Here is a 69,796-nt window from a genome sequence, read left to right as displayed (position 1 = left end):
TTGTAACATCTTCAAATCTGACAAACCGCTCCTTGACACCTGTGTCCGTCACATAACGCAGGACAAGTGCCAGCTGTGCTACATTACCCACGTCTGTCGTCTCGTCCACCATAACAGCGACAAAGGGTGCTTTTTTTAATCTCCATTTTGATCTCTTCTCCCATCACTTCAGCAATAGCATAAATCAGGTCGTTTTGTATTTTGCCTGACGTCCCAGTAAACACTTTGTTTGTGGACAGGTGGTAATGCAAGTCTGTGTTGTTCTCAGCAAGCAAAGAAAGAAGCTCCATGTAGTTTCCTCTGTTTCTGGACTCAGCGCTTTCATCATGTCCCCTAAATGAAAGTTCCTGTTTACCCAAAAACAGGACACAATCAATCAGTCTTTTCAATATTTCCCTATTTTTGTTCACCCTTTCGTTGTGAGCTCCGTTTCCCGGCGCACTTGTTCGTTGAGCTGTAGATCCACTCGGGTGTCCCCCAAAGGTTTTTCAAAGCACCATTGCTTGTAAGTGCCCAGCCGTGCTTTGGTGTCTCGTTGCTGCCTTGGTTAGACAACTCAAGTTTGCAAATCCAGTGTGGCTCCAAACACCAAATCGATCATTTGCAAATAGCAGGCATTCCCAGCAGTTACAATTTGCAGTGCCTCTCGGAGGCTGTGAGCCAGGGGTACCGCTCGGAGTTAGTGATTTGAAAGTGGCGGACAAACCCTTTTCCCCGCTGTGATAGGCTCGCTAGCGTCGGGGTTGGCCGTTCTCTTCTCACAATGTCTAGCTTTTCTTGAAAAGTTCGTCTTGAAAATGGCGTTGTAATTATATCTGCGACCAAATCGATCTCTTCTCCTCCTTCAGCCATTGTGGGTTGAAAAAAACAGCTGTAGAAATCTACACAAATTAGCTCGTTCAAATCAAGTTCAGTTTGCTAGCTCTACATAGCTCTGCCTCTCAATAGTGCGTATCCAATCAAAAGACGTGCACGTGCTGACGTCATCGTACGCCTGCTAGCTGGCCCGTTGTCGCCAACTCAAAATCTGATTGGTTAACGCCACAGTTTTGTTTCCGTTCACTTTAAGCTACAGGCGCCCCGCCACTGTTGATTCTGAAGGCCTAAGGGCAGATTTCTTGGACCCTGGCAACACATTATGGCTGAAATATGATTGGATAAAAGCTCTAACATAAAGGCCAGCCCTCCAAATCTTGTTCTGAGGCTGGAAGCAGCGCAACCAAGAGGAAAGCTATGAAATGAAAAGAATAGACTATGGGGAATAATTTAATACATATTTGTGGAAAAAATATATCAAAATTAAATTTATATTCTGATGATGTTTAGGCCAGCAGAGAAGGCCTTGCTGGCCCTGACGGCCCACCACTGCTACTAGGCTATACTCTTTGCTCATGTAAAGTATGGCAAGTTGCACATGTTGACTGTGGAACCCAACGACTGCCGTCTGGGCTACGTAACAGAAGTTGCGCTTCCAGCTGCGATTGCGGTTGCTACATTGTACAAATAAAAGTTATACATGCGTTTCTTTCAGTATTTAATAAAGATAGCAAAAATACTGGTGGCAGAAAAAAGTCAGTTATTTTATCGGGTTTATTTGTCTGTAATGATTTGCTACAACGAATGGTAATTTTGCTATCTAGCTAGCATAGCTAACAGCGGCAATTGCTACTGGTGAGGGCAGAGCAGTGTGCCATTAAAGACAGCAGTACATGGTTGAAATGTACACACTGTGGAAGTGTTCACAGTGCACCACATGCTAGTGTTGTAGTACTCGAGACCGGTCTCGAGACCACTTTTTAACGGTCTTGGTCTTGTCTCGGAATCGACTGCATTTGGTCTCGGTCTTGTCCAGTCTCGGACCTATAGGTCTCGAGATTTTATGTCAAGACCGGTCGAGACCGTTCTTATTATACATCCATGGTCGAGACCACGGCTGTTGCTGGGGATGTGATGGATGTAAAATGTCCTGTTTAAAAATTCAACCAATAACGTGACTTCACGTGACTGCGAATCTTTGCCCTCATGCGCCGCAATGTTTGTAAAGATGGCCCTGGTCTATACCAGCTGCTACCCCCTCACCTCTTGCCACCCCGTTCACACACACTCAAACGGTCTTGCAGTAAGACTGTCGCAAAGTGTGTGTGTGGTGTGTGTGTGTGTGTGTTGTGTGTGTGTGTGTGTGTGTGTGTGTGTGTGTGTGTGTGTGTGTGTGTGTGTGTGTGTGTGTGTGTGTGTGTGTGTGTTTAAAGGTTTTCCTTCATCCTGTGTGTGTTTGTCTACAAAAGTGGTTCCTGGTTGGTTTGTTTTTTGTTTGTTGCTTAGACCTATATACCGTTTTCACATTATATGTATTGGGTTGTCCACATAGAAAGAACATACAGTCACACATACGTTCATTGACACATGGGAAAATAACACACAGATAAATACAAGTAAATACAATCAGATAAAGTAAAGGATGTGAAACAATAATAATTTTTATTTTAATTTAAAAACAAATATATGAAAGAATAACTTGTTTCTATATTTAGAGATAGTTATTGTTATTATTATTATTGTTATTATTATAAGCAGCATTATTATTATTCCTTATTTTTTATCAGTGTTTGATAGCGATATCCATCCATTTCACTCATCGATTTCCACTTGATCACTCTCAAGGAAATGCATGAACGTGTCCCATAGTTCCTTACATTTATGTACTTTCCTTTTGATCACATAGGTACATTTTTTCAAAGCGAGGCAGGACGCCATTTCCCGCATCTACAGGTGTAGGACCATCCGTATTTTTCCACCTCAGTGCAATTACTGTCCTAGCCTGAAGTAGGCAAATATTAATCAAGGGCACTGCTTTACTGCTTGGTACAAATTGGTCGGGATATATACCTAATATACAGAGCTTTGCGTGGAGAGGGATATCTATAGCAGTTACACGTGCAATCAGGTTAACTATATCTTTCCATAATGATTGGATTTGTTGGCATTCCCATATACAGTGCAGCAGAGTACCAACATTATCGTCACATTTGGAACAGTTATCAGGAATGTTAGGATTATACAGATTCAGTTTAACAGGTGTCACATAGGTTCTGAACAGCCATTTATATTGTATCAGTTTCAGTGCAGTGTTTATAGTCTGGGTTTGTGCCTTTAAACAAGCATTTTCCCACTCAGTCTCTGTAATGTCTACTTTTAAATCATCTCTCCAAGCATTGAGTCTTCTTGAGTGTGAGTTGTCCTTTGATTTGGACTGCAGCAGAACATAAATGACTGATAGGTGGCCTCAAATATCCATATCATTTAGAGTGGCCCTCTCCACAACTGACAAGGGTGGCTCATCTAAGCATTTAGTCTGTGCTGATATGAAGCTCCTTAACTGTAGGAATTTAAAGAAGTGGCTTCTAGGGATGGCATATCTATGAAACAACTGATCAAAGGACATAAGTTTTCCTTCTATATACAAGTCTTTTAGAGGCGGCAGTGGCTCAGTCTGTCGGGACTTGGTTTTGTCGCCGAAGGTCGCCGGTTCACCTCGCGATCGGACAGAAAAAATTAATATGGAGTGAGCTGGTAGCTGGAGAGGTGCCAGTTCACCTCCAAGGCCATTGCCGAGGTGTCCTTGAGCAAGGCACCGAACCTCGATCTGCTCCCTTGGCGCCGGGTACCTTGCAGCCTCTCTGCTCTGCCACCTCTCCTATCTGCATGTGGTTGTGTGTTTGTGCATGTATATCCTCCCTGTGTGTGTAATGTGTGTAAACAACAGAGTGGGGAAAGATATTTCCCTGTAAGGGATTCATAAAGTCTATCTTCTTCTTCTTTATTTTACTCAGACCCTTGGCAGCCCATTGTTTGAATCCCCCATCCGCTCTACCGGGGGCAAAGTTATTATTACCCCATATTGGGGAGAACTGGGAGAGTTTGGGAGCATCTCCTAACGATACATTTGACAATTTTAAGCTTGGCCTATCATTTGATTGGAGCGATGAGGAACCCTTTTCAAGCCCCACCTATTCAAAGTGGGGAATGACAGAAAAAGTTTGAGAACCACTGCCTTCAAGGCACAAATTAGGCATTACCCTTTTAAATATTGCAATTATGGAATAATGCTCATTTGCAAAGATCTCCGGTATGGATATGTGAACACTCGATAAAGTCAGGTTCTAACATTTTTATGAACATGAATGATATATGGACAAACCCTCCAACAAAAACCTTCAGAATGTTAGTATTTATGTGAAATATTTCTTCTAAGAAAGGAAAAAAGTCTCTTTTAGAGAAAACAGGCTTTAGAAATATGTAGTATAAAATGTAACAAATGAACGGTCAAAAATGCAACTAATAAATAACACCATGAAACGTCCTCATTGATTCTTAACATAAAAACACAAAGACAATACATTTTTGTAATTTATCACACTTTTTTTTGTGTACAGTATGCTTAGATATGCTAAAGATGTATTATCTATCTGACCTTTGGTGAATATAGAAGAAATCTACTGACAAAAAGACAAAGTTAGTAAATAAACACCTACATTTGTATGTTTCTCCAATGGTCCGAATTGAGCATTAAAGGTCACCTATCATGCTATTTTTAGACAATAGCATAGGTCTCAGATATATAAAATATATAAAAAAGTTAAAGTTAAAGTCTTTTATTGTCATTATACAAAAAGTACAACGAGATTCTGAGTGCAACTCTGTCCCAGTGTGCAAAAACTAGACATACATAACATAAAAAACACGGCAGTAGGACAGACAACATAAGCAATCATACGGGGGAATAAATAGTTAAAAATATTATTATAAAAATAGTTTATAATTTTTAAAGTGCATTCAAAGTGTGTGTATGTGTGAAGCAGAGGTCGCGTTAACCAAATATTTTCCGTCTATGACGGAATTTTTCCAAGAATGACGGAAAAATCTGAAAGGAGTCCGTCATTTTGACAGATTAGAACACAACTCGGAACAGCGCCAAAATGCCCACCAGCGGCCCACATTATATTACATCCTTAGTGGCCAGGTAGACTGAGGGCGATCTACTGTACTCTACTGTAGTCTGTAACTATTATTTAGTCATTCCAGGGGTAGACATTAAGGGTAAAATTCCACTGGCACTCCGGGCCGGTGGAATTTTATTATCACTGGCCCCACCATTGTAACCACTGGCCCGGAGCATTCGTTCAAAAAAATCGACTAATAATGAAGAAAATTAACACATTTGTTGCAATAGTAATTTATGCACTAACTACATTACTACTTGTACTACAACATTTGAACAATCAGTTCTTCCTCATTTTCCTCAATTGTTCATATTTGGTTTATTAAAATAATTATATTGTGGTCATTGTTAAACAATGTCTGCTATTATTATGAGTATTATTATTAGTATAATGCGCTTTCTGCCTTCCTGTCATTATCAGGAGTTAGAAATGTAATGGCTATGTAATAGATTAGAACCTTCATTCTCCTAAACTGTTGGGACATTTCCCTATAGCGAATATACCTTTATATGTTCTACTCTTCACTTACTTGTCAGCATAGGTCGGCATTAATGTACAGAGCCGACAGAAGACCTTGTTAGGTGCAGTGACGCATCCTAAAACCAGGAAGTAAGCTGCTGGTTCCCTCGACAAAAAGCAATGGAATTTCTCCACAGGGTTTTGGAAAATAGCTGGAAATAAGGTCTGTGGAAAACAAACCTGTTTGATAAATGAACGTTTTGTTCAGCCGGATAATCTCCACATGTCTACCCTACTTTTCAACAAGTCCTCCAACTCATACGACCAAATGGGTAGATTGTTTAAGCCCTTATTACGACCAAATATGTCGTTTGTTCAAGCGCTTAATACGACCTATAATTACGTTTTAAAGTTGTCAGCCTCTAGTGCTCCCGTTGAATGCAAACGTTACAGAGGGTTGTTTATTCACAAATAACCCTCTCTGTAAAATCCTAAATTGTAAGATAGTTTGGCCATTAAAACGCTTTATGATTAGATTTCTAGCGAGAAGTATATATTGTACTTTTAGAATCCACGTCCAGTCGTTATGTAGGATCTATAGTTTGATAGATATTACGAAGATGATTTGAGGTTTCGTCAGGAGAACGTGTATATGCGGCAAGCTTCCATGTAAAGTTACGGGTTGAAAACAGTATTTCCGGTCTCGACGTTTTCATAATAAAACCAATGATCAAATGATTTAACAGTGATATCTGCAGTACTCATCCACTAAAAAACATCAGTTTATCCTAGTTAATTATACGACATTAATTGGTTTAAATTGTGTACAATGCTTTTGTGTTTTTCCCATAGGGTTTTCTCTTTCGATTCTGAGAGACACATTTCTTTTTTCAGAGGTTTTGATAGGCTAAAATCACGCCGCAATGCACGTCGGGATATGGTGTTTATGTGATATGAAATCGGAAAACATTTAAAAAATAAATAAATACTTTATTCCGAGTGTTCTTGCTTTTCTCTTTGAAAGTCATCACATAACGGCATTGTAATACACGGTTCGGCTGCATTAAATATTACATATCTGCCGTAGATATGTATTTATAGAGCCCTGATCAGAAGACCTTTTGACAAACTGGAAGAGATGCCGCCAAAACTGAATACGTGACGTAGACCATAAAATATCAACAATTAAACAACATCTTCCATTTCTTTTCACACAATACGTCTCCTTGCAGTATCAACACTAATTCGGCTGACTTTCATATTTGATCCAATTAGTAGATAGTCTGTATTTACACCATAACGGTGCACAGCTGATAGAAAGGGATTTTTTTGTAGTTTTTAAAGATATTACTGATTTTCTGAACTACCTTTCCAACTCCTCATGCAGTTGACTGTTACAGGTCTATAAAAGTGTATGGTACAATGCATAAGCTTCACATTGAGAGACTGAAACTGTATTTTCCTTTACCGTTCTGTTTTAATTTCACAATAAAGTGAATAGTCATATTATGTTTGATATTATTATGTTTTATTAACTAGACCACTGGTCTAAACTGTACCTCCTAGTGGTTAAAGCACGTTATTGAATGTAGTTGTTGAATAAGTTTAATTTGTATGAAAACATTTAAATATTAAGAGTAGCCTACATACAAAATAGGGGTCAATGATAGAAATATAGAATAGAAAATATCAAGAAGATACTGTAGTGATCTCTACAATAAAACAGTTTAGTGCAGGACGTCCAAAGATATTAACAGGTGGATGTGCAAAACAGACACACTGATAAGGCTGAATTTTACTCAGGTGTAACTAAAGTCTGATTTAAGGGTTGTTTATATTTCACATCATTAATCAGAATCTGCAAAGTAACAAAAATAAATGTAGTAGAGTAAAAATACCAGGTTGACCTCTGAATTGTAGTGGAGTAGAACAAAGTAGTACATGCTGCTGTAACAAAAACATTTCCCAAATTGGGATCAATAAAGTATCTTATCTTAAGATGATCGATGGCTACTGCCATATTTGCTAAATGTGCATCTGAACCTTGACAAGTGCATGTTTCAGGCTTATCAATTAACAACAGGAGGGGTCACAGACATAAGACCAGCTGTTAAATAAAGCTCTTCTGACCTTAGCTGTCATGTGGGTATATTAATGCTGCCCATTATGGGCACAAGCAATTTTCACCCATGTATTAATTATATGTTTTAAATTTGATAACACCAATGTGTTTCGTATCTCCTAAACCTCCAGGGATGTATACAGTTTAATACTGGCAACTTCTAATTGTGGGAAATACGAAAACGTCTTATAAAACTACAATTCCCAGTAGAGACGTGCCATAGAACATATTGCGAAACACACAATAGCCAGCATGTGTAATTCTGGGGGGGAGGGCTGGGCTGGACCCGTCCAAGTCCAGTTTTGGATAATCTGGCGTGGTTCCATTCCATTTCAAAGAGCTGTTTGACATTCGGCGTAACCTTGTCGCACTGCCACTCCAACATCCAATCACAGAGCTTGAGTGCTAATCACGGGGTTTGTAAAGCAAGGCGGATGTTGTAGTCCCAAACGATAGCTGGGGATTCTGGGTAGTGTAGTGTCTTCGGAAACTCTGTAGTGTCTAAACTCCGAAAAAACTATTTGTTTCTCCGAATCGAAGGTTAAAAACACAAAAGCATTGTACACAATTTAAACCAATCAATATTGTGTAATTAACAAGGATAAACTGATGTTTTTAAGTGGATGAGTAATGGAGATCATTTGACAGTGTGGGGAATACTTCCGGTTTTATTATGAAAACTTCGAGACCGGAAATACTGTTTTCACCCATGCTAACTTTACATGGAAGCTGCCCCATATACAGTACACGTTCTCCTGGCGAGACCTCAAATTATCTTCGTATATCTATCAAACTGTAGATCCTACACATCCACTGGACGTAGATTATAAAAGTACAATATACACTTCTCGCTAGAAATCTAATAAAAAAGCATTTTAATGGCCAAACTATTCCACAATTTAGGATTTTCATGAGGGTAATTTGTGAATAAACGACCCTCCGGAGCGTTTGCAATCGACAGGAGCATGTTGTTTCTTACACGACCACTAGAGGTACTACACTTTAAAACGTGACTCTGGGTCGTATTTAGCTGCTGAACAATCGACCTATATGGTCGTTTTTTGTAGGAGGACAGGCTGCTACTTTTATAATTTTCTAATCATAAATCGAATCGATAGATTATAAAAGGGTTTTAGGACGCGTCACTGCACCACTAGAAGCCAACTCCATCGATCAAGCTGGCTGAAACTTTCTCTCCCTCTTCTTCTCATACTCCCTGTCACTCTCCTTTAACTCCTCCGGTGACTTTCTTTTATTTGAAGATCGTTTTTGCCCGGCGCTTGGCCGGTTACCGCTGGTATTAAAAACATTTTGTCGAATGGTTAGGTGGCGCGAAAGTCTGTAGTGAAAGAGCGCGCTCCCGCTCACGGGAGCCTGCTCGCGCTGCGCTCCGCAGGAAACAGCTGTTTGCTTTTCACCCAACAACGACAACCGACTCACGGAACGCTATGTTGTAGCGTTGATAAACGAAACAATTTAACAAAATGGCTTGTCAAAATACCTATAACACAGGACCATTTTTTTTTTTTTAAACCAATATTTTTAGTGGCCCGAGCGGGCAAGTGAAAAGTACGTTATGCTGGCCCGGGGGGTCTGAAAAGTGCTTCCGGGCCAGCGGGCCATTTATAATGTCGAGCCCTGCATTCACACCCCTGTCCAGTTGGTGGCGAGTGTGTGTATATTAAGTAGCTATTGTCTAGTCTTGTATTTGACCTCGTTGATTACCTCGTTGTTTAACCGGCTTTTGCAATCGCAAAATGTCACGGCAGCTGATCGTCCGAAGCTTTTTTAATAAGCCCAGTAACGGAGCCTACACACGGCGGCATGCGTTGCCGCTTCAACGCTTCTGCCCATTCACTTTGAATGGGGTGACGTCACGATTCGCCGAACTGCATTGTGGGAGCAAAGTAGGGCTGTGCGATTATGGCAAAAATCATAATCACGATTATTTGGGACAATAATTGATATCACGATTATTTTGACGATTATTCATTGACCATTTATTGAACTTTAAAACAAATAATATTTTATCAATAAACAAGATCAACAAATATGTTGGAGCACACTTCCAAAACCATACTAAACATATATTATTAATATGATAAATAAAAATAAATTAGACCAAAATAAATGAAATCAAACATGTTGCAGTGCACTGTCACAACCTACTGAAAACTCCTTAACATATAGCCAACATTTTGGTAAAACATATTCAACATATTCCACTCAGTTAAACGTTGAAGGCTGGCCAACCGTCATGGTCCAAAAGTAACAGGAAATAAATGTTGAACTACAATTTAAGACCAAATAAAAATGTCTAGGCCACCATGGCAAATGCTGGTAGGACTGCTCGTGTCATCTCTTAAAGATTTTTTGCAAGAAACACCAGCCTGTTTACATGGTCTGGTTTCAGAGATGAGCGCAGGCAGGTGACGATATTGCCACCTGTACTGAAGACCCTCAGCCACGCCCCGACACAGGGGTGACGCCGGCCAATCACAAAGCTTTGATGCGTTCAAGTGCATTATTCTGGCACAGGAAGATTATGTTACAGGACATTAACGATAAAACAGAATATTGTTGTTCTATTTTTAGACACATCTCGCGATCGACTGGTTGGGCACCCCTGGGCTAGACCATAGGTCCGTTGTGGTGGCAAAGTAGTCAGCTGAAGCCACATCTCTCTCAACTTCCCCACGGCATTTGTCACATAATACCTGCTGAAATAATACCGAGACGGCATCGCGTAACGCTTGTCCAACGTGTTGACAAGTTGCTTAAAGCCCTCGTTGCTAACAGTGCTAACTGGGCACATATATTTAGCGATGTGAAATGTAATGGCACCTGTAATATCTCTGTGTCTCTGCGAGCTCGTCGCGTAGGCCGTTGCTCTGTACAATGCGTCCTGAATCGATGACTGTGATGATGTGGTGGATGAAGTCGAGCGGCATCTGCTTTTTGGTCTGCTTTTTGTTGTATTATTGCCCGGTCGTATTGCACTTTGTGGTTGTATTTCAGATGATTAAAGAGATTGGTTGTGTTAGCGTGTGGTGCCAACACAACCTGGTAACAAATCCTGCACTGTACTTTGTTTTGCTCCACGTCGGACTCCTGAAAGCCAAAGTACTTCCAAATAGTGGAAATAGTTGTACCCTTCTTTTTAACGAGTTGCTGCTCTTGTTCTGACATCTTCGCTTGCGCTGAACACTCACAACACATGTCACTCCCACGTGGCCGAGTGGGCTTTTAGGGTGGGGCGAAGCGCACCCAGCTAAATAATCGTATTTTGTCAATTATGCTGTTTTCATAATCGTCGCAAGCCATAATCGTAATCGCGATTAAAATACGATTAATTGCACAGCCCTAGAGCAAAGCGTAGCTTCTCTCGCGGTGCTCGCTGCAAAAGTAGAGCAATGTTCTACTTTTGCCGCCTCGACGGAGGCGTCAGCCAATCAAATCCTGCGTATGCAAATCTGACATTCCAAGCGCTAGCCAATCAAACCGCGTGTATGTTGGGAGAGCCAGACCGCAGTTATTTCCCATATGTTAAAAAATGGAGGAGAAAATTATCGTGGCGGTAGGGAATCACCCGGTACTATATGACCAGTCCCTCTTTACATACAGGGATACAAACCGGAGGAGCCAGGCATAGGGGGAGGTGGCAGAGACAGTGGGAGAAACTGGTAGGTGTTCGCCTGTTTGGGGAGTTTATATCCAGTGTACTTCGTTTGAATGGACAGCTAGCAAGCATAGACAGTATATTTAGCCAGCATCGATGTAGCATGAATGCTTTGCTTTGTATGTCCGGGGCGGGACATTCATGTGATTGGTTGTTGGTCGCGTTGTTCGTAAAAAATCCCCAGGCTTCAGACACGCCCACCGCCAAGCGGTAACGCACGCCGCCGTGTGTAGGGGCCGTAATTGTGATGGTGTGGATAAACGAGGTGAAAAAAGAGGGATTGATGCGGTGGAGGATGAAGGACAAGCCAGTAAGACTAAAACTGACAACGTTCAGCCAGCAGCAGAGGGCCAAGCAAGTGGCAAGGAAAAATAAATAATTCATGTTCGTTTTGACATGAAAAGTGACCGCACGGTCGGTGTCTCTGTTCATCTTTTTTTTTCTCCATGCCCTTAAAGGTTCTGTATGAACCATACAAAAAGGAATGAATGAACATGTGCTGCTTAGTACTCAAACATAAATATTAAATATGTCTCATCATTAAAACATGAAAATAAAATGACGGGTAATAATGGATTATGATGGAAATGTTACGAAAAAGTCTAACGCAACCACTGGTGTGAAGATGGTTACGGTTATTGCATTAAGTGTGGTGGTTGAGCAGCCTGACGGCCCAGGGGTAGAACCCGTTTTTGAGTCTGTTTGTCCGTGATTTGAAGCTCCTGTCTCTCCTCCCAGAAGGCAGGAGAGAGAACAGTCTGTGACCTGGGTGAGAGCTGTCCTTTAGTATTTGATTTGCTCTGCTGAGGCAGCGGGAGGTGGAGATGTGCTCCAGAGAGGGCAGGGGGCAGCCGATGGTTTTCTCTGCCATCCGTATCACTCTCTGCAGCGCTTTCTTTTCTGCAGCTGAACATCCAGCATACCACACAGAGATGGAGTATGACAGCACGCTCTCCGGTCGCCCGGTAGAAGGACACCAGCAGCTTCTTGTTCAGTCGGTTTCTCCGAAGCACCCTCAGCAAGTGAAGTCGCTGCTGGGCCTTCTTAACTGCTGCAGTGGTGTGTGCTGTCCAGCTGAGGCTCTCTGAAATGTGAACCCCCAGGAACTTAAAGGTGGAGACCATGGGCGTCGCCTGGGGTAGGCATCCGGGGCTAAAGCCCCGGATGTTTTTTCTTTAGCCCCGGACAAATTCTCCCTCAATAATATAATACATTAACCGTACTTTACCTAGAGGACGGCAGGATTATAATTTCCCGTGTTCAGTGAATGCAACAGAGGCAAGACACCACCAGACCAATCAGAGAGTTGCATGAAAATAAACTTTGTTTTATTGGCTGACAGTGACAGGTACGTACCTCTCCTCTGTGACAGTGTTTAAACTTTCAGCCGCGGACGCCGAGTTTCTGAAGATGGACATTAGACATTTTTTTAATAAAAAAGACGGCAATTCTCAAATGGTGGCTCACACAACAACCCCAGAGCCACCACCTGAGCCAGGTGAACAAGGTATGTACATGTCAGTAAACTTACAAGTTATGTCAACATGTAAGCAAAGCATAAATTATAGCCACTGTTGACGTTACTTTGTATCGCGCGGGTAAGCTAAACCGTTAGCAAGTAGCTATAGCTAGCCAGATATATTAAATAAACACTTTGTCATACAATCTAAATGTTGTGTTTTTTAGCGTTACCTGGTGATTTCAAAGAAAGCTCTCTGGGAAATGTTGACTTACTGTCTGTGTTCGACATGAAGCTAGAAGCTACCTTACAGTACACAGTTGATCCTGAGTCCTGTCAGTTAAAGTGTTTCATAGTTAGCTTAGCTAAGCATCAACCTAGCACTGAAATATATGGATATTATGTGACAGTATTTCTGAGAAAAAGTCAGCTGAAATGGTGGCATGCCACTGCTTTACGTCGACAGCATGTTTGAACGTATTTGCAGCAGTAAATGTGGCTGTTTGGCCACTGACGTTGCCATAACAACACCTGCATTTAAATGTGCAACCTCTTTTGTGACAGATTTTGCATGAAAATATAATTCTTCTGATTGATATTTCCTATTGACAGCTAGTTTCTATGTGAACATTATGAGATGGACAGCCAGCTAACAAGCTTTTTATACAAATATTTCAGATCAAAGCCAATTCAGTGGGGCTCCTGAAAGGGAGCAAGGGACACTATGCTCCCAAATATTAAGCCTTGACCCCCATCTTAAAATTGATATGATCCAAAAATATCTGCATTGTCGGAGGCCTTTTGTCCTCATTATCATGTCAAATTGTACAGCTTTCCTTAGTGTTGAATGCAGAAAGATGACTATATTAGAGTATTAAGTGAAAATGACTATATTAAAGTTTTAAGTAAATGTATTAAGTGAATTACTCAAATTGCATTTGTATAGGAATGATTCTGTCCTATTGGCAGATAACTACTCTTAATAGTGATATCTACAAGAGGTTTCCAATGTAAATTTAACTATTTTCAATTGGTTAGTATTACATTTTGTGACAGTGTGGTGACACTCATTTGAATGAAGACACATTTGTGTATCTTGAAATTCGTGTATTTGACAGAGCTGGAAACTGATTGACTTACATACTTGTTTGTGTTTACCTACACAGTCATCACAGATGAGCCAAACAGAGTAGAGGATGAAGAAAGGGGAACAGGAGAAAGGGACACACAAGAAGGAGATATAACAGACAAGAACAACAATGGAGACAACAATGAACAGGAACACCAGAACAGACAAGAGTCAATGGGTAACATGAATGATTTAGGGACTGCAGATAGAGGACCAAGGCAAGTGAGACATCACTGCTTTCCATCCAGCATGTTTGGCCAGCAAAAGAGATCATTTCAACCGCAAACAGCAAGAGATGAGGGATTATTATTTCCTCCTTCCATCCCTTTTTTCTGTTTAATCTGATTACTAACAACTTCTAATCATTTGACATAGTTTATGATTTAATTGGAAAATGAAGTGTTTTTAAATAATAAACCCGTTTCTGATTCTTTGATTTATTTTTGACATATGGGTGTTGAGAGATGTATCCATATCTCTTAATGTTGCTCTCAAAGTGCACAAGATTGATGCTTTTAACTTCAATATTTAAAAAAAGTCTTCCTGGGGGGCCCCAGAGGAGGTGAGTTCCCCCCAAAATAGCACTTTATCTCTGCTTATGTAACTCCGGTGTAGTGTCCCCTCGGCAACAGATCACTCAGAGCTGGTGATTACTTTCCTGTATTTCAATGGGCAGCATATAAAAAGGACACGTGAGCTGCATTGCTTAAGAGATCCTCTCATGCTATCTCTTTTACAAAATAAGTGTCCAGTCAACAACAAAACATCAGTGATCGTATAGTGGTAGTATATTTTTCACAAGCAATGTGAAACATTAAACTTGTTCGCTGGGCATGTCAAAAACCTCCCTGCTTTGATCAAGACTTTAGGGAGCCTTTAGCCCCTCTAGTAAAGGGACTGGAAAGCAAGCTTTGACAATTCAGTACCATCTACATGCTGTCATGTTCCAGACACTGCTCTCAACCACTCAGGGCCTGCACACATACCTGCAGAAAGAAACAATTGACTTGGTGCAGGCAGTGGATTACAAAACAGCAGTTGAGAACACACTGAAAAGTTACCGAAGTAACGAGAAAGCACATGAGGTCTATGACAAGACCAAGGCCCTCAATGATCTGGATATTCCCGAAACTGTGACACAGAGGAAGAAGCGTAGAGACATGGAAGACTTCGTAGTCAAGGCATCATGTGGAGCAATGTGAAATATTAAACATAAATAAACTGGTGTACAAAACTCACATACCTGCATTTCAATGGACAGCATAAAAGGACTCGTGAGCTGGGTTCTGTTGGAGAAATAGCACCATGCTGCTCACATGAGCTTATTAGCTCAGATTAGCTATTGATGATCATGTTGATAAATCATATAAAACAAATAGCCAATCACGCAAAAAACATGTTGCTGTGACTGTGAGCATTAAACAATTAACATTAAACTAAACAAACACAACAGTACGTTATTGTCCTTATAAAATAAAAACATACATTTTGTCCACCGAGATAATACAGGCACCTTACCCTCAAGTGATCCTCAGGTGCTATGAGAATCTCCCACAATGCATTGCCGTAACAAAGCTAATGCAGGCACACGTTTGTGACACCAGATGGCGCAATTGTGTATGTGAAATTGTAGAAATGTAGAAAATTCGACTGTCGCGCCGCCACTGTGGGCTAAGCCCCGAATGTTTCCAGGTCCAGGCGACGCCCCTGGTGGAGACCCTCTCCACTCTCTCTCCATTGAGGTGAAGGGGGGCGTGTTCTGGACGGTGCTTTCTGAAGTCTATGATGATTTATTTTGTTTTGCTTGTGTTCAGATGATTGTTAGCTGAACACCACACAGACAGCTTCAGGATCTCGTCTCTGTATGCCGACTCGTCGTCTCCCTTATATATTTGGCCGACCACAGTGGTGTCATCTGCACATTTTATAACGGAGTTGGAGGGGTGAATGGGAGAGCAGTCGTGTGTGTAGAGAGTGTAGAGTAGAGGGCTCAGCACGCAGCCCTGCGGGGAGCCAGTGCTGAGGGTACGGGTGGAGGAGCAATAAGGGCCTATTTTCACTGTCTGAGGACGGTCTGTTAGGAAATTGTTTATCCAGGCGCATAAGATGGAGGGGAAACCTAGGCTAGACAGTTTTTCCACTAGTATGTCAGGTATGATGGTGTTAAAAGCTGAGCTAAAATCAACAAACAGCATCCTGATATAGTTGCCTGGGCCTTCTAGGTGGCTCACAGCTGTGTGAAGGACCGTGGCGATGGCATCATCCGTGGATCTGTTGGCTCTATAGGCGAACTGATGAGGGTCGAGGGAGGGTGGGAGGCTGGCTTTGATGTAGTCGGCTATCAGTCTTTCGAAACATTTCATCACCGCCGATGTTAGGGCTATGGGCCTGTAGTCGTTGAGCTCTCTGACTGGTGTCTTTTTGGGGACAGGAATGATGGTAGCCGTCTTCAGACAGGATGGAATGCTAGCTTGTGACAGGGACAGGTTGAATATCCTGGTCAGGACCCCTGAAAGCTGCCGAGTACTCCATCGGGGCCTGCGGCTTTACCAGGATTCACAGACCTCAGCGTCTGCTTCACCTGATGTTCTTTGAGAGTGGGAGGTGGTAGGGAGCTGGTAGTTGGCAGGGACAGAGGCAGGGTAGAAAAGTGGGGGGGTCTGCTAGCCTCAAAGCGGGCAAGGAAGTGGTGTAGTTCCTCTGCAAGGTGGGCGTCAGCTCTAGTAGTGCCAGATGTTTTGCCCTTATAGTTGGTTAGCTGGTGAAGGCCCTGCCAAACGCACCGTGTGTTGTTATGAGCGAGATTCTCCTCCACTTTTCCCTTGTAGTCCTCCTTTGCAGCCTTGATGCCTCTCCTCAGGTTCGCCCTTGCCAAGCTGTACTGGGCTGCGTCCCCCGACCTGAAGGCTGTGGCATGGGAACTCAGGAGAGACCGCACTGCTCTTGTCATCCATGGTTTTTGGTTTGGGTAGACCCAGATGCGTTTTTCCACAGTTACAGGATTCCGTGATGATCATCACACAGCAGTCACGGACGTTTGTGTTAGCAGCTAATAGTACCTCCAGTTCGTCGATTTTGTCAACGATGGACCTGGCATTTGCGAGGAAGAGGCTTGGTAGTGGTGGTCGGTGCGGCCGTTTCCTTAGCCTAGCAAGCAGGCCTGCACAACATCCTCGCTTTTGCTTCCTCTCCCTCCGGCGGCTGCGTTGCTTCACAGGCCCGAAAACAATCCAGGGAGACCCGAGCGGTCTCGCTATGTCCTCCGGTATGTTGTTAGTCCGGTGGAAATCGGCTGTAATGTCAGAGTGACAACTCATCCCGATGTCAAATAAGTCCATGCGGCTGTATATGTATTTCGCCTGTTCTTGGGCGTTCACGCACACAAACAAAGAACCAACAGTGCACAACCAAAACAGAGAGCCGTGAGCCGCTGCATCTGAGCGCGCCGCCATCTTGACAAAACATGTCTATGAAGTGTTTTGCTCAAAATACCAAACAGATCACCCATTCTAGCCATACCTCATATCCCTCCATTTCACTTCCTGTTTCAAAAGTGCTAATTTGGGGTATAAAGTTTTTTCTTTTTAAAAGAAAGTTGATAATAAAAAAAAGGAGGGGGCTGAGCTCATGCGGGAGATGCTACCGGCAGATATTGCGGTGATGAAACGCCATATCATGGATTATTTCTGAAACAGTATGGAAGTCAAAGGCTTTCTCTCTTGCCGGTTATACCACAAGGTGAGTTCCTTTTTATTTCCTGCTTATACGACCATATTACGTCCAAAACAGTCAGGCATTGTTTCTGATAGCAACGTTTCTGATAGGGCAGTGGGTGTAAAGCCAGCCTACATTTCCGATATTACGTCATATCGGACGCAGATCAGCTCCGTTGTAGCCCCGTTTTTAGAGATTTGGGTACGGAGGAAAAGAGAGAGGGTTTTATTTTACACACCGGGGACACATATTTATGTATAACAGACATCAAAAAGTGCATTTTGCATGATAGGTCCTCTTTAAAGGTTAGGGGTAGCTATGTGAATAACCCTGAATGACCAAGCTTAAAATAACTACATAAATACATTTGCTACATATTTGTTTTTTTGTATTTAATTTGCCTTCAATTACTTTATGACTTTTATTTATTTTTGTCTTTATATTTCTATTTTTACAGTTGTTCCTTGTCAGTGAGTCCCTAAAGAGTTAGGGTTACAAATTGGTTGTTAACAAATAATATAAAAAACAAATATTGACACACGTTTTTCAAAAAAGATGCCTTTTAGTTAGTTTTTTTATGGATTGTGACCTTAGTATATTTAAAGTCTATGACTGTGACAGGACATCTTACAGTAAAGTTAACATGGCAGCGCTCTCTGGTGGACAAACATGAGATGGAAACCCTGCACCTGATAATAATAATAATTGCATTAAATAAAACCAGAACCAATACAAATAAGAATTTAGAATCTTTGAAGTCCATGATTTTATTTGTAATCTCCAATACAGAGGTGGGAGAAGTACTCCGATCTTGTACTTGTGGAAAAACAAGACTACTCTGTTACAAGTCAAAGTCTTGGAATCAAGTAAAAGTACAAAAGTATAACAATCAAACGTACCAAAAGTAAAAGTACTTTACACCACAGCTCCCATACAAAGGCAACAAGTGCAATTCACACTTGTTAAATGTAAAAGTTCACATGCACACATTTTTTCTTAAGATTCTCCAATGACAGAAGGAACCTGTATCTGCCCGTGTTAAAGTCATTTAACTTGAGGTTTTTTATTGTGCAAATAAACTGTAAAATCACCATAACAGTAAACCAGTGGAATACATCATGTTACATCATGGTTTACTTATTGAAGGGCACCATTTTTCAAGGACTAAGATTATTTGCGTTAAACATTAAATCAATATGTCAAAAATAGACTTATATAAATAGAGTAATTATTTACATCTTTTACTGATATTTTATTTGTGAATTATTATTATATTATTTAATAATCCAGGTTATCATTAACATTGAATACAGTTTCTACCTGAGGCACAGTGTTGTATACGTGAATGGAAATGCTCCCTTAAGATAATGAAATGTTTATTACTGAATAAACTGCTGTCACTCAGCCGAACTAAAGATCCATATCTCTACAAGAAGATGGAAGCCTTCTGTATATTAGAAAAAAAAAGACATCTAAACATGAGATACCTGAGTAGGATGTGTTATTTGGTCTGGTATAAAGCTTCAGGGTGAGGTTGACATTCTGATACTAATTCTTTCAAGTTTGCATAGATGAACATTAGAGAAGGTAGCCTGTGTGGATGGCATCTCATGGCAACATCAGGACATGATATGACAACCGCTCTGATCTATTTGGTAAAAGCACAGAATTACTTTTGTGTCAATATCGAGCGAAGCAGTGATGACGTATTTTTGCAGGCCGACCTTGAAGTAAGCATCGTCATGACTCAATTTTGGAATATTGCAAAAAATAAGAACACTGGAAAACACAACATTTCGTTTTAATCAGCTGGATAATCTCCACATATTAAAACCATTTTATGATTCTTGAAGCGCAAACGCAATCGACAGAATTAAAAAAGCTAATGTAATGCTATAAAAGAACTACACTGTCGCAGGACTTCACGTCACCAACGCTAAGCGAAAGGCGGCTAATATTCTGCCTTTAGGAGCCTAATTTAGCCACTCGATAGCAACTACCATTTTCAAGAAATGTAACAGCTTCAGACATTCACCATATAGTTACTCGTGTATTTTAGGTCGTAGAACAAAACATCTCTTCAGCTTGTGTTAATCACAGATCTTATTTCAGTCAGACAACTCACGTGTTTCTTTAACATGTTTATTAGAAGCAGCATATAGTTGAGTTTGGCGTCTAGGCTCGGGCATCATCACTCCATAGATATACATAGCACCGATGAGTGATGATCAAATAACTAACCCCCGAGCCTACAGGTGGAAGCTGGGGTGGAAGCTGGGGTGGTGGTGGGGCAGCAGCGACGTAGAGGTAGCTGCAGCAATAGCAGCATCAAGCAATGCATGGAGAGAGATCTGGCAGGTTAAATAGAGCGGCATATTAAGGAGACTCTGTTTGGTTGGTTGTAGAGTGGCAAGGGGGCGTTATGTATGAATGCAGCATAAGTGCTCGAGTTGACTGCCTGAACTAGCTCGCAGGCTTCGCCCCATTTAAGGCATCTAACCAAACATGAATTAAAAAGACGTTGACTAACAGACGAGGGAACCCGAAAGTGCTCAAATTGGATTTGTGGGTTTAGGACTTATCACTGCATCACGCTATTGTGACCTACCTCTTGCTACCCCGTTCACACACACTCAAACTGTCTTGCAGTGAAGATGTCGCAAAGTGTGTGTGTGTGTGTGTGTGTGTGCCTCAGTTTCTGCTTAGTCTCCAGGTGATGATGCTTCCTATAGCCAGGCCGGCGACGAAGATGAGGACGAGGCCGTAGCTGTGAGCGCTCATCATGGACACGCTCTGCATGGACAACTGGGCCAGCTCAGGGAAGCTGTAGATCTGTGAGAGACAGGTTCAATACTGTGGTCCATCGTAATGACTCGGGAGAACATATTTAGAAAAGATCAGATTCGAAAAATGTATCAACTAACTGACTTTCAAAATCTGATTCCAAATTGGAAAATTGGTTTATAAAAATAATTATATACATAAACAGGGTTAAACATTTATTTTATATATCAAGAGACTATTTTAGATAACATAATATAAAATACAGAATAAGTTATACACAGTTATAGACCAACTTATTATTAAAACAAATTATATAAACATTGGTAAAATATACTTACATTATACAAGTGAACAAGTTGTATTTTTTAAATTTATTAAAGTGTTCCTATTCTGCTCATTTTCAGCTTCATATCAGTCTTTAGTGTCTCTACCGGGACATGTCTCCATTCAAAAAGCTCTTTATTGTTCTCATACTGCCTGTGCTGCAGCACCTCTTTTCACCCTCTGTCTGAAACCAGAGCCCAGTCTGCTCTGATTGGTTAGCTGGCCGGCTCTGTTGTGATTGGTTAACCGCTTAGTGATGTCCCGCCCCCTAGCCTATCACGTATAATGTGTTGGAGCAATAGCCAATAGAAATGTGAGTGTTACTTAGTGATGTAAGTAAACAAGGGAATCCAATGGAGGCGTTTCAGGCAGGGGGGGGAGTATGTGGGAGAGAAACTTCCTCTGGAGGGAACACAGGGATTGTCGTCTTTGCAGACCATTTACATGCACTAAAACCTATAACACACTACAGGAAAGGGAAAACCCTCAAAAAGTGAAAAGAAATAAGGAAGAAATGAAGTTCCGACATACCCATCCTCCTTGATCCCGAATCCAGGCTAGTAGATGCTTTTTGAAGAAATCCACAGTCCATCTCAGGATCTCCATCACTGACTCGGGGAGATGAGCCTCCACCATCTGATGCACACACACAGATAAAGTCCATACACAAGGTTTAGCGGCTGCCAGACTGTGGTTTATTTCAATGACATTGCTGGATCATTGATAACCATCGATGGTTAGCTTAGCATGCTAGCTAATATCATGCTAATCTAAACCTAATGCTACCATCACAAACAAACTTGCAAAGTCTCTAAATGAAACCTTGAAACAATTCTAGATGTTTGCACTTCCAGTTCCCTCGCGTGGAAGCCGATGGGTTTTCGGTTAGGGGGCTGTGGTTAGTCAAATTTGTTGTTCTACGACATAGATTTGACAGTAAATATTCCACTCATACATTTAGAAGCTTTTATGTCTCTTAAGAATGGTGGTTAACAACAAGTAGCTAATTGAGACTGCTGAACAAAATAATGTGTGATGTTTTTATCATCATCAAAGCAGGGTTGCCAACTCTCACGCATCTGGCGTGTGACACACGCTTTCACTCTCAATCTCACGCTCTCACGCTGCCCAAACTATTCTCACGCCAAAAACAAGATGAACCGGCGATCGTTTTTGGTTGGTTATTTACAATGTTGAGTTGACAGCTGCTCAAGCTGTGGATCCGCCCCCACCACTCTTAACAACGTTAACAGACAGCAGAGCAGTGGGAGCCGGTTGGTCAATCCCCGACCCGTGTTGCGCATGCGTAGATCTAAGATCCAGTAGAAATGATAAAAGAGTAAAAGTCTGCTGCATATTGTTCTACTATAGGCCAAAATAGAGTCAAAGACTATATGAGAGTGAGAGTGCGTTAATTAATATATTTGGCAGTTTGGAGTGAGTCTGTTTGTGTGTGTGTGTTTCATGTATAGGCCTCTCACGATAATTAATGTTGTTGGATACATTTTCCCGGAAAACATTGCGATAAACGATAATATTGTCGGCACCGTTGTATGACCATTTTAGACCACTGACATAATGATAATATATAATAATTCAAGTACATCCTTTCAAACTGCTAGTCACATCCTCATGTAAATAGAAATGTATCGAGGTCAGAAAAGTTATGGAGTTCATTTTTATTTATCGTACGATAAGTCAATTAATTGCTTATCGCGACAGGCCTATGCACACAATAAAACAGTGGAAACAAACATGTGTTTGACTTTCATTAGTGAATGAAACTTTGTGCACTTTATAGTATGTGTCCAATATTGTGTATTTGTATATATTGTATATCCTATATATATGCTAAGGTCCCACTGCTGACACAATAGCAGTCATTTTGTGCGCATATGTGTAATGAAACGCATGATATCAAAATCTCACTCCAGCCAGGTACCCAAAGTTGGCAACCCTGATCAAACCTAACATTAGCCACCTTTAGCTTAGTGATGTTGATGTCAAGTCATGGGAGTGTGATGTAGTTTGTTAATAGTCTAGCATAAGCTTTTTATTGCTAGAGATGGGAGTGGCTATATACAGGACGGTCCTGTATATAAGGTCTCTGAAATGGCTATATACAGGACCGTCCTGTACACAACCCTCTGAAATGGCTATATACAGGACCGTCCTGTACACAACCCTCTGAAATGGCTATATACAGGACGGTCCTGTATATAAGGTCTCTGAAATGGCTATATACAGGACCGTACAGGAGACATTTAAAACATATGTCATATGTATTATTGCTACATAAACATTATATCGCAGTCTCCGTTTCTAATATGCAATATGACTATAAAATGCGTCTATAATGTATTTTCGATCTTCCCAATTCAGACGAGAGATCTCTCCCCCGCCTGCTTGCGAGGGGGCGGGGCAGTTTACACACACACACACACGCAGCTGCTACATGCAGCAACACACACACACGGAGGAGATGGCAGAGAGAACGCGCTCCGAGGTGTGGTTAAACTTTAGCCGTCTCGATGTGGACAATACTCGTTACCAAAAGTGCAATAAGAGTTTAGCATGTGAGGGCGGTAACACGAGCAATTTGTCTAAACATGTATCAAAAGTGCTCCACATTCAGACGGAGGAATGCACCGGGTTCCACTGTCTTTCTAGCAGCTCTGTAGCCCCATCCACGAGTAACGTTTCCACGTCAGGTGTTCTGTATGCTAGCAGCAACACACGGAGTTAACTCAGTTATACAAACATGGGTTAATGATGAGAGGTAACTGAGGTATTTATTTTGTTAAAGTTTCAGCTATTCTGTTTACAGTTCTGTCATCACATTATTTAATATGATTTGTTAAAACATTGTTGTTTCTTTTGATGTGAAATATTATGCATTTAATTAAAATAAAAAGCAATGTTAGTTTTGTTCACAATTTGTTTAGTTAGTTTACCTTATTTCTTGTCAAAAGAACCGATAATACTATCGTTAAAAGGACCGGATCGATAAGCAGTATCGATATAAGTAGTAGTACAGTTAAAACCTTAACGATCCGAATAATTGATTAATCGTTTCATTAATCGATAGATTAATCGATTATCAAATTAGTCGTTTGTTGCAGCCCTAGTTTGAAACCAGAGGGTGACCTTCACCAATTTTAGAAATGAAACCTGACATTTCATGGGATTTTCACGTCTTTATCGGCAGAAAAATCGAGTCGCTTTTTATGTAGTCTACAGAAATATGGATATAATTGGTGTACAATTAACGTTTACAGCAGGATAAATTACAAAAATGTACAGCATACTACATACAATTCAAAATACGGTTTCTCCGATTTCTAAAATAAAAATGCCGGCGTAGCCGATAAATGATTTGTGTTGCTTTCAATGCAAAATCACACGTCAACGAAATGTCGGCGTATTCTTTAAAAAAAACCCTTCAGTTTTAATAAAACCGAGTAGTCTTTAAAGTATGCAGTGATATCCTTTACAAGTAAAACATTGTGCATTGGAAAATATAAAGTAGAAAATGATTGAAACAACATAAAAAGATAAGCCAAAAAAAAGACTGAAATCAGCATAAAAAGCTAAGCAATTGGCATGGAAAGAGATTTAATTGCCACAATTTTATATTGAGGGGAAACTCATTGAAAATAATGTTGTCGTGAGAATATTTATCTGTGAATCCTATCCCTACATTACCACCCGCGAAACTTGCTTAAGCATGCTATAATAGCCCGGTCTGTATACAGTGTATAGTCATTTGACGTTAGCTGCAGGACGGTCCTGTATATAGCCATTTCAGATATCTTATCCACAGGACCGTCCTGTATATAGCCATTTCAGAGAGCTGTTTACAGGACGGTCCTGTATATAGCCATTTCAGAGAGCTGTTTACAGGACGGTCCTGTATATAGCCATTTCAGATATCTTATCCACAGGACCGTCCTGTATATAGCCATTTCAGAGAGCTGTTTACAGGACGGTCCTGTATATAGCCATTTCGGAGCTTGTATACAGGACGGTCCTGTATATAGCCATTTCGGAGCTTGTGTACAGGACGGTCCTGTATATAGCCATTTCAGAGACCTTATATACAGGACCGTCCTGTATATAGCCATTTCAGGGCTTCTGTGCAGGACCGTCCTGTATATAGCCATTTCAGAGAGCTGTGTACAGGACGGTACTGTATATAGCCATTTCAGAGAGCTGTGTACAGGACGGTACTGTATATAGCCATTTGGCGTTGTGTACAGGACCGTCCTGTATATAGCCTCGGCCGCTAGAGATTACATTTACGCAACATTGGTTTTTATTTTTGAACATAATTTTTGCTGAAAAATAATTGTAAATATCATAAATGCTTGTTTACCTCAATTTATTTTGCAGAGGGAGCCAGATAACCTTCTAATAAAACGATGTGATCCCTACAGCAGTGGTTCTCAACTGGTGGGTCGCAAACCCGTTTCGAGTGTGTGAGTGAAGAAAAACCTTTTTTGAAAAAATTGTTTTTCTTTTTTTGAAAAAAGTCAAACTTTTATTTTGAAGGCCAGATTTTCTAACGCTGTGCATGCAGTAGGCGTTGGACTGGAAGAACCGGAGACCATAAACGGTTTTGAAAACTTCTGTCACGTAGTGATCATCTTCTCAATAAAATATCTTTGCTGATGTTTTTTCGAGTCTTCTGGCCAATCAGAATCAAGATTGTTGCCGGAAGTCCCCACGGAGAATAACTTTGCGGTAGAACTATTCTTTATACATCCATGGGTACAACTTCAGATACAAATGAACACATGAAATATGACCCCCGGTTTGAAGATTGACAGGTCACAGAACAATGGGGGCTATCTACCCTTACCCACAATTTAAAGTAATTCACACAGACTATCTCGTCTTTGCTCTTCTCTCTGTGTGGAGCAGCAAGTTCAGCTTCAGAACAAAGTGACAAACAAACAATGGCAGAAAATATTATGAATATGTCGGGTAGTAATAGATTTATTTATTTTCGTCTCAGAGTACCAGAATGTGTAGTTTATGTTAGTATTTCTAAAAATCTCCGGGGGAGAATCCCCCCAGACCCCCTGCTGGGGATGGGTTTTCAGCATGACTGCCTTTTTATGTTATACAGTTCAGCTTTGATTCCATCAACTCATTAAACCTTAAAACATTCTTTAGTTCTATGGAGGGATATAAGCAGGGGTGCACATAACTTTTTTTGCCCTGGTTCTCAAAGGAGCACCTGGAGATGTTGCTTGGTGCTCATCCTTAAAATGAAATAAACCGTAACTTTTGAGGGGGTCTTGACTTTATTTGCCAGACACACGCGCTGAACACACATGCAGAGGTGAACACAGAACACACATGCAGAGGTGAACACAAGACAACATTAGCACGACCAGTAATCCTACAAGCTGTCATCACTACCCTCCCGACTGTTCTCCTCACTGTCTTCCTCTCTGTCAGACATGGTAGCTGATGATGTAGGCCTACTTCTTCCTCTCTGGTTGAGTCTGCGATTAGCTGCTTGCATCCACAAGTCAACAGCTGGGTTTGGGTCGAAAGTCTCTGTTGTCATCTTAGACAAGTGGATGTAATCAAATAAGTATGTGAACATAACCAATAACCTACCATAGCCAATAACAATTTAATGTAACTTATTTTATTTATGTTGTTCATTCATATCTTATTTTACCTTAAAAAATTTTGTTATCTCTCCAGTTTTAAAGGATATTTTTGGTTACTGTCCTATAGTATACATTGGAATGATTTCAAACCTGTTTATCCCAATAATTATAAAGGAGTGCCTTGGAAATATGTGTTTACATCAATTGTGACCAAACCGTTTGAACTTAGACTAAAGTGAACTATCTAAACACTCAGAGTCCTTTACCTCACTGAGCTGTAGTATCAGCCTCTCAGTCTGACTGGAGAGGACTCTCCCTCCACATTATTGTAGAAACATCTTCTTCTTATATCCGTTAGAGCAGCTAGCACCAGATTCTAATAACAACAGCGCTGGTACCGGTGCACCCTCCCTCTCTCCCTCGCACTTTGGCTGTGAGCTACGGGCGCCAGATAAGCCAACATCCCCCATTTTCATCACTTACAGCGCCCATCGTACAGGGCAAATGAAACATGTAACCGGGGTGAAAAGGGTGTTACATTTACTTAATTATGAATATTGTTACATCAAGGCCGAAAATTAGGATGAGCGCCAACGGTCAGAAATGTTTTTTTCCCTCCCAGAACTGCCAGCGCAGCGCCTCCCCAGATCTGGCGCCCTAGGCGAACGTCTAGCCAGTGCTACGGGCCGGCCCTGAGTTCATATCATGGTTCATATGCAACTCGCAAATATCTTTCTCTCTCTCTCTCTCTCTCTCTCTCTCTCTCTCTCTCTCTCTCTCTCATCTATCCTCTATTTTCTCTTTTCCCTTCTCTCTCTCCCTCTCTCCCTCTTTCAATGTTGGTACGCAAATGCGCTTTGTTTCAAATGACCCGGTGCTCTTTTTTTGGCGGAGGTGCGCATGCGCACCTGCGCACCAGTTATGTGCAGCCCTGGATATAAGGGATATATGCACTGTACTTCACTTTCATTAAAAATGTATGCTGAAAAGCGTATATATATATTACAGCATCATTTTTTGTTGAATAGATTTGAGGGGTTCAAAATGTTGGGTCGCGATCTATTGACAAAGGAAAAAGTGCAGGGTTCCAAGGCCTGACCAGTTGAGAACCACTGCCCTACAGAACTCTATTGATCAAGAATAACTATCCTCATCCTATTAAACATATACAAAAATACAAATAATATATATTTAAAAAGTACAGAGTCAACACAATTTCACTTATTTTAGAGAAAGGTAGTTAAAAGGCTAAATAGTACAGCAGAGCTAGCTTTTTAGTGGATAGTCACTTCAAGCTCAGCTAATACCTGTTCCCTCTAAACACAGGGTGTCAAGTAGAAAAATCCTTTAGTGCATAGAAAGTGAGAACCTAAAATACTCTGGTAGTAAGCTTTGGTACTGAAAGCCTCCTCTGATAACAAATCACTCAAGAGGTGATCAGAATCGGTTTCATTACCAATTAGGTTTACACATACGAGGAACACATACAAGGGTTTTTCTTTGGTATATGTGGTGCATACATATGTGCTCTAAAGACCATTTATTAACACTCTGATGTGCGGCACTAACAGTCTAACCCACCTTCACAGCCAGCTTGCCGGCGACGTAGAAGAGCACAGCGATCCTCTCCCAGGTGATCCCATGCTCAAACACTTTGTCGGCCACCATCTTAAAGTTGTCTCGCTTAGAGCCGGAGGAAACAGCGATCCCATCTATCACACTGCAACAGACACAAGAGAGGAGGGGTTATATAGGTGCAGGAATGAGTCCTAAACTCGGAAATTAGTTAGCATTTTAGCACTTCCTGTTTTTTTTAACGTGTTCTTTGTTAGAACAGAAGGGACTAAATGAGACTAGTATACGTCATCAACAACATTAGCCACCTCTAGCTTAGTGATGGGGACTTGAAGAGCGTCTTAATGCCTACTGTTAGCTTTTTACTTCTGCTGGTTGCATAGTGTGGTGTTAATATGTGGAGATTATCCTGCTGAACAAGACATGTGAACAGTCTGCTCCAGCTCTGTTGTCACAAGGACAGACACAGGAAGTCATTCTTGCCTCAGACAATAACACAACACCTCTGACAGCAGAGAACTCACTGCTCCATAGTTTGCTCAGGTCCTCCCTTTCTATTATCATGAACAATTTGCACTTACATAATGTAGCCTCACAGGATATATTTCACTTTCAATTCAAAGCTGTGCACAATTCTTTAATGTATTTAGTACAATATTTGTATATGTTTTATATATTTAGTAGATTGGTATATTAGAGAGTATTTTAATTTATTCTGTATATTTTATAATGCGTAATACTCCTCTGAATATATGCCTTTTTACTGAGAATATGTATATTTTTATTTTGATATGTATTTTTATTTGGACATTTTTGTAGATTGACCGTCAAAAAGCTGCTGTGAGGACTTCCGGTGAAGCACGAGGCTGATGGCAGCAAGATACTGAGCGCTTAACAAAATCCCCCCTTTTTTCATATGTATTGCAACTCATAGACAGTAATAACACATATTTGAGAAAAGAAATGTCTCCAGCAAAGAAGGAAAAGACTCCGACTAAAAAACAAGAATCTAACAGCAAGCTAGCGATTCACCCATCGATATAGCTATGCTAATCAAGCAAGCTATCGCGGATGAGATGGAAACTCTGCAGGGAACAGTAGCAGACATGCTACAGGGTGCGATTGAGAAGGCTCTCAATCCTATAGAGAAGCACTTGGTCGAAAACGGCAACATCCTCCGGTCATTAAAAGAACACGCTGATGGTCACGCAAAAAAGTTTGAGACGGTTTTCAATAAGATTGAGAGTATTCAGGTTGCCGTGCGCAAGAATGAGAAGGAAACTAGCACGTGTATCATGGAGGTGACAAAGATGCGAAGGAAGCTCAATGAATTGGAGGACAGGTCCAGAATGAACAATGTAAGGATTGTCAACTTACCAACAGGTGTTGAGGGCGATGATCCCAGGGGTTACCTTCAAAAGATGCTGCCTATACCTTCAATCAAGAGCCCCAACAATAATCCACTGGAAATCGATAGGGCACATCGTATTTTCTCCAACAACACCTCAAGATCGCGGACCATGGTTCTCAAACTACTACGCTATACCGACAGACAGGCCATTCTTGAAGGCGCGAGGAAAGCTAGACCGACTCTCCAAGACGGGACACAGCTGTTGTTCTTCGCCGATTACAGCCCCGGTACGACACAGGAGCGACAGGAATACAAGGAGATCCGCACTAAACTTCGACAGAAGGGGATCGACTCGTTCATCATATACCCGGCAATTCTGAAAGTGAACAACAAGGGCACGAGGATGTCATTTAACTCTGCAGAAGAGGCGAGAGAAGCCCTTAAATCAACGGTGGACATGCGAGAAGATCCTGGACATTGAATACGCTACCTGTGCCAACGGAGGAGATGGATCTGCAATAAGGACAGAGAAAAGTCTGGCACCTATGGGCAGGTAGACGCTATGTAGGTGATGTTCTATGCTTATTTTATATTGGACAATATTCGTTAAGCCTCGATACTTGAATATGTTGAAATAGGGGCCAGTTTATTTTCAAATTATAGCAGATAAGAGTTCTAATGTTATTGTTTAATTGCCATGTTTATATGGTGTTAAGGTAATATTCCGCCCATACTATATACTTTAAATTCGAGTGATATGCGGCATAAATAATGTACATTATAACGGAATAGGCTTGGGAAGCTGGAGGCGTGTTTTGAAAACTTTGTAATGCCTCCACTGTTTACATTCATGGGCGCGTGATATGTATGACGTCATCGGCAGGCAACGGTCTGTATATGGGCTATACCATTTCATGAGAACGAGAGGGGGATGGTTGTAATGATACAGGTTGATCGGTTTAAAAGGGGTTTTCTATTCCTCAGTTTTACTGTTTGTGAGATCTGCTATGCTTTATCTTTATGCAAGGGGGGGGGGGAACAATCAGTGTTCAGTGTTAGATGTAGCTAAGTGACGCTCACAGATGTTACCAAGAAGAGGGTCGAATGGGGGGGGAAAGGGGAGGGTTGTAACTCAGGGATCCACCACCAACTCACAACAGGTCCAGGGAATAAATACACATACAGATAAATTGGAACATTTGAATATTGTATCATTTAATGTAAGAGGACTTAACTCTCCGTATAAACGTTCAAAAATCTTAGATTTCTTGCGCAGAAAGAAGATAGATGTTGCAATGTTTCAGGAGACACACCTTAAACCTAATGACACTTCAAGGATTCAAAACAGATTCTATAAACCTATTGTGGCATCAACTGATGGCACTCGCACTAAAGGAGCTATGATACTTATGAGGCGTAACATAAATGTATCAATTGAAAGGATTGGCTCTGACAATAAAGGACGTCTAGCCTATTGCTGCACATCTATTCAACGTAAAAAAGTGGCTTTTGTTAGCATATATGCCCCGACAGTATTTGAAGCTGATTTTTTTCCCTCAGTTACTTCACAGTTACTAAAGTTAAATGACTACCAATTATATGTTGGGTCGGACATGAATGCTTTTGTAAACAATAACCTTGACAAATCTGCTGCAACTCTATCAAGTTCTCAAGAATCTGCTTCCAAAGCACTTAATCTCTTTATAACAGACTTAAACTTAATTGATGTGTGGAGGGTGCATAATCCATCTGTGAGAGACTATACATTTTTTTCCACGAGACATAAAACCTTCTCTCGAATAGACTACATTCTTGTATCTTCTGGGCTGATGCCTTCAATACAGTCAATTGAGTTCCTACCCAGACATCTCTCGGATCACAACCCAATTTTAGCTAATTTTAACTATGGAAATATAAAAAATGGGGCTACTAGATGGAGGTTCAACACAACCCTTTTAAAGAACAACACATTTATATCACAATTGAGATCAAAACTGACCGAATTTATAATCTTGAATAAGAATAGCGTCACAGATGTGACGGTGGTCTGGGCCACCATCAAGGGTTTTATACGAAATAATGCTATACGGTTCAGTTCCCACCTACATAAAAGCCGACTGCAAAATATTTCTCACCTAGAAGAAAAATGTAATATGTTGGAAAAAGTCCTAAAAGAGAGATACACAACAACAATAGAAAGTGAGCTCAAAACAAAGCAAGCAGAACTTAACGACCTAGTTAAGACACAGGGCAGAATATATGATCCATATAACCAAACACAAGTATTATGCAGAAGGCAGCAGACCAAGCCACCTTTTGGCATTAACTTTAAAACAACAAGAGGCTAAAAGGACCATACCAGCAATCAGATGTAATAAACGCGGAACAGTATCTTCTACAGAGGAGATAAATAAACATTTAAAAATTACTTTAAAGAACTGTATTCAAGTAGCTCAGTCCCTTCTGACGAAGACTTCGCCAATTTTTTTAGCGGATTAGGCCTCCCTACATTATCATTAGATGACACCAAAACACTGGAGTCACCTATCACGCTGGAGGAGCTCTATAAAGCTGTCAAAGCTACAAATAAGGGCTGTACGCCGGATATAGATGGCATACCTGTGGAACTCTATTTTACATTTTGGGATATTATTGGACCGGTATGGTTAGAAACACTTAATTATGGCTACCAATAAGGGTATGTTCCACAAAGACTTAAATACGGCTCTGATTACGGTTATACCCAAACCTGGAAAGGACCAATTGAATGTTCTAACTATCGCCCAATATCAATGATAAATGCTGACCTCAAAAAAATGTCCAAAGTCTTAGCTATTAGACTTGAGACATTGGTTGGGAAATGAATAAGCCCAGATCAAACAGGCTTTATTAAAGGGCGGCTCGCATCTGATAATATCCGGAGACTCCTGCACATTCTTGGCGCAACACATACAATTCCACCTGCCTGTGGCCTTTTGTTTTTAGATGCTGAAAAGGCGTTTGATCGCGTGGAATGGCCATATCTATGGAGGGTTCTGAAAGAATTTAAATTTGGAGATACATTTATTAACATGATTCAAACATTGTATGCGAATCCTACAGCTCGAGTATGCGTGGGAGGAAGCTTCTCTGACTTATTTGACATAAAACGGGGTACAAGGCAAGGAGACCCTCTGTCTCCTTTAATTTTCAATTTATCGATCGAACCACTCGCACAATTCATTAGGAATTGTCCTCAGATTTCCCCCATCACAATAGGTGGAACGTCACATTCTATATCACTATATGCAGACGATACATTAGTCTGTATGGCAGATGTTCAGCGAACCCTCCCCTGTGTCTTGGAAGTAGTGGAGCAGTTTGGGCAGCTTTCGGGATACAAGATTAACCTATCAAAATCAACACTGATGCTTCTTAACATAGGCCAAAGTGAAGTGTCCCTCCCACCCCAAATCAATGTTTCAAATGAGGTCCTCTATTTAGGTATTAAGGTGAGTACTTCCTTATCATCTATAGCTAAAACAAATTACTCTTTAGTTTTGAAGAAAATAGAAGAAGATATTACAAGATGGAAACACCTTCCAGCATCAGTCCCAGCCCGTTTATCGGTTGTTAAAATGAACATATTACCCCGCATACATTTCGTAAGCTCAATGATCCCTCTAGCACCTCCAACAGGATACTGGCAAAAACTAGATTCTTTACTTCGATGCTACATCTGGAATGGTACGACCCAGTATAAAATGGTCAGCTCTTCAGTATAGAAAATCAGATGGGGGATTGGCATGCCCACATTTTAAACTATATCATTGGGCATTCATATTAAGATCTTTCAGCTATTGGGTAGATGAAGATAAAATGTCATCTTGGAAGAATATGGAACAAGATTTAATAGCGCCGATAAGATTAAGGGACTTTCTCCTTTCAGGTATATCTACCAAAAAATGTGATTTACTGTACGGTCCAATTTTAACTTATATGATTAAAGTGTTCAGAGCATCAGGGACATTCCTAAACTTTAAGAGTGTGTGGTGTAGGTCATCTCCATTATGGAACAATCATAACCTATTGACTGGGGGGAAACCATTTAACAACAAAGCTTGGGAGAATAAAGGTATTAAAACTCTTCAAGACATTAATGGGGAAAATTGTATTCTTGACTTTCAAAAACTGGTCTCTCAATATAATATTGATCAACACTCTCTCTTCTTTTACTTTAGAACAGGGGTCTGCCTGTAAAGCCTATGGGGTCCCCTGGGGGTCAGATTTGAAAGAACATCCTATTCTGAGTTGGGTGCAAAGTGCTCCCAAACAAATAGTTTTGTTTATCTATAATAATCTTAACTCCCAGAACTATATGCCTACATCAGGCATGAGAGCATGGGATAGGGAAATATCTACTTTAGGACAATAATTGGATTGGGATGCAATTTGGGCTAATGTTACGGGTGCTTCAAAAAACCCAAACCATCAGTATATACATCTGAAATGTTGTCATAGAGCATATCTACCACATAATTAGACACAGAATTGGATTGGTACCTGACCCGTATTGTTCATTTTGTCACCAGGGAACCATTGGCTCTTTCTTACATGTTGTATGGGAGTGTCCACGAGTATTACACTTTTGGGGGAAGGTTATTAGTACCCTTACGGCCCGTCTACACTACAGGCGTCAAAAAATGCTTTCAACGCTTCGCCCATTCATTTGAATGGGGTGACGTAGGATATTTTCAAACTTCGCCGAACTGCATTGTGGGTAGCATGGCAAGGCGTTGCAAGCATCGCGAGCGTCTATCGGCGTCAAAAGTTGAACAATGTTCAACTTTTGAGGCTCGATGCTTGCTCGAAGCTGGCGTCAGCCAATCAAATCCCGTTTATGCAAATCTGCCAGTACAAGCGCTAGCTAATCAAACCGCGTGTATGCTGGGAGAGACTACGCAGGTCATTTCCTCATATTCAAAAAAATAGAGGGAAAATTCATGTGATTGGTTGTTGGTCGCGTTGCTCGCAAAAAATCGCCAAGCCTCAGACACGCCCAGCTTCAAGCTTTTTCGACGCCTCTAGTGTAGACGGGCCGTTACGACCCGTCCACACAGCGGCGTGCGTTGAAGCTTCCAACGCTTCTGCCCATTCACTTTGAATGGCGTGACGTCACTTTTAGCCGAACTGCATTTTGGGAAGCGACGTGGAACGTTGCTGGCGTAGCTGGCGTCAAAAGTTGAGCAATGTTCAACTTTTGACGCCTCGATGGAGGCGTCAGCCAATGAAATCCCGTTTATTCAAATCTGCCAGTACAATCGCTAGCCAATCAAACCGCGTGTATGCTGGGAGAGACTACGCAGGTCATTTCCTCATATTCAAAAAAATGGAGGGAAAATTCATTGTAGCGGTAGTGAATCACCCGGTGCTGTATGATCAGTCTATGTTCATCTACCGGGATACAAACCAGAGGAGCGATGCATGGAGGGAGGTGGCAGAGACAGTGGGTGAAACTGGTAGGTTTTCGCCTGTTTGGGGATTTTATATCCAGTTTACTTCGTTTTAACATTGCTATTGCTTTGTATGTCGGGGGCGGGAGATTCATGTGATTGGTTGTTGGTCGCGTTGCTCGCAAAAAATCCCCAAGCTTCAGATACGCCCACCTCCAAGCGTCAACGCACGCTGCTGTGTGGACGCTCCGTTACAGATTTAATAGGGTTGAGATTACCAATGGAACCTGCTGTACATCTTCTAAATGATGAATCTCACCTTACCCTTACGGGGAAAACTCACAAAATCTGGCTAACAGGCTTGACTGCAGCTAAAAAGATTATAGTCCAACGTTGGAAACCTCCTCACGATATTTCAAGTTCTCACTGGCTTCAGAGTTTTTTGAACATTTCTTACCTTGAACTGTCCTCTGCGAGAATCAACGATGCAAAACCTGATACAATTTTAATGTGGACAGATCTGATATCTAACTTAAAGGAGCTCCTGACCAAATAAGAATGCTATCCCTGAGGGGATATTGTTGCCCCGGTGGATGGGTGGGCGATGGAGTGGGTGGGTAGGTAGGTGGGTGGGATGGGATTGAATTAATCCAAAATGTTGTGCAACCTGAATTGTCTTCTGTACTGTGTTGTAAATTGAAGATGTTGCAATAAAAAATGTATGATAAAAAATAAAAAAGCTGCTGTGACAAAGCAATATACCAGCTTTGGATGAATAAAGTATATATGTATCTATCTTATCTATCTAAGTATCATAAACTTGTGCCATATATTAAATTGTATTGCCATATTCCAAAAACCAAAGCAGAAATCCCATTGCTTTTTGTTGACCTGACAGTTCTAACTTCCGAACCGGCGTGAAGAGATGCATCATCCCTGCACCAATTCATATAAAACCCAGCTCCATGGACGTGGTCAGTTTTCTACCCTGAGACTCACTCTCGGAGCTCCTGGTCGCCTGCGACCCGGTCCCCGATGATGCACACCATTTTGGCCAGCTGAGTCACCAGCCTCTGCTCCTGCTCACTCTCTACTCTGGCAGTGAGCGGAGTGAGGGGCGGGACCTCCTCTGGGGGCATGTCCTTCAGCTCCACCTCTATGATCCTGGAAGAGAACAGGACGTTAAAAATCTCACTGGGGGGCCGCCGGATAACTCAGTGGTTTGAGATGGCGTCCCATTTCCACTCAGTCCCCGCCCCCAAGTATGTTGGTTTCCCCGTTTTAACTCGGTATCTGGAAAAAAGGCAGTCTGATCTGTGTTGAATTCATGTATGTGTTTATTTGAAACAAATGAATAAAGCTAAGCACAAATGTGTGGCTCCTTTTACTTTATTGTACACTGTGTCATTTTTAAGGCTATCACAACAATTCTCACCATTCTCACCTTGAGATGACATTGTTTTTAAAGTGTGCTATATAAATGAAATGTATTATTATTATAAATTATATTTGCCCTTTTTCTTAATAATATATGTAACATTTCTCATTAATAGACATATAAATATATAAAATACAAAAAAGTATAAAATAAAATGTTTTCTACTTCTGCCTTTAGTAAAGCTGAAGTGAGAATCAGAATTATTTTTAATATATACATAGGTATATAAACACAAGAAGTTAAAGTAAGAAATTAAAATGAACAGATCATAAAATAAAGATATGCATATTAACATGAGAAGTTAGAGTAAAAATGTGCACATTGAACTACAATATGTAATGTTTATTACAATGTATAACAGTGGTGTATTCATATGAATAAGATATCATGCTGATGAGTCTAAGAGAGTTTGGCCGCTCGTGGTGATGTAAGTATAGTGCCAGGTAATGATATGGGGGGGGTAAACATCGAGGTACTAGGTCGTCCGCTCTACCATGAGTCCAGTAAATGTAGAAATATACATTTTAAAACAGTTTAAGAGGGTGATGGTGATGCAGAGTGTGAGGTGTGTTTTTTACAGCTGACTGTGTGTTGCAAGAATAGATCAAGATAAACCAGGATGCTCATAACGTGCATCCTGCCAGGTTTACGGTGCAACACCAATTCCATTTCGTATCTCCTGTCATGATCACAAAGTTCAAAGAAGTGTGATTTACTGTAAGTGCGTTATCTGTTAACGTGCACTGAGACTAAAACTGGCTTTGGATAAGGAATTAAACGACTGATTGAAGGTAGAAAATGCTATATTGTTCATTAAAAAAGGTGACATGCAGAGTTGAATAAAATAAGGGAAGTGAAAGTTAAAAAATGAACAAACATTTGATGTTTTCAAGAGTGTTTTCTGCTGTGCTTTAGATACTGGGCTGAGGAAGTAAGTTACACTAGTTACAGGTCAGGGCAACTAGTCAAAGTCAACTCAATTATCAATATCTCTGAGTGTTGTACAACCAGAGAGACTGAAATGCTGTTTCCCCATCGTCCCAAAGATTTTATATATATATACATGAGCACAACAATAAATATATAAAAATGGTAGTCTGGTAGACAAAAAGAGCTAAAACCGGTTCTCATTATTGTTTAGCATGCTCACTCGGGCGTGATCGTAGAAAATGTCTTTACAGGTGGCAGGAAATAGACCCTTTTACATTTGTATTTTAAAATATATCTATTAAATCAGAACTAGCATAATGATTAATCAACCAATCAGCCCTATTTATTGGTAAATGTTTTGATTTGAATGTTGTTGTTTTTGGTTGAACATTATTGTAAACTGAATAATTAAAAGTCTTTAACATGTGGTTGAATGAAATCTATTTATAAGAGCGGTTATTTAATGTTACTGTTTCTTGCTAATGCATGTTTTATTATGTAAAATGCCTTGGAATATATTTTAAAGGCCTTTTCTAATACAACTTATAATGATTATTATGAGTGAAGGAACTTACTCTATGATCAGGGCTTCTCCTATCCTCGCATCTGTGGAGAGTAAAACAGCTTTAGTTACTTTCAAATGACCATACCCTGCCTAAACCACGAGTAGCCTACTGTATTTTGAAAGCCGCGGGCGATATTAAAATATTAGGCAAACATAATAACAATTCTTAACTTCTGCAACTTCATTTGGACTCGAGCTGTACATTAAAAATGAGAAACGTACCCGACATACCGTTCACTTCGCACGCCATGGCTTAAAGACCGGGATTTAAAGTTGAGAGAAACTCTTGAAGAAACTCTGCCTCTTCACTTCACTGCCAGATAAAACCACCCTCAAAAACCTGAGACGGTGTTTGAAATAAATGTAACACTGTTCACATGAAATACCAACATTGGTCCTTTAATAGAAAAAGCCGAAAGTGAAGTTCTTGGAGTCCCGTCTTAAAGTAAACCCTGAGGAGCGGGCTGCGCTGAACATATCCGGGTAGACCTGACACATGCGTAGTAGCCTACCCCTCAATGCAGTACGAATGCCTCAACGTCTCAACGTCTCAACGTGGGCGGGAGCTCAGCTCAACGTGGACGGGGGCTCAACCTTTGAGGCACGTCCCGACTCCCGCGTTATGTACTTACCCAGTCACAAAAGTAACATATTATATCTTATATTATTAATGTATATATATATATATAATGATACTGGTAATAGGCCTATGATACCCTGCACAAAAAGGGCAGCAAATTGGACCCAACTACCGCCCTGTTTCTATACTTACCTCCATCTCGAAAGTCATGGAACAAATAGTATATGAACAGGTCGAAAAGTACCTCGCGGAAAAGAAACTAATCTATGAATTTCAATCTGGCTTTAGAACATCCCACTCCACTGACACATGCCTTCTTTATTTGAGCGACCACATCAAACAAGAGGTGGACGAGGGCAAGTACTGCGGCACGGTGATGCTGGACCTACAAAAGGCTTTTGACACTGTCAATCACCCCATTCTGATTGACAAGCTAAAAGCAATTGGTTTTGATAAACTATCGGTGAGCTGGATGCAATCCTACCTGGAGGGGAGAGAACAGATGGTGGAGGTAAACGGTACTCTGTCCCCCCCCCCTTCCCAGTGAGCTGTGGTGTTCCACAAGGAAGCATATTAGGTCCGTTACTATTCCTAATTTATGCAAACGACATGTCATCAGCATGTGACTGCAACTTGTTCCTGTTCGCGGACGACTCAGCCCTGCTGGTCTCTGACAGGAACAGGTTGCAGGTTGAAAAAACCCTCAGCTCCGAGCTCGGCAGAATCTGCACCTGGCTCGCCGATAATAAATTATCATTACACCTGGGTAAAACAGAGTCCATTCTCTTCGGTTTGAAACATAATCAAAGCAAATCCGACGACTTCTCAGTTGCAGTGGGTGACATTATTGTCACAAGTAAGAAGGAAATTACATACCTAGGATCTATTCTTGAGGCAAACCTCTCCTGTGACAAAATGACATCCAATGACCTTTCATCTAGAACCCACCCTTTATATTATAAAGTTGTAGGATCTGTATTATACAACTAAATGAAGCGTTGAATTGAAAGATAGAAACACTATTTGCGGCATGGCAAACTTCTAAGGACAGTAAACAAACAATAGCAAAGACTGAACTACATGTACTCACACAGAGTGTCCAGGTTCCAGGTTCCCACACTGGAAGGAGAAGCCGTTGGAGGTTTGCTGCATTTTCCTGGAAAAGCAAAAAACCAGTTGTGTTGATGTGACTACAGTAATGAGTTGGTACAAGAACATGGAGCAGCAACATGGATAATCATGATACAAATACCGGCAGGTGTTGCATCGGATTGATGGTGGAAGATGGTGGAAACCAGGCAGCTATAACATGGCTGTTGGCAGCAAACACGCCATCTACTCTCTGTAACAGATGTAGTTTCATAATGTAATATCTTATAATTGTTTGGTATAATATAGTATGTTTTATACATGTATTTACATATTTTAGAACAGCTTCAATACCTTCTCAATAACTGTAAGACAGCTGTTCAGGATCTGGCAGAATACAAACACACAGTCAGTAAAATACAGAGTACATGAAACATGCAATTAATACAAAATCAGTTAGAAAGAGTACAAGAAACAAAGAGCGTGATCACTCTGATTACCATCCCATCCATGCCATTAGCCAAACCCAAACTCCAAAGATCTGACCGCGTGAGAGCCATCTTGCTCACAAAGGCTAGATGTGTGCTTGGGCTTTGGGTCTTGTCCAGAACCTGTGCCAGCTAAAGGAAGAAAAAATAAAAATAAAACCGGCATTTTAAGTCATATTTAGCAAACATACAATATTTTAAACTGCTGACAAGTTCACTTGACTTGTTTTTTTTTAACCTCCTGACGCTCCTGTCCCCAGCAACCTTTGCTTACCATAACTGTGTTGATACTAGTAAAGTCTCCCTGGTCCTTGGCCTCATTCACTTGATAACAAATCAACAACACAAAATGTATGTCTTTATACAGTACAACTTGTATGAATACAAGTTGTCAATATCAAGCAGATAACTTAACTCCTGTTGCTCCTGACCATCTCTGTGGTGTTCTGAAAATGCACTGGCCATCCCAACTTGTGAAGGAGGAGCTGCTGAAATTAAATAATATTAGTTTTTAGTAGATATCTCCAGATAACCACATAAAAGAACAAGAACATAATGATTCTAAGAAATGCTTCACCTAATGATATCCTCCCATTGACATCAAGCTGTATTTCCATATCTGCTGGGATGATTTTTCTGTATTGCTCTTTAGCTTTGTTGTTTGTTGTCACATTGTAGTGGTGCACTATATTTCTTTGCAGAAATATGTGTGTTAAGGGTGTTGCATAAGGGTGTTGTCATGTTCAAAAAGTAATTGTTTTCCTCATTCCTGAGAACAGTTGTTCCGCACATCGACTGTGTATGCGCCCCGCCAGCTCTGGCACAAGCTCTATCCTTCTGAGAACATCCCTTTCATCTTTGCTGTTCCCCTGGTGGAATACATCACTCAGTGCATAATGCTCCGAAGAACCAGTGAGAGGGTGGCCATTTCCATCTGTTGGAACTTTGGGGTGTTTCAACCATGGCATATTCACATGAAGCTTGCCCTCTGAAGCCTGCTTCGTGTTCTCTGGAGTAGGCTCCATTAACCGTCCTTGAAAAGGTTGAAATGTCTCTGGCTGTCGACGGTTACCAAGCACCGCCACTCCCCTTGAATAGTCATTCAGTGACATTGGGAAAGTGTTTCCACGACAGCAAAAGATCCACATTGTCCCGTGGGCTCTCTGCTCTGAGGTTAAATGTAAGTGAATAGACAACCCCACATGGGCAAGTAATCACAGCCCAGCCACCTGAAAGCAGAGGTCTAAGTTAGTAACATTATGGTAGGGATCTTTGGGGATGAAATGTGTTCAAATTAGGGCTGTCAAGTTAACGCGTTAATAACGCGTTAACGCAAAAAAAATTAACGCCACTAATTATTTTAACGCGATTAACGCATGTGTATTTTTTTTCCTCGGCCGCCCCGTAGTTTCAGAGCGCATCGAGTTTAAAATACCATCTACAAGCTGATGCTGACAGCCCCGCTCCTGTCGTCTGCTTGTGGCAGACCACACTTCCACGCTCACCGGCAGGCACCGACTGGCTATTGGGAGGACCGGGAGGGTGTGTGTATGTGTGGCCCGAGCGAGCGAGAGAGAGACCTTACGTGCATTGTTGTTGTTAGCATCTGGTGCTAGCTAGCTGCGCTAACGGATATGGAGCTGTTTAAATGAAAACAGAGGAGCGACATTTCGCCACAACTGCGCCGAGCACTTGACTTTATGCAGGAAGCCAGACAGTGGGACATTGTACGAAAAGTCAGCACACTCAGCACGGATAGTGCGCAACATGATTGCAGCGTCCAGGCAGCTCCCGTTCGAGCATATGCCTTGAGTTGCACATAGCTCCAACGAACACACACACACACACACACACACACACACACACACACACACACACACACACACACACACACACACACACACACACACACACACACACACACCATTTGTATTGTATTATTGAATGAGAGGTTCCAGGTTGAATTGAGGCGAATATTTGTAATGTTCAGAGGTTGTTGTGTTTAATATTCATGAGAATATTTGTCATTGTTCAAATGATAATAAACATTAGCATAAAGCATATTTGTCCACTCATATGTTGATAAGAGTATTAAAAACTTGAAAGATATTCCTCTAAGGTACATTTAGAACAGATCAAAAATGTGCGATTAATTTGCGATTAATCGCGATTAACTATGGACAATCATGCGATTAATCGCGATTAAATATTTTAATCGACTGACAGCCCTAGTTCAAATACATAACTCCATGATCTGTGTGAAAAACGATGCAAATCAAGAAATATGAACAGGTGTAATCATCTTCGAATATAATTATAATGTTATTTCACTAACCTGAGGCCCCCCAAACTTTCTCAAAGACTTTGTTATAAGTCACTCGATTGGACATCTTATCTCTAAGTCTGAGGACAAGATCTGTCTTGGAGCCTTTGGTGTCCAGACCACATTTTTTGCAGAGTGCCCTTACTTCCTCTACCTGTTGTAGAAATTAAGCCAATTCTGCAAATAAAGTACACTTTAATTACATGCATGGTGCATTTTCCAAATTATTTCACATTATAATCACCTTCAAGTTGATGATCTCATCAGAAAGCCGCTCCTCATTGTAGTTGTAGGGATCTTTTGAAATTCAGTGTTCAGGATGAGGTCAGAGTGCCTGGTTTGTGGCCCGATCCATGGTGCCCAGTTGTTGTAACTCAGAGGCACTACAAAGGGGTTCTTCTTACCATCTTTAGGGACAATTGTAAAATGCATTGTTTCAGAAACCATTCTAATCTTCATACATTCTTATAATTCAGACAAACGTTTAGGTCTCAATAGCTGGCTTTTCAGTCTGTGTGACCTACATGGAATGAAACCCTGACTGAGCATTTCCACAGCCACAGCATCACAGAATTTCTTGAGGTCCACATGTCCATAGTCTTGGGATGGTCTCTGAATTTCACTGACTGTTATATGAAACATTTGTGATTATCTCAGATAACTACATTAGGACAACCATGTACCCTGCTATCATATGATGTTACATGCATGAACAAATTAACTGACAATAACAATATTTGCCCAGCATGGTATTGAATCTGTGTATCTACCGTCCAATTGTTTTTCTTTATTAAACACGTAAACGGAAGAGCGTCTGAGAGGCCTTTTTGCTTTTTGCTTTTTACCTTACTAAAAGATCTACTGGTCATTGGAGCGAGGGGCGGGGCCAAACTGATGAGGGAATTATTTTTTGTTTCCATTAGTTCTTCGTGAGATTGATCCTGTTGGACTCAGTACTAGTGAAACTACCCCCACAAGTACTACTATGAAGTACTTACTGTGTACTTTTCCAGTATTCCTCTGTCCCCTCCTGAGAACAAGAATGCATGTTTCTCTGCTATTTTGAATCTGCGTTAAAACACCTTTCTTCATGAGACTGATATTATTGGACAGAGTATTTTTAAGAGGATGGTAGACATGATATCAGCAATACTTCCAGTCAGTACTCCGGCAGCAGCATTTTACACCTTGGAAAGTCTAGAGACTGGCCTGGATAGCTGGTCACAACTATCCTTCAGCACACTGACACACTGTCACTCTTGTTGGCCTCTTATGATGCTGCTGTCTTTTAATATATGATTATTTCTCAGCCACTAGTTCGTTCCTCACAGATTCTTCAGTCTCATCAGCCTCATCCTTCCATCAGTCCCAGTCAATGCATCAGCCTCCATTACACGTCCAGTAATTCCAATCTTTATTCCAGACTCAAGGTCCATATCACATACAAAAAGACAAAACACACATCAATATTACCAGTGTCTGACTCCATATAATATTGTCCTGATGCTGTAAGGGTGATACCCCATGATCACAAAATGACCCAAGGAGACACCCATGAGTGCCAAGGACCTCATAATGTATGTCATTAATGTTACATCACCCATTATTATAACAATTTGATTTCCTTTTTTACACAGATTGAATCCATCTACCGTCCAATTGTTTTTATTTATTAAACACGTAAACGGAAGAGCGTTTGAGAGGCCTTTTTGCTTTTTACCTTACTAAATGGTCATTGGAGCGAGGGGCGGGGCAAAACTCACGGAAGTGATTTCAAAACAAAAGCGGTGATAATATTATAAACAAAGGGAAACAAGGTGAATTTAGCGATCAACGAAAATCAACGAAAACGGACAAGACACACATTGAGCCCAGAAAATAGATGTTATTAAGGGCTGTAAATATAATAAGCCTCTGTCTAAAATGGACAACATTGTTAGGAGATTTAAACTATACAGCGATTCTGCACTGCGGTCACTCAGCCGCCTCTCGAGTTTGTTTTTTCAAATCAGCTGCTCTTCATTATTCCTGTTGTAATTTTCTTATTACATTTCTTATTCATGTATTATACAAATGTATTATCACCATTATCCTGCACAATTATCAATAACTCCCCTTCACTTTTTCTATTGTTCTGTGATTAAAAAACAAAAACTAATTATAGTTCATGTTCAATAAGTATATTATTTTCGTCGTAAAGAAAACATGTTATTCTTGCTTTTGTTCAACATGTGTCGTAGTTGTTTTGCAGATGTCATGCCAATAAAGCTATTTGAATTGAAGTGAAGAAGAAGAAGAAGAAGAAGAAGAAGAAGAAGAAGAAGAAGAAGAAGAAGAAGAAGAAGAAGAAGAAGAAGAAGAAGAAGAAGAAGAAGAAGTAGTAGTAGGGGTTCGCTTGATTTCCTTCACTGCTGCGTCTGGGAGGGGCGGCTCTACATCCCGCTGACGGAAAAGTGTCTCTGAGGATTTAGAAAAACAAGCACATTGAATTCACGTGTCGCTTTCTGAGTGCGTCATTGCCCTGACGCTGTGCATGCGGTGTATCTGGAGCAGCAGTAAACGGTTATTTTCCTGGACACTTCTTCACCTTTATTCAACAACATGTCATCTTTACTGAAAGTCGACCGCGAGCTGAAGAGCAAAGTGAGTGTGTGGATCCACCGAGAACATTCCACATGTGTTTGTATCACTGTAGAGGCTCTAAGCCGGTCAATAATGTGCTTCTTAGCGGCTCCCTGTAATATCATTAAGTTTTACAACAGTAGTCCTTGGCTCTGCTCACTGAAGCATTAACACGTTTTTCTTTACTTCGTTTGCTTCTCGGCGGAAGTAAACATTACTAATATTATATTATATAGCTTTTTATTAAATTATAATGTTTACCTTTAGTGTGTAACATATTGCATAATGTCCATGTGTCCCAACAACAACGATGGTAGAACACTAACGGCAGTGGTGGAAGAAGTACTTGGATCCTTTATTTAAGTAAAAGTAGAACACTTTGGTCTGAAAACACTTCATGACAACTGATAGGCCTGAATTGAGTAGAAATATGGAAGTATTGTCAGCTAAATATACTTAAAGTATCAAAAGCACCCATTATGGACCATGGCTCTTTTGAAAGTATTATATTATGATAGAATATTACATTATTCCTGCTTTTAATTGCTTATATTTAACAATCTAACTGTGGGAGCATTTCATGGTTGTAGTTTGTTAATATTAAGACATTTTTCGAATACAAAATATTTATATTGATAGTACCGTACTGCATTATTTCATATACAATGCATGGAGGACTATCTTGATGCATCCAAACCCTATTAAACTGTGCAACTCAGCATTAGTGTTGTATTACTTATACATCACAGTACATATTGTATTAATGTACATGTTAAATAATGTAGTGAAATGTGCACACTTTTAATTTAACTTATTTTGTTTATATACATATTGTATTTGATCTATTTATATGAAATGTTATTCTAACTTCTTATGTTTACATCAATATCTTTATTTTATTTCATATTTGTATTGCACATTCTCCCTTTATAACTTCTTATGTTTATATATAAATATATGTAGTATATATTATGTTATATTATCTTTTTTATTTTAGTATAACCTTTTGAGGTTTATAACAATTAAATTGTTACTAATGTTTGCTATAAACATATTTATTTTAATTGTATTTGATCGTTTATTGGACATTTTGCTCTAACGTATCAGGTCTATCAAATATCAAATGTCTTTTTATTACGTATTCTCACTTTAATTTATATAAATATATGCATTTTATTTGATCTATTATTGGACACTTTACTCTAACTTCTTATGTTTCTTTAAAACATTTATTCTAATTATTTGTATTTTATCTTAATGGACTTTTTACTTTAGCTTCTTATGTTGATGTAAATATTTGTATTATTTTAAAAAAAAAAAAAAAAAAATTACTTTTACATTTTTGGTTTATTTAACGAAGGTGGAGCAACTGTCACATAGCCCAGTTTTTCCTTGGATAAATTAAGTATTTAGATTCTGATCGATTGTTTTAATTGGCCTCCAATGTGTTGGCAGGTGGAGACGTTCAGGACTCAGATCAGCAGTGAGGTAAGTGTCTGACATCACACACCTGAGCCAAGGATTTGGTCCTCTGGTCACTCTATCTGTCTTTCATTGTATGTCTGCTTTCTGGTTCACTTTATGCTTCATTGTAACAATCTTTGGGAAAAGTATGTTATTCTAATGAATCAACGTTTATTCCTGTTTGTTTCTGTAGGCTGAGCACCTGGTCGCCTGCTTCTTCCCAAAAAAGCTCCTGGAGTTGGATCAGTTTCTCAGGGTGAGAGACCTGACCGCAAATTGAAATTGAATAAAGTGTAGAATCACGCATTATTACTGCCCTCTGTGGTCACTGATGGTAACGATAAGTTCACTTTAATAGCAACACATGGTTGAGCATCTGAGCCGTGATGCAAATAAAGAGGTACAGTGATGGCCGACACGGAAGTTAGCATCAAGAGCTCCCTGACAAAAAGCTATAGGATCTTTCCATCGGATATCGAGACAAAAAAAGATCTGTGGCAAACACACCTTTATCATACATACACGATTTGTTCAGCAGGATCATCTCCACAAGTGAATAGCACTTTTATGATTTTTGAAGCCAGAAGTAAAAAGCTAACGCGAGGCAATAAACAAACGACATGACTATCCCACAGCTAAAGGTGGCTAATGTCCGATTTGATGACATTAGTAGTCTCATTTGGACACTTGTTAGCATCCGCTGTTTTTAAGACCTTTAAAAGCTTCGGAAACATTCCCCAGTGGGGTATTTACTGACGTATTTTGTGTTGTAGAACAAAAACAAATCTTCAGCTTGTGTTAACCACATACCTATCTCAGGTAATTAACCAAAAACATGTTCCAAAACCTTTGACTTTGACCCAACAAACCTTTGAAGAGCTTAAATGCTGGCTGGTTACCAGGTTTTAGAATGAGTTCTTGCATCGCTCTATTGGTCAGTCAGTTTATCTTGCCTTAGCTGGCAGGACAATGCATAGAGCCTGATTCAAAGAACACGGGTACCACAGCAGTAGTTCCCCCTAGTGGCATTTCTTCAGACTCAGTGCACGTTCCCGTCAGAGGTCACGTCTTGTGCGGCACCTAACACTACCTCACTAAATGCATATATCATGTGATGCATATGAAGAAAATGAAAAGAGATCAAATCAAAAAAGCAACAGTTAATTTGAACATGACAACAGAATATTGCTGGTAAAAAATGACTAATTTACTAATGTTGATTCCCATGTGAATCCAAAATTATTCTTAACCCTATAACGCCAAGTGTATCATATTTGATACATGAGTTTCTGAGACCTCTACCTCATCCAAATGACTAGTACACTACGTTCCTAAAAGACCTGTTGTATGCAATGTGATACATGTCTTCTGCCCTCTGGTGGATCATTCGGGCACTGCCGGCTGTAGATCGCTTTTAATGACCAAATCCAAAATGGCTACCGTCATGTAACGGTTCAGAAGCTTTTGGAAGTGTCATCTTTGTCAATATTGAATAAATTACGGTAAGAATGACTTTTATATTGTTACTGATATTTCACTATGAATATTTACTGTATTGAAGCAACTTATAGTTTATATTTTGTAGCTTATTTCATAGAGAAATCGTGTTGAAAATGTATGTATCAAATAGTATACAGCAGGTTTTTGAGTACATTTCTCTGGAAAATATGTGTCGTTGTAGTACATTTCATGATGCAATCTGCATCTGCATTGTGGCTTACCACAATGCCAAAAACACTGTTTAGATTATTTAATTAACCTGTTAAGCCGAGAGCCCCCTCAGTCGGGGGCTGCGGGGTGTTCTTTCAAACACAGACATCACAACACGTAGCAATACGGAGCAAAAACGGAACATCGTCTCACCTTAGCTGTTATTCTGATCAAAAATCGATAAAAATGATTTAAAAACGCGGCTGAAAGTTAATCCATAGGTTAATCCAACGTTTCTGTCAGTGTCTGTCACTTTGAAAAAAGTATTGATAATCCATAATTACATTTTATGTAAAAATCGGAGAATAAAAGTTAGCTGCTAATGCAATTTCTATGCATACCTCCTGAAGAATGTCATGCCGTTGATGAAATGATGGTGCCGTTCAACGGAAAAGTCTCATCTTCGTGTTTATATGCCAGCAAAGCCTCACAAATGGGGGTTCAAGATGTGGGGACGTGCTGGACAAAGTGGCTACCTTTATGACTTTGATGTTTGTCAAGGTCCAGAAAATCCAGACAAGGAGAGATCTGATGTTGGTGTTACTGGAGATGTTGTCCTGAAAATGACATCAACCCTTCCAGCAGGAAGAAATCACAAGTCTTTGCAGACAACTATTTCACATCAGTTCTACTGGTCGACCACCTGAAAGAGAGAGGAATCCACTACATAGGCACTGTCCGAATGAACAGGGTCAAAGACTGCAACGTGATGGATGAAAAAGAGCTCAAGAAAAAGGGAAGAGGGTCAATGGACTTCAGAGTAAACCAGGAAAACATCATCATCGTTAGATGGTTTGACAACAAAGCTGTGAACCTACTCTCCTCTTATGTTGGCATCGAACCAACTGGAAGTGTGAAAAGGTGGGATCGAAAAACCAAGACACACATTATGGTTCCCAGACCAGCCATTGTTGAAGCATACAACAAGTTCATGGGAGGTGTTGACCTCCTTGATATGCTGTCTGCACTCTACAAATTCAGCTTCAAATCCCGAAGATGGTACATGTACATTTGGTGGCACACTGTCACAGTGGCAGTTATCAATGCATGGAACCTCTACAGAAGAAACCAGAAGAAACTTGAGCCCAGGATAAAACCCATGGCCTTGCGAAGGTTTCACGCTTCTGTTGGCACTTCCCTTACAAGTGCAGGAAAGGGCAAAATCAAGCGTGGCAGACCACTATCCTCTCCAGAACCGGACTCAATACCCCCCCGTAAAAGGCAACACTACAGTGTGCCTGCTGATGTGAGAAAGGATGGCATTGATCATTCCCCAACATGGGAAACCCGACAGAGATGCAAGCACTGCACAGGCAATCATGTCACACATGTATACTGTGGGAAATGTAAAGTCCATCTGCCTCAACAAGGACAGAAACTGCTTTTTGTCCTACCACAAGGCAAAATAGAGCTTGTAAAAGGGCTCCTGTTAAAAAAAAAAAACTGAACAAAATCAGTTGAAATGTTTGACGGCCCCACTCCAGGGTGCCTGCTTGTGTTTGTCTTAGCAGGTTCCTGGAGGTGGGCGGGGCTGTCGTCTAATCAGCCACACGGGTGGCACCTGGGCCAGTGTAGCTGGAACCCCCAAAAGATCAAGGAGCGCAGTTCCCCCACAATACCCCTTACGTTGTGGCACGCATCTCCCTTCTTTGGGTTGTGCAATACATTGCCATAAAGGCCTGACGTATCAAATATGATACCAAAAAAAAATCATATATGTAAATAATTACCAAATATTTTGTTGTTGTATTTTGTTAAAAGGTTCAATAAAAAAATTCAATTTTTAAAAATAAATAAATAAAAATAAATTTAAAAAAAAATAAATAGAATTTTCTGACTTATTTGATGTGTTAGGCTCTTTATTTTGGCCAAATCTAAAACGCATACATTTTACCGATTTTAATTATCTATAATGAATATTAATTGAGTCTGAATCAGATTTTCACCTCAGATAACACACTAGATCTAGACTAGAACATGCAGAGTGGAATTAATTTCCCCTTAGGAACCATAAATGATATCAAATCAAGGTCTGTTTTAGTAAATAACAAGCCCTAGAATGTTAATCATAATTATTAAAAGGTTTTATTTTATATTCAAACGTCCTTAATTTGAAGCATCTCTGTCTCCTTCATTGCCTGTCCTCTCCTGTAGAGCAACAATGCCAATTAATTTCTTGAAAAGTGAATAGTATGTGTATATGTTATATTTTTGTATGCCATGAATAAGAGTTGATTTTCGACCTTTTCCCTTGGTGTTCCAGGAGCCGATTCTCAACGTGACTGACCTGAAGGAAATCCACTCGGAGATCAAGTTCAGAGTCCCAGAGCCCATCCTCTTCACCAACAGCCATGACGGCATGGACACGGTGAGTCAGCACTTTATCGTACAGTGACTACAGAATCTCATAGTTTCAACTGTTAGCATAGTCACCATGTAGGGACGCTCTTGAAAAAATGTATCTTGTTATTACATATTTTTATTTTATTATACACTTTCCAAGACAGACATAACAACTAATGGTGCGCTCACACCAGATGCGATCTTTGGGGGCAGCGCAATTACGCGGACCGGCGCGAATTAGCTCCGACGGCGCGCATGAAGCGGTTGATGCGAATGCCGCGGTGCGATTGAAGGGGGCCGCGACAAACGCTCAAGTTCAATTTTTTCAACTCGAGCGTCAAATTCGCATGATGAGATCTCGCGGTAGCCAATCGGCGGTGAGGATCTCAGCCAGCCGTCACTGACGTTGAAACACAAAACCAACATCAGCCGTTAGCTCTTAGCCCTCAGAGCTAACAGCTCCTCATATCTGTTCAGAAACTAGACAGAAGTTAAACAAGTACAAACCACAGACTGTCTGAGTCATGGCGAATACAGTCGCTGGTTTATTTATGTCTGTATAGGCCGTTGTGAGTGTGGACGGTCGGAGCATATACTGCGTTAGCTTAGCCAAGCTCCATTTAGAAAACAAGCATTTTAAAAGGTTTTTCGCATGCCGTCTCTCTGCAGACTTGTCAAAGCATTAATTCATGGTTTTTACTAACCGGTAGGGATGCTCCGATCGCCAATTTCGGGGCCGATCGCCAGAATCAGTATCGGCTGATCCCAATCGCCGATCCGATCGAGTGGGCGGGGCCTAAATGGAAGTTTTAAACATCACTTTAAATGTTCCATTTAAAGTGATGTTTAAAACTCAGTTAATGGGGCTCATTCACTGGAGCTTCCACAAACAACAATCAACTTAATTATTACATTCAAATGATGTACATTATTCAAGTTTACATTAACTTTGGATAATAACACGGGAGAAATGAGCGGAAGCGCTGTCTCTCTCTCTCCCCCCTCTCTCTCTCTCTCTCTCTCTCCTGACAGCCTGTCAGTATCTCATGCAGCTCACTGATCCAGTACTGAGTGACCCGACAGTAAAGAATAAATATATTTATAACTAGTTTAGCTAGTTCCAGAGGTAGATAAAATAGCTAAGTGTGTTAGGTGTAACTCTTAGTGTGTGTTTTGCTCCGCTCACCGGTCCGTCACAGCGGGTGGAGCTGCAGGATTTCTGCTTCACACATGTTGCATACCCCTATTTTATTGTCTTTTTCGGACACCTTAAAATACTGCCAGACTGGTGAAGCCATTTTGGCGAGCTTGTTTTGCCGCACACAGAGAAAAGTGTCATGTATTTTACGTCATGTGATCGGCTCTCCTGATCGGCATGTTTAGAGAGCACCGATCGATCGGTAGAGAGTGAGTATCGGCCGATCTCGATCGGTGACCGATCGATCGGAGCATCCCTACTAACCGGTATCAGTATGTTGTTACTTCGGCATCATTTTGAAATGTGTATTACAATTAAATCACAGTCAAATATGTTCATTTTGTTGTAGTTGTAGCCCCCTTGCCAGCGCGTCTTGTTTGAATGATGCGAGTAAACACAGCTGACAGCCGCGGTGAAACTCGAGCGATTAGAGTGAAGCGAATATTCGCATCGCGTCCGGTGTGAACGCAGCATAAGACAGCAAAAGAGTACAGCAGAAACAAGAAAAAAACAATAGAAGTTGGTTGGAGGGATTAAAGCCTTCCTGTGTATTTCATGTGTTTCTATCAAACACTCTGGAACACATACATACAAAACATACATGGAGATCCAAGTCAACATCCACTTTTTCACAATTAAAACAAAATGGAAAGTAATCATAAGTAGCATCTTCCTGCCACATCCTTTGGCCTTCTGCAGAAGAGTGAGTTTCTCAGTTGTCATGGAGATGGTTCAGTTGCTATGAGATAAAGTACCAGTCATGTAGTAACGGGTGATAAAGCTCAATTAAAGAAAATACTTTAAGGAAAATTAATGATGAATGAAAACACTTTTACACCATTACGGTCTGATGTAAACAAATAAACAGTAGATTAGAACAACAGCCATAGTCATGGTTACTGTACATATAAAATATGGTGACAGGATGTTGAGAGATGAGGATAACAACAAATAAATCCAACTGAAGAGAGCTTCGACCGTGTTTAAGTACAGTGATCGAGAGGGGCAAATGCTCCACAACGACCAAAAATGTGGTGTGTGTGTGTGTGTGTGTGTGTGTGTGTGTGTGTGTGTGTGTGTGTGTGTGTGTGTGTGTGGTGTGTGTGTGTGTGTGTGTGTGTGTGTGTGTGTGTGTGTGTGTGTGTGTGTGTGTGTGTGTGTGTGTGTGTGTGTGTGTGTGTGTGTGTGTGTGTGTGTGTGTGTGTGTGTGTGTGTGTGTGTGTGTGTGTGTGTGTGTGTGTGTGTGTGTGTGTGTGTGTGTGTGTGTGTGTGTGTGTGTGTGTGTGTGTGTGTGTGTGTGTGTGTTGATTGGTCTGAGAATTGCTGGAATGTCAAAGAGAAAAGCCAAACAAATTGCCAAATATTGCTCTGTTTCAGCTATTATTGGCAGCTTAGCCGTGTGGAGAAGGAGATGCTATGTGTTCCCCTAAGTGTTCTGTGCTGCTTAGCCCCGATATGTTTGATTCCCTGTCTTATGTAATATAATTTGTGGAACCAAATAAAGTATTCAAATGTGTGTGTGTGTGTCCGCCCGCCGTCAGTCTAGGAAGTTCTTTGATTTCATACGCATCACAGTTTGAGTCGAGCACACCTTTAAGGTTACCGGGCTTCTTTTGCCTCTATTACAGTACAGCTGAAGTTAGAAAGGAAAGAGTGTGAGAATGGACAATATGGGATTCAGATCGATCTCCATCCATCAGGACCGTCTGTCATGAATAAAATGATATGAGCCCTTCTGTTTGTGCTGCAGAACACCAGGAAGAGGAAACTTGACGATGGACTCGCTGATGAGAGCTGGCAAGGTAAAACTAAACTTGGTAAAGAATCACGGTGACCGCCTTGTGTTGATCGCGCAGCAGAGTGTGAGAGCTGTAACCTGCCGCTACAGAACTCTTTGGTGAGAGGAACCGTTTGTAATTGTGGACGCTCTGTTCTGTTTCAGGCGGAACCAAAACAGCTGTGATGCCGGAGGGGATAATAAAATGCAACACCAAGCTGGTGGACCTGATCGAACGAGTCAAACCAGAGATCCGCACGCTGATCGAGAAGTGTAACACAGTAAGTCTCATACAAAATGCAACCTAAACTAACTGCGCAGACATGTGTATGCTATATAATATCTGATGAGCCACCGCATAGTTGTTTAGTGATTATTATGTTTAGCATCTTTTGACAAAAAGCCAATGGGATTTTTCCATTGGCTTTTGGAATAATGCAGAAAATAAGATCTGAGGCGAACAATAATTTATTATTAAGAAGGATAATCACCGTATATCAGTGTTGTAGTCAAGTCACCAATTCACCAGTCCAAGTCACTCGAGTCACCCAAGGAGTGTCCGAGTCGAGTCCGAGTCATCGTTACCTGTGTTCGAGTCCGAGTCACCTAAGGAGTGTCCGAGTCGAGTCCGAGTCATCGTTACCTGTGTTCGAGTCCGAGTCACCTAAGGAGTGTCCGAGTCGAGTCCGAGTCATCGTTACCTGTGTTCGAGTCCGAGTCACCTAAGGAGTGTCCGAGTCGAGTCCGAGTCATCGTTACCTGTGTTCGAGTCCGAGTCACCTAAGGAGTGTCCGAGTCGAGTCCGAGTCATCGTTACCTGTGTTCGAGTCCGAGTCACCCAAGGAGTGTCCGAGTCGAGTCCGAGTCATCGTTACCTGTGTTCGAGTCCGAGTCACCTAAGGAGTGTCCGAGTCGAGTCCGAGTCATCGTTACCTGTGTTCGAGTCCGAGTCACCCAAGGAGTGTCCGAGTCGAGTCCGAGTCATCGTTACCTGTGTTCGAGTCCGAGTCACCTAAGGAGTGTCCGAGTCGAGTCCGAGTCATCGTTACCTGTGTTCGAGTCCGAGTCACCCAAGAAGAGTCCAAGTCAAGTCCGAGTCATCGTTACCTGTGTTCGAGTCCGAGTCACCCAAGAAGAATCCAAGTCAAGTCCGAGTCACAAGTCTTCATGTATTAATCTTCGTGGATATATGTGTTGAAATGTAGCTGCTCCTCTACATTGCTTTTATCCTGTCATGTTATACTAATCTGTCTATTGAACTGCTGTGAAGCCAGTTTGGCTACAATTCTTGTAATAGGTGCTATACAAATATAAAGCTTATTACTAATATTATTATTATTGTAAACAACCTTTTAATATGTCTAACTATATTTAAAATTAGTTACCTTTTAGAGAAGTGATTATATTTGTATGCCAATATTTTCTTCTGGTAAGGTTTTCGTTTTGCACTTGTATTTTGATAGTAATAAGATCGGGACTCTTATTTTGAAGGAACTTTTACCGGAAGTCAATGGACAACGGAGCAGTGTAAACACACATGTATAATGACGGATAGATGACAAATAAATGAACATTATACTAAATAGTTACATTGGGTTTTTAGCACCTGGCTGATAAGGGCATACGTTATTACGTTGGTAATGATTGTATACAAGCAAGGGTGTGCAATAAACAGATCCCATCAGTTGGAGAGTCCGAGTCCAGGACTCGAGTACTCCATCTTTGCCATATATTAACAACATGTTGATAATAGTTAAAGCGTAAATGCAACCGGCAGACATATTGCTATAGACATTGACGTCACCACCGCTAAGCTAAAGGTAGCTAATGTTCAGCATGATGACCTTTAGTGGTCTTATTTAGATACGTAAAAGCTTCAGATATTCACAGGTGGGGTTTTTACTGACTTATTTTATGACTTTAATTCGGGAATCTATCCAAAAACTAGTCAGAAAACGATTGACTTTGAGACAAGGGGAACCTGGAACTGCTAAAAAACGAATTTCCTGAATTTGGACTTATTCCTGCACCACTATTAGCCCGGCATCTGTCCGGTGTGACTGGGTGTTTCTCAATGTCGAGTACGCTTGCTTAGTAGCACATGTCTTCCGAGCGTCTTGCGTCAGAAGCGAGGCAAGAATCCTTCCTGGCATTCAGAAAACAAAGAGTGGAACAGGCGAGCAAGTGTGCAGGTGTGCGTCATATGAGAGGCCTTACATTTTCCACCACAGATTTAGGGAAATTGGTCCGTAGAATTCCAAGTATGCTGGACATTGGAACAGTACTTCGGCGGCGTAATATGCTTGAAATAGTGGCTCTGGAGCAGCTTTACTCGACATTGAGAAACACCCACTGTGTGCAGCTGAGAATGAGCAGCCTCCTCTGTTGGAGCTGTCAGGGTGAGCTTGAGCGATGCAGAGTAGATGGGACGAAGAAACATGTCAGTGTGTTTACTGTTTCTCAGTAAACATGAAACTAAGTTTATGTATCAGAAACCTTTAGCTACTTCCTGGGTACAATCAGTTTATAAGTACTTCACTATGCTTTTGAAATGAAAGTGTTTGTAGTGGCCGTTTATCTAAAGTAGAACAATTTGAATGTTGTAGTGACTCATGATCCAAAGCGTCAAAATACCTTGAATGAAGACCCAGGGTAGTCACAGGTAAGTCTGAAAGGTTTATTCATGTAAATCACAGCTTCCAAATCCATATGCCTCTTGGCGTCCACTACCGACTTAAAGACACTTTGAAACTTGGAGAAGTAAGTTACACTCGAGTACTATCACACGGCAGAGTCCTGCACGGGTCTGATTTTCAAGACCCGCTCCCGCCCCGCACCCGCGACATGCAATACCGAACCCGCCCCGCTACCCGCACATATTGCCAATTAGTTCCGCAACCCGACCCGACCCGTCGGCACAAGATCCGCAACCCGACCCGAACCCGCATAGCCTATATATGAGCAGTGAAAACGTGCAATTATTAACACACGCAGTTGCATATTTGTCTCAAAAAGCATGGGATGTTGGTTATTTTTTCCATCTAGGATGACACCAAAAGCCTCCCAGACGTTGGATTTCGCTCTTGAGGAAGTGTTATTGAAAATGCTGTATTCTCCGCTAGAGAGCTTCACCTCAGCCATTTCGAATGTGGCGCGCGCACAGCAGCAGATTGATGCGCTGCAGAGGTTATGATTATGCGCGGTCCCACGGGGGAGAGGTCGGAGGATTTAAACATTAAACTAAATTATTATTATTTTAATATATTTATTATGCAACACCCGCGAACCGACCCGCATCATCTTTGTTGAACCCGGAAAAAAGCGTTTGAAAAAATACCACCCGCGAATCACCTTTTTTGCGGGTCACCCGCGGGTACCCGACCCGATGCAAGACTCTGCCACACGGTCACACGGTCACATGTGGACGCGGGCCATCAAAAAACTTCTATTGTCTTACTGGCATAGGGTCGTTTTAAACTGTGCACGAGAGTCTGCTGTACAGCATGAAACTAAGTCCTAAACAATAATAAATATTAACCTTAGCACAGTCCAGAAAAGTTTACAAAAATTAAATTATTATAAAATTATTATTACATTAATTAAAATTCAAAGAATATACACCTCTTTTGCCAACATTAGCATGCATACTAACACGCCTTCATCTCTTCTGTTCTGCCAGGTGAAGATGTGGGTCCAGCTGCTCATCCCCAGGATAGAAGATGGAAACAACTTTGGAGTGTCCATACAGGTCCGTACACATCCTGGGTTCAAATAGATGATCCTGAAATAAGGGATTTTTTTCTTTTATTTCCTTAATATTTACTCTTCTATAGATCTGTACAGAATATATAGTATGCTCTATATTTGAATGTGTTGCACTCCCTATGTTTGCCACTAGGAAGCAGCACTGACATGCTCCTTAACTTCCACAGTTACTGTTTATTTCAGTTAAGCACTCAACTGGGATTGTATATAGTGTTAAAGTGCTGGTTTATATTACATTTTATAATCAGCAGTCATGTAAACACTAGTGCAAATTGGACATTTTAATAAGTATACTGCTATACTTATCTACATCCCAAATGACTTTCTACTTGATTGTTTCAGTTAAACCCTGTTATAATGCACATAGGTTCAGCAATGGTATCATTTGTTTTGCTTTTTTAAGGTAACATTATCATAATAATAATAATAAAAACTTGTGTGTGTGTAGGAGGAGACGGTGGCAGAGCTGAGGACAGTGGAGTCAGAGGCAGCATCTTACCTGGACCAGATCTCCAGATATTACATCACAAGAGCCAAGCTGGTCTCCAAAATTGTCAAGTACCCTCACGTGGTGTGTAATCTGTGTGTGCAGCATGTGGCAGCCAGGGTCTATATCTGCTCTGAAAAGCACATTTGGTTGTGTTAATAACAAGCTGTCTGTAATCTTTAGGAGGACTACAGGAGGACCATATCAGAGATCGATGAGAAGGAGTACATCAGTTTGAAAATCATCGTCTCAGAGCTCAGGAACCAATATGTGAGTGCTGATTTGTCATTTTAAAGCTGCATTAAAACCGGGTCAAAAGAGACATACAACTGGGACAGAACTCCTCTGTACAATACTCTCAATAATGATTTGCAGGTCCTAAACCTATACATGAGTCAGCATTTTACCACCTGCTGTCTCTACAGTTATGAAACCTGAATATAGAAGTCTACCCAGAATATTTGCCAGTGTAACCTTAAAAGGATTTAGTAAAATAATATATCAATCTAATACACAAATAGTTTAGTTTTCTTCTAGCTTGAATCAAACTTTTGGTAATTTAATGAGTGCAGTACCACTCATACAAACCGTTTCTAGTGTTTTCTTGGCTAATCTTACTTTCAGGTTCCGGGTTGGATGAAAACGAGATCCAAATCTTATTTCCCCAAAGTCCTTTTATGTTTGAGTCAGATGTGACCAGCACAATGTTCATATTCATATGTCTGCTTGTTGCTTATAGGTCATCCTTCATGATATGATCCTGAAGAACATTGAGAAGATCAAGAAACCAAGAAACAGCAACGCTGAAGCTCTTTACTGACAACCTACACACACACACACACACACACACACACACACACACACACACACACACACACACACACACAAGCTCAGTCAACAATACTGACCAATAATTCTATTTTTTGTCGTGGACTATCTGATATTTTTCGGTTTTTACAACCTCGGGACAATTCACGACGTGTCACATCAGACGCTACTTGGGCAGATATTTGCTGTTGCCGGGCTCACTGTACTATCTGTATGACCCCAGCTGTGTGGGTCCATAGTGAGCTAGAGTAATCCATTAATATGCTTTTAAAAAAGCACAGATACATTTCAGCTGTTCCTTTTGGCCTGACCCTGCATTCTCCCACATCTGACACGTAACCATCAGTCTTGACTTCTCAGTACTCTGCAGCGTGACCTCTGACTTTTCCCCATAAGTACCGGGCTGCAAGCTGTAGTGACAAAGCCCCCCCTCCCATCTGCTCCACTGGGACTGAAGCTCAGAGCCTCCTGCTGCTTCTCTTCCTGTCAGGGTCCTGGTTGAGTTTTGCTCTCATGGATGCCGTGCCTCTCCCAGGATTTATTGTCAGTTTTTTTTAGCTCCTTCCTTTTTATTTAGTTCATACCCCGTATCTGGAACTTGGAAAAAATTGGAATTTAAAACTCCAACTCCAGCGAGTCCTCTCCTGGTGGCCCTTAAACTGTCAAGAACTCCCATCTCAAACAATATGCAGAGATGCGACTGAAAAGCTTATCCGGCATGACTCCATTCCTCATTTTTTAGTCTTGGTCTTGACGTGAAGAATATTTTGTATTCTTCCCCCTGCCCACTTTCTTTCTTGTCTAGTGCTTGTTGTATCTTAGCATCATACTGTTACTCTGACATTTCAAGAAAATAGCCATTTAGCCTGCCCTCCTTTTACTGTGACACCCTAGCCAAACCCAAAGGAAAAAAGAGTGTCTGTAGTTCCATGAAGCTGTATAGTTTTTAAGGCCCTGCACAGTTAATATCGGTTTCAATCTGGACTCTTCAGTTTTCCCCAGATGTATTCTGCTATAATAATGTTATTTTGTATTTTGTTCACATTGTGATGCCATATTGAAGCCCGGTGCTTTAATAAACTTTTGCAACTGACCTTATGGGAAATTAAAAAGTCACGTCCAGGATCGCCTTTAAAGTGCATGCACAAATGTTTTTATTTCAACTTTTTATGCAAATAAAGTGTTAAAGGAACAAATCTCTCTGTGTGCTTGAAAATGTGGTCGAAACAAATTCAAAATCAATTGAAATGTATATCCATGTAACATTTTATTAAAATAATTCACCATAATTGCAGTCTCACAGGATTCCACTCTCAGGTGTTTTTACTGTCGGTCGTAAAAATCCCAGGGTCCCATTCGCTCGGTGAAAGCTAAGTCACAAGCATGCTCAACCTGGAGTCTCCAGTGTCTAGCCTTCCACTGCTGTCACACATATCAACGTTAGCAACAGCCAACGTTAGCCTGCGGTAATATTACCTATAGGCCTATATCAAACGAATACAAGCTGGTCGTGTCTCCTCAGACAATATAGTAGCACCTTTCTCTATAAGACCCCTCAAAAAAAGCTCAGCCTGCTCCAATTGGCTCGTTAGAAAAATTACTATTGTACCCTCATTCTGAAGTGGTTGGTGGCAAAACTGATTGAACCTGCATGCAATAGAGGAGGGGTAGCCTAATCTATATGATTATATCTGAATGACACGTTTTCACAGAACAGTGACTGGGTTGTCTTATTTTAGTTGGTAGTTGGTACACATGCAAAATATCCAAATGTATATGCACAAGCATTGAAAAAGTGAATACTTCATAAAAGGAACTGTTGAATTAAATGATGACAACCCCTGGACAGAGAACAAGAAAGTCTAACACAACCCCAGTTATGACACGACTGACTATCTGTAACGATTGTAGCCATCATTTAGCACAATGACCTTACACTGTCCATTAACTAGCTTTCAGTCAGACGACTCGTGTTTCTTGACATGTTTATTAAGCAGCATATAGTTTGAGTTTGGCGTCTCGGCTCGGGCCTCATCACTCAACAGATGTATATCTGTACCGAGCCTACAGGTGGGTGGTGGTGGGGCAGGCGAGCAGCAGCAACATGAACGCAGCAGCAGGAACACTTTCATAGGCATTGCAAAATAAGTGTAATGTGCAGAACATTGCATAACAAAAAAGTCACATTTATTTCTCCCTCCCTCTTTAACACACAACAGATACACGCACTTACTCAGGTAACCTGGCTCTCCATGGCTGCTGTCCGTGGTGCGGATTGTGTGTGCGTAAACAGCTGCAATAAAACAACTACACTCAGAGCCGGCCCGACCCATTAAGCGGCCGCTTAGGGCCCCGCAGCCCCCTAGCAAAAATTTAAAAAATATATTTTTTTTAATGAGAAAAAAAAAAGATCTCAGTACACCGTCGCCGTGATAAGTATGTTTAATTAATTGTGTAATATGCCTAGATTGCCTACTCTTAAAGTCATGTATTATATTATTGAGTCAATAATATAATACATTAACTGTGCTTTACCTGAACCTCATCATGCAACTAGAGAGGACAGCAGGATTGTAATTTCCCGTGTTCAGTGAAAGAGACAAGACACCAGACCAACCAGAGAGTTGCATGGAAATAAACATCCGTCTCATTGGCTGACAGGTACCTATCCTGTGAGCTGTGACAATGTTTAAAATAAACTGTCAGTCGGACTCAGAGTTTTTGAAGATGGACATAAGAAAACATTTTCTTAAAAAAGACGACAATTCTCAAGTGGTGGCTCACACAACAACCCCAGAGCCACCACTTGAGCCAGGTAAACAAGGTATGTAAATGTCTGTAAACTTCCAAGTTATGCGAACATGTAAGCAAAGCATAAATTACAGCTACGTTGACGTTACTTTGAATCGCGGGGGTAAGCTAAACCGTTAACAAGTAGCTATAGCTAGCCAGATATATTAAATAAACAATTTGTCATAGAATCTAAATGTAATGTTTTTAGCGTTACCTGGTGATTTCAAAGAAAGCTCTCTGGGAAATGTTGACTTACTGTTCGACATGAAGCTAGAAGCTGCCTTACTGTACACAGTTGATCCGGAGTCCTGTCAGTTAAAGTGTTTCATAGTTAGCTTAGCTAAGCATCAACCTAGCACTGAAATATATGGATGTTATGTGACAGTATTTCTGAGAAAAAGTCAGCTGAAATGGTGGCATAGTTGCCACTGCTTTACGTGTCGACAGCACGTTTGAACGTATTTGCAGCAGTAAATGTGGCTGTTTGGCCACTGACGTTGCCATAACAACACCTGAATTTAAATGTGCAAGCTCTTTTTGTGACAGATCTTTGCATGAAATTATAATTCTTGTGAACATTATGAGATGGACAGCCAGAGAGAATAAATGAAAAACAGTTATGAAATACTATATGACAAAACAAGAATACAATTTAAAAGGGGAGTGATTTGTAAAATATCCATAAAGAAAAATCTGTTTACAGTTCTGTTTCATATGGGTGTTGAGAGATGTATCCATAGATCTCTTAATGTTGCTCTCAAAGTGCACCAGATTGATGCTTTTAACTTCAATATTTAAAAAAAAATCTTCCCAGAGGACCCCCTTAGAGGAGGTGAGGACCCCCTAGAGGAGGTTAGGTCCACCGTGTTTACATGCTTATTTATACATGTGTGCTTATGCTAACATCATAAGACAAAAGTTGGTTCCGTGTTGTGTGTAGTGAGAACGCGCTAGAGTGAGGGGGGCCCCCAAGCCAAAGCTCGCTTAGGGGCCCCAAAAGTATAGGGCCGGCCCTGACTACACTGACACATGAAGCTAAATTCAGGCCAGCAGGGCCCAGAAAGCAACAGAGACACATCACACAGTTGACAGTTCAGTAAAGAGCAACGCCACAGTAAAGGAGGTGTGAATTTCACTCCAACTGCATCACAACGCCTCCCTCAACAAAAACAATTTTGGATTTTGGGAATATTGAAGAAAACAAGATATTTAAAACAAACGTTTATGATACTTACACGTTTTGTTCAGCAGGATAATCTCTACATATTAACACCACTTTATAATGATGAAGATTATACATAATCGGCAGAAAAATAAGCATTAGGCTATAAAGAAAACTACGTCATACATTGCATGACGTCTCCACTGCTAAGCTAAGGGTGGCTAATGTTTGGAGTCTCATTTAGTCACTTATGAGACATTGAACCTTCAGACGTTCACCAGTGGGATATTGACTGACGTATTTTATGCTGCAGAACAAAACAAAAACAGCTTGTGTTAACCACAGTAGCTGTTTTAGGCTTGTAACCAAAAACACGTTCACAAATCGCTGTCTTTGAGGGAAGGAAACAGGAGGTGGTCAAATGCTGACTCCTTTTCTGGGTTTGAGGAGTCATTCCTCACCAATCTACAGAGGCTGTGATTGTAGGACGCTGTGCTACTGGTGACACTGTTTTTTTACTTTGTATTAATCAATCCAAACAAAACATACGTTTTTTTGTATCCACAGCAGGCGTACCTGAAGAGTCTGCAGAGCCACAGTGTGGTGTCAGACAGGATCCGGTGGTCAGCTTCCTCAGTCTCTCTCTGTCCAGCACAGAGATGTAGGCTGCCAGGGCCAAAGAACTGTACTTATAAAACAATTTTAACTTTAAGTTTTCTGAAGGTGTATCATTTTTAAAGTGTTTCAGTGTACTTGCCTGAAGGAACTTCTGGACCTGCAGAAAATCTAAATGTATTTGATGAAAAACGTCAGGATAACCTCTTTATGTCCCTCTGTTCTGACTTATTGTTTCTAAACTGAGGATTTTAGAAGGAAAAGGATATTCTTCATAAGGAGAACAAATGAACAGCTTTAGAAAATAATTATGATATAGCAGATTATCATGGGTCATTTGGGATTTATGTTGTATCTTGGGCTATATAGTTTTGGATTATCCCAGGAGACGTGACAGGAGAACTCATTTGCGCAATGTGGCAATCAAACGATTGTCGTGTATTGTTTTTTTACTGTTTTAAATATGTCTTATATATGTTTTTGTGACTGTGCATTTTTGATTGGTGTTGCTATTGGTAACGCATGGATTGGAATGTCATGAATACATTCTGTAGTTCTAGAAGTCCTACAACAGAGAGAAAGTTCTATCTCAGTTCTATCACAGTCACACTGCAGTTTGAGACAGGTTCAGTTCAGACTTACTCTCCACAGTGAACACTTCACAGAGATTATCTGCACACAACTACAGACACTGTATTACAACCCTCTCACTGAGAAAACCCATAGACAGAAAGCTCAGAATAAGAGAACAGAAAGACAAAGTCAACCAAACTGAAAATGCCTGAAAACAGGCAGGTATGTTAAGGCATTTTAAAGAGGCTTAAACTGGTTTGGAGATTACTTGGCACAGTTAAAAGTCTATAAAGAGTGATGAAGACATTATTAGTGACGTAAATAGTCTTTAGTGAGTTTTAGGGTGCGATTAAGGACATGTAGAAAAAGATTTACAGCCATGATATCTGAACAAACAATGTAACAGCAAATATGTGTTGATGTAGCCTAACCCCCAGTTTCCACCGGGTCCGGCTGCGCCGTGTTACGGCTGCGCCGCGGCGGTCGTAAGGATCGCGGCCACTCTAGTCAATGGGTGCTATTCCACCACACGCGCACGTTACAGCTCAGACGCGTCCCAGAAGCGGCTCGGCGCAGCGCTTCTCTAAAATTAGGATGAATCCTATTTTTGCCGCGGCGCAGCCGTAACATAAGGTCGGGCAGACAGCCCCCCCTCGCAGGAAGTGGAAAGGTGAGCATCCGGGCCAGGCCCATCCCCCACATATACTAATGTAGCAGACCCCCCTCCTTCATCACAACACCTCCACTACGATACGCACAATGGACGACGAGGTTTTCATCATGGAAGTGGAAAAACACACTATTTGATATGATGTAACCAATGCTTACTACAAGGACAACATCAGAAAGGACAAGGCCTGGTTTTTAGTCGCTGCAGTTTGTGGAGTGGAAGGTAACAACTACATATTAATGTTTTAAAGTGAATTAATACTTGTAGGTACAGTACAGAGCCATTCAGTAGTTTAACATCTTGTGAAAGTCGTTAAAAAACTGTTCAGACGCTACGCTTCTGAAACGCTTCTGGGACGCGTCCGGTGGGTTATGGCGCTAGAGGAGGTCGGACCAAAACCGCGCCGCAGCCGTAACGCGGCGCAGCCGTAACACAGCGCAGCGCGGCGCAGACGGACCCAGTGGAAACTGGGGGTAAGCCTAAGGCATGTTAAGTATAAAAGAACAAGGGTGAAGCTACACTATTTAAATTTGTATCACAAAGTAATCTGAACATTTTACAGCTAAATTAATTGGATTTATACAGCAGATAATATATCAAGTAAACTTAATACATTTAGTTTAAATATAAGCAAGAAGAAATGAATGTCGTCCATCCACGAGAACATGCAACATGTTTTTGTTTGTCCAAAAATCACATATGCTTATAAGTAAATGAAAACAAGCAAGAACACTGTTTTACATCTCCACAGATTCCTCATTCAGACAACATGGGCAAGGAAGAGGAGAACATGGAAGGAATCTCCATCCCTCCTGCATTTTCAGACCCATCAGATCACATTACTGAATCTGAAATGATTGAACAGACTCTTGCGTATCTTGATGATCTCATGAATCGAGATGATCTTATGAAAGATAAAGAGATCACCAGCCCATGGTCCTATTCAACCATGAGCGATGACAGCATGGGAGACACTTGGTGTTTCGGCAATGATTCAGACATCTCAGATATGATCGCACCAGTTGATCGGGATCTCAACAAGGTGATTTCTGAAGTATGCCACAGCTACTTGTTTCCAGAAGATCTGGAGACAGAGGCGGATGGTTTTGAAGAAGCTGACAAGCCTCTGCAGGACACTGATCCTGCTAATACACTGGAGGTCCCCGAGCCTCCCAAGCAAGTAGAGGTTCCAGAGTCTCCCCAGACGCTGGAGGTCCCTGAGTCTCCCCAGACGCTGGAGGTCCCTGAGCCTCCCCAGACGCTGGAGGTCCCTGAGTCTCCCCAGACGCTGGAGGTCCCTGAGTCTCCCCAGACGCTGGAGGTCCCTGAGTCTCCCCAGATGCTGGAGGTCCCTGAGCCTCCCCAGACGCTGGAGGTCCCTGAGCCTCCCAAGACGCTGGAGGTCCCTGAGCCTCCCCAGACGCTGGAGGTCCCTGAGCCTCCCCAGACGCTGGAGGTCCCTGAGCCTCCCAAGACGCTGGAGGTCCCTGAGTCTCCCCAGACGCTGGAGGTCCCTGAGTCTCCCCAGACGCTGGAGGTCCCTGAGCCTCCCAAGACGCTGGAGGTCCCTGAGCCTCCCCAGACGCTGGAGGTTCCTGAGCCTCCCCAGACACAGGAGGTCCCTGAGCCTCCCCAGACACTGGAGTTCCCTGAGTCTCCAAAGGGACTGGAGGTCCCTGAGCCTACCAAGAACCTAGAGGTCCCTGAGTCTCCAAACACACTGGAGGTCCCTGAGTCTCCCACGACCCAGACAATGGTCATGAGACTGCCTAGTGGTAAAGGAAAGAACGAAAGGTCTCAGTGGAGGAGAAGTTTCAGTAGATGGCGCAAGAGAAAAACTCAGCCATTGGAACATTTAGATGCCCCCTTCAGTTATGCTAGTGCTGACTTGACATCTAGGAGCAGTGGAGAGTACAAACAGGGCTCTCTTTGTTCTCAAGAAACACCCTCCACCACATCCTGCAATGCTGCTAGTAGGTCCATTCCGCTGCAGTTAGTGGACATAGAGGACAAGGACCAGACACCGGGAGCTATCAGAAATGACTCATCTCTGTCTTCTGCCAGCTCCATAACATTGGTTCATCAGTTTACCGACTCTGATGATGAGGATGACGAAACCCTCAGCCAGATCTCTGTTGTCCAGTGTCAGCCAGACTCTGAGCATCTCAGCAAAAACAAAGACGATGTTGAGGAGAACAAGTCAAAGAGGAGCAGCAATTGCTTCTCCCGCTTCCTCCGCAGTATCTTCTCAAAGGTAGGTAATCACTTACATTCTGATTAGTCAGACAAGTTAAACAGTACACAAGAGTAGAGTGGACCTGGCCAGACAAGATAGGATTTAAAATGTTAAGTCAAGTGGAACAGAACAGCAGAGAGGTGTTATCAAGTTTGAACTTCTCTTCTGCTTACTCTGGTTCCGTTCATTGATTCTCTGTCTGATATAAAAGCATCAAAAATCTTGAAGTCATAAGTCTGGCTTCTTTGTCCAGAGCCTTCATGAGTTTTGAAAATGACATATTTGCCGTTTTGGCTCCGTAAAGCTACGTGGTGTATTATCTGGGTTTGCCTTCACTGGCCTGAGTTTTGGTTGCACAGTGATGATACTTATACCTCGAGAATCTGTGGAATCTCAGCTTTAATCTGATATCTTGTTTGTGCAGATCCGAAGTGCGTTAACTAAGGTACACTTACCTTAGTTTCTTCCCGTTAAGTGGGGTATGACACATTAATAGGTTGTTAAATGTTAAGAAGCCCTGAGACACAGTTTTGTGAAAAAAAAGCCTGCAGCCCCCGCCCGGGTTTAACAGGTTAAAGACATCTCCTGATTGTCAGCATTTTGTTGAATGTTAGAAAATGACATGTCTTTCTCTACTGATTCTCTTTTTTATTGTACTCCTCATAGAATGAGAAAGACAATGCCAGGCAGCCTGCTTTTTGGAAGAGACTGGTGTGCTGCACTTGCCTTGACAAGTGAAGAAATGGTTAAGGACCAGGCCTGACAACAGTTGAAAGTTTCTTGCTTTAAATGTAATGTCAATAAATGTCAATAAATGCAAACAAATATACATTCCTATATGTTTTAAAGTCATTCAGGGACAGTTTCCTTTGAGTGTGTGTTTGAGGACCGTGTAATAGGGAAACCCAGGGTCTGTGGCCGCTGATGTAAAACAAAAACAAACAAAACAGGAACTTTAGCTATTGATGTACAAACCAGACTAAGTCACAACATCATGTGTGCTGCATGCCGTCCTTACCAATGGGGAGTGTCTGATGCTCCTTTTCCACCAAACCAGTTCCAGTTCTAGCTCCATGGGTTCTTCTTTTTAGCCCTAGTTGTGTTTCCACCACCCGACTGGTGCTGCGTCATGACATCACCGTTTACGTAGCTGATTTTCTCCCCCACGTATATGGGTTAATTAATGGGTTTTTCCATAGATCTAGTCACTTTATTTTTCCCTCAAAGTGCACCAGATTGATGCATTTAACTCCAAAATAAAAAAAATCTTACCGGGGGGGGGGCATGCCCCTGGACCCCCCTAGACAATGTGAGGTCCACCCCCACTTAAAATATGTTCACATGGATAGGTTCCCAAATGCATTTACAATTTGTTTTAAATAGTAACCCCTGTCCATATGTTTATTATTGGGTAGTAGATTCAAACTATAGGCGCTATCACTACGGGCAGCAACACTGTAAATATTCACAAATAAATCCAGCAAAATGGCACAAAAAAAAACTGGTATTGGCCTGGGTGTATAATTCCCGGCCTGACTTATTGTCCCAGTCTAGCCCTGGTCTGACTGTCACACAAGCAGCTGATGCATATCCCCATCCCCATAGGTGGATGCGTTTCAGTATGAATTGATGCTGTTTGGCATCACAACGTTGTTAAAGTTTCTCTGGTATAAAATGGGTGATGGTAGCATAGCAGCAACCAAAGCTAATCTGACTATCTTGACTACTTGTTGCTATCCTATTGTGGCATAAGCCTTTTTCTACAGGCATATTTTACCAGCTTATTTTTCATTATGATTCTACTTGTGATAGTCGGACATGGCTACCTGTGTATCCCATGCATGGATGTCGCAGCCATTATAAGAGGGTGGGACAAGTCCCCCCCACTTTTTCAAATGATTAGTTTAGACGCCCCCATTTTACCATGTGGAAAGTCCGTGAATCGGTCTATCCACTCGCCGCACTTTGTAGAGAGCTGTGTCAGTGCTTCACTATCAAATCCATTCCACTTGCTTATTGAGAGAATGCCCAAATCAATGAAACTCCGTACCATGTTTTCACTGCTACTTTGTACCAAGGCAGATTCTCACATAGCGCGTGCATGTTCAAGGAGTGTTGCCATAGTTGGACAGCTCAGATCTGTTATATGAAGCGATGCCGGTAGCGGAGGTAAGGCACACACACCGAGTGTTCAGGAAATGGTTAATACAGCGAAAATCAAAGCTGACGATCTCTTGGTTTGATATGTTTTCTCCCCCAGACAACATGGACATAAGAACATTTGTTTCAAAGAAGAGGAAAGTAAGTCATCAGCTGGTAGCAGTTAATCAGTTAACAGTGATGGTGGCGGCGTCTCACTTCTGGAGAGGAGTTTCGTCTTTATGTCATGATAGAGAGATGCAAATACTGAATAGTTTAGATGAGAAAAGGCATCGAAATGCCAGGTTACTAGTATTTATCATGTAAACAGGGAACATGAATAACCCAATCTCTCTGTGCTCATGTAAACACCATGATGTCCATGTAGAGACGCAGTCAGTGTGTTTTACTGGAGCCTGAGTTCGATAAGAGATTATTTTCTGAGTTCTCTCTCACAATGGTAATGTGCATTATGTTGTAATTACACTTCTTATCATTCAGAAGCTTTTTGTGTGTGTTTATGTTTTACTGAGTGCTTATAGGCCATTTCCATCCCAGTATTCAGTTAACTGTTTATTTTTCTGTGCACATTACATAGATAGCTAATATTCTACCTACTGCTTGGGACTTTGAGTCTTCAAAATGTCCAATGTCACAGACTGGCACTTACTTTAGAGATCAGTTGTATTTACATTCAGTATGACTTGTTATGATTCAATGTGAAAGAGTCAACAAGTCCTCCAACTCATACGACCAAATATGCCGATTGTTCAGGCCTAATTATTACGACCAAATATGTCATTTGTTCAAGCGCTTAATACGTCCTGCTCCCGTTGAATGCAAACGTTACAGATGGTCGTTTATTCACAAATAACCCTCTCTGTAAAATCCTAAATTGTAGGATAGTTTGGCCATTAAAACGCTTTTTGATTAGATTTCTAGCGAGAAGTGTATATTGTACTTTTAGAATCTACGTCCAGTAGATATGTATGATCTATAGTTTGATAGATATTACGAAGATGATTTGAGGTATGTGGCAGCCTCCATGTAAAGTTACGGGTTGAAAACAGTATTTCCGGTCTCGACGTTTTCATAATAAAACCAATGATCAAATGAACATTTAATATTCATTTATAAAGGTACAGCCGAATCACAGCGCACAAAACCTATTACCGCCGCAGATGGACCAAAAAAGGGAGCGTTTTTAAAAAAAAAGGGGCGGGTCCGCTCAGTGAACCGATAACAACGAAACATGGAGGAACAGAAGTCTGCGTTTAAATCGTGTGTGTGTGTGTGTGTGTGTGTGTGTGTGTGTGTGTGTGTGTGTGTGTGTGTGTGTGTGTGTG

General features: G+C 41.1%; 2 protein-coding genes and 1 long non-coding RNA gene across 4 annotated transcripts; 1 reads left to right on the top strand and 2 right to left on the bottom strand.

The window, feature by feature from the left end:
- Positions 1 to 18,298: 18,298 nt before the first annotated feature.
- Positions 18,299 to 38,068, bottom strand: LOC117537691 (apoptosis regulator BAX-like). 2 transcript variants are annotated; one of them, XM_034203002.1, is made up of 6 exons: positions 37,811 to 38,068; positions 37,599 to 37,629; positions 35,655 to 35,819; positions 27,879 to 28,017; positions 21,202 to 21,306; positions 18,299 to 20,394 (listed from the first exon to the last, which is right to left on the bottom strand). In XM_034203002.1, exons 1-6 carry the CDS (start codon positions 37,836 to 37,838, stop codon positions 20,254 to 20,256), a joined length of 609 nt encoding a protein of 202 aa, XP_034058893.1. In that variant the 5' UTR covers positions 37,839 to 38,068; the 3' UTR covers positions 18,299 to 20,253. The 2 variants fall into 2 exon arrangements, with proteins under 2 accessions (XP_034058893.1, XP_034058894.1); XM_034203003.1 differs by having other exon boundaries at positions 37,820 to 38,068.
- Positions 38,069 to 39,258: 1,190 nt separating this feature from the next.
- On the bottom strand, positions 39,259 to 39,696 carry LOC117537685. Its single transcript, XR_004567755.1, has 3 exons — positions 39,612 to 39,696; positions 39,421 to 39,510; positions 39,259 to 39,324 (listed from the first exon to the last, which is right to left on the bottom strand). It is a non-coding gene; the product is annotated as an uncharacterized LOC117537685 (long non-coding RNA).
- A 4,717-nt stretch (positions 39,697 to 44,413) lies between these two features.
- LOC117537687 (proteasome activator complex subunit 3-like) lies at positions 44,414 to 59,551 on the top strand. The gene is made up of 10 exons (XM_034202997.1): positions 44,414 to 44,711; positions 46,146 to 46,178; positions 46,348 to 46,410; positions 50,128 to 50,232; positions 53,156 to 53,207; positions 53,348 to 53,463; positions 56,862 to 56,930; positions 57,396 to 57,518; positions 57,618 to 57,704; positions 58,174 to 59,551. Exons 1-10 carry the CDS (start codon positions 44,670 to 44,672, stop codon positions 58,252 to 58,254), a joined length of 771 nt encoding a protein of 256 aa, XP_034058888.1. The 5' UTR covers positions 44,414 to 44,669; the 3' UTR covers positions 58,255 to 59,551.
- Positions 59,552 to 69,796: the final 10,245 nt, after the last annotated feature.

Source organism: Gymnodraco acuticeps, unplaced genomic scaffold, assembly GCF_902827175.1.
Source record: "Gymnodraco acuticeps unplaced genomic scaffold, fGymAcu1.1, whole genome shotgun sequence".
NCBI lineage: Eukaryota > Metazoa > Chordata > Actinopteri > Perciformes > Bathydraconidae > Gymnodraco > Gymnodraco acuticeps.
The sequence above is the reverse complement of the archived record's forward strand: the minus strand, read 5'-3'. Positions and strand labels throughout refer to the sequence as shown.

Bases quoted from the DNA above. Each gene is read 5' to 3' on its own strand.
- LOC117537691 (XM_034203002.1), bottom strand. From the start codon at position 37,838: ATGGCGTGCGAAGTGAACGGTATGTCGG. The intron at 35,820-37,598 runs GTAAGTTCCTTC...GTTCTCTTCCAG, and splicing joins GGAGAAGCCCTGATCATAGA to GATCATAGAGGTGGAGCTGA. The intron at 28,018-35,654 runs GTGAGTCTCAGG...TGTCTGTTGCAG, and splicing joins GGCGACCAGGAGCTCCGAGA to TGTGATAGATGGGATCGCTG.
- LOC117537687 (XM_034202997.1), top strand. From the start codon at position 44,670: ATGTCATCTTTACTGAAAGTCGACCGCGAGCTGAAGAGCAAA. The intron at 46,411-50,127 runs GTGAGAGACCTG...TTGGTGTTCCAG, and splicing joins AGTTGGATCAGTTTCTCAGG to GAGCCGATTCTCAACGTGAC. The intron at 57,705-58,173 runs GTGAGTGCTGAT...TGTTGCTTATAG, and splicing joins CAGAGCTCAGGAACCAATAT to GTCATCCTTCATGATATGAT.